The sequence below is a fragment of the Aegilops tauschii genome, chromosome 5 (genome assembly GCF_002575655.3).
Source record: "Aegilops tauschii subsp. strangulata cultivar AL8/78 chromosome 5, Aet v6.0, whole genome shotgun sequence".
Classification (NCBI taxonomy): Eukaryota; Viridiplantae; Streptophyta; class Magnoliopsida; order Poales; family Poaceae; genus Aegilops; species Aegilops tauschii.
Window position 1 is genome coordinate 346,127,904 of NC_053039.3, and position 71,938 is coordinate 346,199,841.

At 48.5% G+C, this 71,938-nt stretch overlaps 4 protein-coding genes across 4 annotated transcripts; 3 read left to right on the plus strand and 1 right to left on the minus strand.

Moving 5' to 3' along the window:
- Positions 1-19,113: 19,113 nt before the first annotated feature.
- LOC109751395 (beta-1,3-galactosyltransferase pvg3-like) lies at positions 19,114-22,299 on the plus strand. Its single transcript, XM_020310287.4, has one exon. It carries the CDS (start codon positions 19,114-19,116, stop codon positions 20,071-20,073), a length of 960 nt encoding a protein of 319 aa, XP_020165876.1. The 3' UTR covers positions 20,074-22,299.
- A 1,592-nt stretch (positions 22,300-23,891) lies between these two features.
- LOC109751396 (uncharacterized) lies at positions 23,892-25,937 on the plus strand. The gene is made up of 2 exons (XM_020310288.2): positions 23,892-24,145; positions 24,406-25,937. The coding sequence occupies exons 1-2, from the start codon at positions 23,892-23,894 to the stop codon at positions 25,592-25,594; spliced, it is 1,443 nt and encodes a 480-aa protein (XP_020165877.1). The 3' UTR covers positions 25,595-25,937.
- Positions 25,938-33,258: 7,321 nt separating this feature from the next.
- On the plus strand, positions 33,259-34,469 carry LOC109751399 (beta-1,3-galactosyltransferase pvg3). Its single transcript, XM_020310291.4, has one exon. It carries the CDS (start codon positions 33,440-33,442, stop codon positions 34,367-34,369), a length of 930 nt encoding a protein of 309 aa, XP_020165880.1. The 5' UTR covers positions 33,259-33,439; the 3' UTR covers positions 34,370-34,469.
- A 2,333-nt stretch (positions 34,470-36,802) lies between these two features.
- On the minus strand, positions 36,803-41,770 carry LOC141022849 (protein FAR1-RELATED SEQUENCE 5-like). Its single transcript, XM_073499121.1, has 3 exons — positions 41,431-41,770; positions 37,391-39,149; positions 36,803-37,313 (listed from the first exon to the last, which is right to left on the minus strand). Exons 1-3 carry the CDS (start codon positions 41,768-41,770, stop codon positions 36,803-36,805), a joined length of 2,610 nt encoding a protein of 869 aa, XP_073355222.1.
- Positions 41,771-71,938: the final 30,168 nt, after the last annotated feature.

A 71,938-nucleotide genomic window follows, 5' to 3' on the forward strand; every position in this document is an offset into this window, starting at 1 on the left:
TATGAGACGTAAAGAATGAAAACTTGGTAAAAGCTTGCAGAATGACTTACCAAAGATTGCGGAGACCATCTGTGACACATGGCGCTTTAAGCCGGAGAGTTCGGCGGTTCTCTCAGTTAGAGCAGCCTCTGCTTTTTCGGCCCGGCTCAGCAAGGCGGTTCTCTCCTCGGCCCAAGTTTTTCTTTCTGTTTCAAATTTCTTCTTCAGTTTTTCCTGTGCAGCAACACTGAACTCGAATTTAGCATTGGCTTTCCGGGTCTCAGTTTCCTGAGTCTTCAGGCGGTTCTTCAGCTCAGAGATTTCAGATTCAAATGTCTTGCAGGCAGCCTGTACAAATTCCAGGTTACAGTATGAGTGACTATTATGCAACATTAAAGTCCCAAGCACTTTACAAGCAAAGGCACTTGGCACTTGGGGGCTAATGTATGCTGAAAGATTCAATTGGAGATTGCCGGGTCATGAAGTTAACCCGGAAGCTAAGTCTACAACGTACTCAATCATAAGTAATAGACTTGGGGGCTTGCATGGTAAGGATGGCTATGTAGTAAGCAAGAGAGTTGTACCTCAGATTTTTGCTGTATCTGCTTTACCATGTCAATCTCCAGGTCCCGGCTATTGTGCACTTGATTAACATAGCCGGAGACGATATCTCCAATGCTCAAGTTAGCATAGTTGGTGATATCCAGCTTGGCCCTGCGGCGCTCTAGCAACTCTTCCTTGGCAGAGCATTTAGCCAGCGCGGTGGGTCTCCCCGGCTCGACAAATTCCGTCTGGGTGATTACGACGTCCGGGTCATCGGCCGGCTGAGCTGGGTTGGGGATCTCCGAGTTAGTTGAAGCCTCTATGACTGGCTCGTCAGTTGGAGTGGTGGCTTCAGGAGCTGAGGCAGATGGCGGGTCTTGAGCTGAAGCTTTCGGTTCAGTCAGGACCGGTTCTTCGACCAGTTTATTCTTCTTCGCCCTCTTGCTGAGCTTTGCTTGAGCACTGAAAGGACAAAAGGTTAGTACAAAAGCATGAGTAAAGATAAGCACAACATAAGATGATCATCATTACCCGGGTGCGGTCTTGAAAGCCGGTAGGTTAGATTGCATAGAATCACCAGAGGAAGGTGAAGTTTCCTGATAATTTGAATCAGAAGAATTGAGCGGTTGACGAGTAACGCCCGCCAAAGGATGAAAAGGATATAAGTTGGAGATAACCTCGGTCCGGCGCTTCCTTGATGCTTCAGGTATGCCGGAGGAGAGGTCTGCATCCTTGTTGGTCCGGGTGTGCCGCCGGCTCTCATGAATCTGTCGCTTCAAAACAAATTGAGGATCTTGATAAGCTAAAGGATATGAAAATCTTACTTTTCGGGTTACTCTTCGGACTTTCAGCCTTGGCAAGGGCTCCGAGTCGGAGGAAAGTGTAGTTACCTCTTCAGTCACCGGGTTACTCGCTCCGGTGTCCTCCTGCTGATAATCAGTATCGATAAGGCGGATAGGAATAAATAAGAAACAAAAGAAGAGCCTAAAGAATCAAGAGTTACCTCTGACTCGGAGCTATCACTTAGCTGAAGCAGCTCTGAGGCAGAAGGCCTGCTTCCCTTCTTGCGGGGAGCGGCTCTCCTGGCGGCTTTCTTAGCCTTCCTGGCTTTTTTAGCCGCCTCATGGTCATATTTGACCTTCCAGAACTTGTCATTAGCCTGAAAAATACAACAAAGATTTCTTAAAGTTCAGATGAAAACTATTAAAAGGAAAACCAAGGCGTTCAGGGCAGTGGCTTACCGCCGGAGCCGGGTTAGCTTGGCAGAAGGGGTTTAAGCCGGTCCTCCCACAGTCGGCTAAGCTCTCATTCAGGAGAGACTTGGTCATGTCATCCACGATGTCCTCAGGAAGATCGTTGGGGCTGTGCTGCAGAGGGTCGTCCTTCCGGCCCGTGTAATCACACATTAAGCCGGGGCGGCGGCTCAAGGGGATCACCCGCCAAGAGATCCAGATCCGGACCAGATCAATGCCGTTCAGGCCATTTCCCAGGAGAGCCTTGATCTTATTGATGGTGGGGATCAGAGGTTGACGCTCAGCTTGAGATAGTTTGTCTGGCAGGGGGTGATTTGGCTCCAGACGCAGGGCACGAAAGCCGGGCAGAGGGCTCTCGTGAGCCGGAGAAGTATCCTGGCAGTAGAACCATGTCTGGTTCCAGTCCTTTGGATGGCTTGGCGGCTCAGCATAAGGAAAGAGGCAATCTCTCCGTCGTTGAATGGAGATTCCACCGAGTTCCAAGCTCAGCCCGTTGGCGCACTCGTTCTGGCGGTTCAGATAAAACAGCTCCCTAAAGAGCAGTAGGCTGGGCTCTTCTCCAAGATAGACTTCGCAGAATACTTGAAAATTGCAAATATTCGACACGGAATTGGGTCCTATGTCTTGCGGCCGTAGATCGAAGAAGTTCAGAACATCTCTAAAGAATTTTGAGCCGGGCGGTGCGAAGCCCCGGCTCATGTGATCAACAAATATCACCACCTCGCCATCTCTAGGTTGAGGTCTTTCCTCTGACGGGTCAGGTGCACGATAAGACATGACCTCCTTCTTGGGCAGGTAACCCGTCTTCACGAAATCAGCTAAGGTGTCATCAGTAACATTGGATCTCATCCAGTTGCACGTGATGGGTGCCCTGGGAGCCTTAGGTGGCATTGTAAAGAACGAAAGCCTATGACAAAAGGAAAATGTCCGGTTCAATTATAAGCCGGAGGAGGTTTACAGTTCAGTATTCAAGATGGCGGCTTATGAAGGGGCCTAATGATATATGGCTAATTCTTTCGGGTTATCTAAGCCGCTGGGGGCATCGTGAGTAATTCAAGTTGTCTAAAACTTTATCATAAATGAGCCGGAAATTTTACAGCGCGTGGCCTCTTTTAAGCCGGAAATGTGAGCCGCCATAGCTAAACAGATGCAATTTTTGACTAAGTGTGGCGCAAACAAGTTTCACAGATCGCAGTAATTATTTTGGATCAAACGGTCGGCTAAAAAGAAAAATTTCTAGACCTAGAACTGACACAGAGGAAGTTCATAGGCTCGAACGGGGCTTCTCTGCAGTAGAAAGGATCTATGTGAATTTGGGACGGGTGCGAAACAGCTACCGCAGCAGTTCTATACTGTCTAAAGATCAAGAAGGGGTGTTAACAGTGGAATCTATCAAGTGTTCGTGATGAACGGCGATGAACACCGACGAACTCGAAGGTCACTAATGCGGTTCTGAGGAACAGGGAGGAGAAAGCTTACAGATGCGGAGTTACGGCGGAGGTTCGTCGCGTTTTTCTGGTCACGTCAGGTTGATGCAGCGGCCTGAGTTGGTGAAGATGAGGAGACCCGCGGCGGCGGCGGTGGAGCTCGAGCGGCAGTACAGTAGCGAGAGGAGGAAGACGATGGAGGCGACAAGTGAATGAAGCCTCATGGGCCGGGCTTATTTATAAGGTGCGGCCAGTAAGTGGGCGCGAGAAACGAGGAGGCCACGACGTGATTATCGTGCCACGAAAACGCCTCGATTTTCGGGATAGCCATTAAAGATAAGATCCGTTGGGATATGGTGGAATAAAAAATGAACTTAATGGAAGATGACGCCATGCCGGGTTATAAGGGATCCAGAAGATGACGTCACGGCGGGTTAAGATCTTCGCGCAAATATAAGCCGGAAGATTTTCTATCAAAGGGATTGAAGATTGACATGAACCGGTTCAAATCAATCTGGGGCTTAATGTTGAGGATATAAACATTAGAGTCACCCGCCCAGGAGGGGCCGGGTTACTCATAATGGTCATCATGCGAAGCCCAGCACCAAACTTGAAGACGGCGGGTCAATCATGGGCTTAAGACCCGGAGGTGGCTTAAGGCCCGTAGTATTAACCGCCGTTAGGGTGAAACTTGTAGTGTAAGGCAAGAATAGCTAAGAGTCCGAGCCGGACACTGTTATGAGCCGGCTGGGGCTCTGAGAGCCGCTGGGCGTCAACCACTCTATATAAAGGGACGACCCGGCGGCGGTTTAGGGACAAGAAAGACAAGATCGATAACCAGGCAGGACGGTTTAGCCCCTGGTCATTGAAACCCTATTCAATACCACCTCAACTGGACGTAGGCTTTTACCTTCACCGTAAGGGGCCGAACCAGTATAACCCTCGTGTTCCTTGTCCCGTTTAACCCCTTTAAGCTTCCTGGCTGCGATGGCTCCACGACTAAGTCCTAGCACGAGGACATCTGACGTGACAATTCCACGACAGAGAGGGAGACGGCGGCGACGGAGCCGCGGCGGCGGGAGGCGCCGGCGACGGTGTGGCGGCACGGGCGCGGGATGGCGGCGCGGCGGCGCCGGCGAGGAAGGACGGCGAGCGGGCGGGCGGCGGCGCGGCGACCGAGGCACGGGCGAGGCGGCGGCGCGCAGTGATGGAGGCGACGGGCGCGCGGGCAAGGCACGGGCCCGCGGCGGCCGGACGCGGGATCCCCGGGCCGCGGCGTACGGGCGGCGGCGGGCTGCCACGTGGCAGGCGTGGACTGGCTGCGGGACGGCGGTGGAGAAAAGTCCGGCGCCGGGCGGACGTGTCCGGCGCGCGGAGGGAGAGGGTTAGGGTTTTGGACTGCGGGAGGATTCGGGAGAGACACATATTTATAGGTAGAGGGAGCTAGGAGACTCCAAATGGAGTGCGGTTTTCGCCCACACGATCGTGATCGAACGACCTAGAGCATGGAAGTGACTTAGAGGGGTTTTGGGCTGTTTAGAGAGGGGTTTTGCTGCAACACACAAAAGGACTTTGCGGTTGCCCGGTTAACCGTTGGAGTACCAAACGACCTCCAAATGGAACGAAACTTGACCGGTGGTCTACCGGTGGTATACCAAGGCCACTTGACAAGACTCGGTCCATTCCAAGAACGTTCAATACCCACTCACGAAAAGAAAACAAGAGGGGTGCGCCGAAGGAGGTGGGAGTGCCGGATTGCAAAACGGACAACGGGGAAAATGCTCGGATGTAAGAGACGAACACGTATGCAAATACAATGCACATGATGACATGATATGAGATGCATGACATGAACAAAATGCAAAACGGAAAACAACACCCGACCACGAAGGGAAAAACATAACACATATCCGAAAATGGCAAGAGTTGGAGTTACACATATGGAAAGTTACATCCGGGGTGTTACAACACTCCACCACTACGAGAGGATCTCGTCCCGAGATCTAGGACTGAAAGAACTCCGGATATTCGGAACGGAGGTAGTCCTCGCGTTCCCAGGTGGCTTCTCGGTCGGAATGGTGCGACCACTTCACTTTCAGGAATTTGATTGACTTGTTGCGAGTCTTGCGCTCGGTTTCTTCAAGAATAGCAACGGGGTGCTCATGATAAGACAGATCTTCTTGGAGGTCAATCTCTTCGAAGTTGATGGTGCGCTCGGGCGTCTTGAAGCACTTGCGAAGCTGTGACACGTGGAACACATCGTGCATGTTCGCGAAGTTGGAAGGAAGCTCAAGTTGATAGGCGAGCTCGCCTCTTTTGCCAATGATCTTGAAAGGACCCACGTATCTAGGGGCAAGCTTCCCTTTGATACCGAAGCGACGAGTGCCTTTCATTGGAGAGACGCGGAGGTAGACATGGTCTCCGATCTCGAAAGCCACATCACGGTGCTTACTATCATAGTAACTCTTCTGGCGCGATTGCGCGGCTTTGAGATTATCACGGATGACTTTACACATTTCTTCAGCCTCTGTGATTAAGTCATTGCCAAGAAGTTGGCGTTCACCAGTCTCTGACCAATTGAGAGGAGTACGGCACTTTCTGCCATAGAGGATCTCGAATGGGGTCTTGCCCGAACTCGCTTGGAAGCTGTTGTTGTAGGAGAATTCGGCATATGGAAGACAATCTTCCCATTTCATGCCAAAGGAAATGACACAAGCCCTGAGCATATCTTCAAGAATTTGATTGACTCGCTCGACTTGGCCACTAGTTTGAGGATGGAAAGCTGTGCTGAAGCGAATGTTGGTGCTCATGGCCTTCTGGAAGGAGTCCCAGAACTTAGAAGTGAAGATACTTCCACGATCTGAAGAAATCAATTGTGGAATGCCGTGCAAGAAGACAATCCTGGAGGTGTATAGCTCTGCCAACTGAGCTGCTGTGATAGACTCTTTGATTGGAAGGAAATGAGCCACTTTAGAAAGCTTGTCAATGACAACGAAGATAGCATCATTTCCACACTTGGACTTGGGAAAACCAGTCATGAAGTCCATTTCGATATGATCAAACTTCCACTCTGGGATAGCAAGAGGTTGGAGGAGACCAGCTGGTCGTTGGTGTTCTGCTTTCACTCTTCGACAGACATCACATTCGTTCACGAATTGGGCGATTTCTCTCTTCATTCGAGTCCACCAATATGACTGCTTGAGGTCATGGTACATCTTCGTACTTCCAGGATGAATGGAAAGAAGAGAATTGTGCGCCTCGTTCATAATGACTTTCCTTAGATCACCTTTAGGAACCACAATCCGGTCCTCGAAGAATAAAGTGTATCTGTCATCAATGCGATAGCACTTGTATTTGGAAAGACCCTTGTCGATAGCACGTTTCACCTTCTTCACCATGGTATCCATGAGTTGTGCCTCACGAATTTGATCTTCCAAAGTAGGAGAGATTATGAGGTTGGCAAGAAAGCCTTGAGGAACAACTTGGAGATTCAGCTTGCGGAAAGCTTCACAAAGATCTGGTTGGAATGGCTTGAGAATTAAGCTGTTGCAATAAGCCTTCCTGCTCAAAGCATCTGCAATGACATTGGCCTTGCCTGGAGTATATTCAATACTCGGATTGTACTCTTGAATCATTTCGACCCATCGAGTCTGCCTGAGGTTGAGGTTGGGCTGAGTGAAGATGTACTTGAGACTCTTGTGATTAGTGAATATGTCCACTTTTCTTCCCAACAAGAGATGTCTCCACGTTATTAATGCATGGACAACTGCTGCCAACTCAAGATCGTGAGTGGGGTAGTTTTTTTCGTTGGGCTTCAACTGACAAGAGGTATAGGCCACAACTTTCTTCTCTTGCATTAACACAGCACCGAGACCTTGAAGAGAAGCATCACAGAAAACTTCGAATGGCTTGGATTCGTCAGGAGGAGTCAAGACAGGAGCTGTGACTAGTTTCTCTTTGAGAGTGTTGAAAGCAACGTCACACTCAGGAGACCAGACATACTTCACATGCTTCTGGAGGAGGTTGGAAAGAGGCTTTGCAATCTTAGAGAAATTCTCAACGAATCTTCGGCAATAGCTTGCAAGACCAAGAAAACTGTGAAGCTGCTTGACATTCTGAGGAGGTTCCCAATTCACAATTGCGGACACCTTCTCGGGATTAACAGCGATGCCCTTGGCAGAGATGATGTGACCAAGGTAAAGAACTTCATCGAGCCAAAACTCACATTTTGAGAACTTCGCATAGAATTGATACTCTCTGAGCTTGTCGAGCACCAATCGCAAATGTTTGGCATGATCCTTCTTATTCTTGGAGAAGACCAAGATATCATCGAGATACACCAGGACGAAATCATTGGTATAGGGGTTGAAGATGAAATTCATCATCCGAGAGAATGTTGGAGGAGCATTGACAAGACCGAAAGACATGACAGTATATTCATAAGAACCAAAGCTTGTTCTGAATGCTGTCTTGGGAATATCTTCTTCACGAATGCGAATCTGATGAGTTGCTCGAATAGCTCATTGATGTTGGGAAGTGGATACTTGTTCTTGATTGTCTTCTTGTTCAATGGACGGTAGTCGACACAAAGTCGTTCCGTGCCATCCTTCTTCTGGACAAAAAGAACACCACAACCCCATGGAGATGAACTCGGTCTGATCAAACCCAGACGCTCTTGTTCATCGAGCTGTTTCTTCAATTCCTTCAGCTCCTTGGGTCCAAGCTTGTATGGACGCTTGCAAACGGGTTCAGTGCCCGGCTCAAGATCGATAACGAACTCAACTGGCCGGTGAGGAGGCATACCCGGAAGCTCTTCTGGAAAGACATCTTGGTACTCACAAACGACTGGAATCTGAGAGATGGCATTCAGTTCGCCCTTCTCATTGAGAGAAAATAACCGAATGGTTTCATCACGAGCGGCATAGATGATGACATCCTCAGAAGAATGTGTCAATTGAATTTCCCTGGCAGCATAATCAAGTTGAGCCTTGTGCTTAGAAAGCCAGTCCATCCCGAGAATAAGATCAATATCCGAGTCTCCAAGAACAACTGGAGAATATAGAAATTTATAGTTTCCCATCTTGATGGAAACATCCGGAACCATGGAGCTTGCATTCATGAATTTACCCGGAGAGAGAACTGATAACGGTCTAGGCAAATCTTGAAAAACCCACTCATGCTTGGATGCAAAAGGTCTTGAAATGAAAGAAAGCGATGCACCAGTATCAAAAAGAACTTTTGCAGGAATATCATTAACTGAGAGATTACCCATTATAACATCAGTAGATTCCTCCGCTTGAGCTGCATTCATCATGTTCACCTTTGCAGACTTGGGATTATGCTTGACCACTGCATTGCTGGAAGATCTCACAGGAGGAGGAGGCGGAAGGCGCCTTTGGTTGAAGCACTTGTTAGCATAGTGACCTTTCTGCTGACACTTGTTGCAAGTCACCTCTGAGAGTGGACGGTGATACGGAGCATTCGACTTTGGAGCTTGATTCTGAGACTTGTTCTGATAGCCAGGGTTGGAAGAGTGGGAAGACCCATGGCCACCTTTGTTCTTCTGCTGGTAAGGCTGACGAAACGGAGGAGGAGGAGGCAACCAGAACTTCTGTTGCTTAGCAACCACTAGTGAGGAAGAAGAAGACTGAACTGCGTCCCTGACTCTCTTCTTAGAAGCCTCACAGTTGAGCTGAGCAGCCTCTTGCTTCAGTGCCATGTTATAGAATTGATCAAACTGAGTAGGCTCAACAAGAACGAGAGCTAACTGCAGATCCTCTCTAAGGCCACCTCTGAAGTGATAGATCATGCTCTTTTCATCAGGAACGTCTTGTTTAGCGAAGCGAGCAAGTTTCTGAAACTGGACGTTGAATTGATACACAGACATGTTGCCTTGCTTGAGATTGCGGAACTCCTCACGCTTGCTCTCAACAACACTTTGTGGAATGTGGTGCGCTTTGAAGTCCCGACAGAAGTCAGTCCAAGTGATCACACAACCTCCTCTGGAATCTTTGTATTGTTGATACAAATCAGCAGCTTGGTCCTTGAGCTGAAAAGAAGCAAACTTGACATAGTCCTCAGGCCTGACATTGCTACATTCAAAATGCTTGTTGATGTCCACGAGCCAATCATCGGCATCCGTGGACTCGGCACAGTAGCTGAAAGACTTGGGCTGATTTGCGAGAAACTGGTTGAGGGTAGCGAAGTGAGGCTGATTGTTGCCTTGACCTTGATTTCCTTGATTGCCTTTCCCTTGGGTGCGTTCTTGCAAGAGTTGCAGAATCATCTGAGCATTGGCGTTGGTGGCTGCCATGATAGCTTGCCATGCCTCCGGAGGTGGAGGTGGTGGTGGAGGGTTCGCCTGACTCCCTTCATTGCGTTCCGGATTCTGACGCGTTGGCGGAGCCATCCTGAAGAGGGTGACATCCGTTAGCATCTTGATAGACAAATAGACAAGTAGAATCAACGGATAGAAATTGCAACATATAGTCTTCACAATAAACATTCGAACGAGGATGAACGAATGAATTCCATAGTAAATCATCACACTTCCATTAAGTTGAGAAGCCACTTAGAAAAAGGTATGGAATCAACATTTGACTTCGAAGCAACTCGAATGCCACAATTCAAAACAAAACAAAGTATTGGCTTGCAGAATAAGCCGGAAAAAACATATGATAGAGGTTTCGTCCGAAGTTTTTGTGGTGGGGCCCACACGGGCTCAATCGTACAGCACCATCATGTACAAGGTAGTGCACATGACATACGAAGCGTCCCCGAGTCGGCATAGCCAAGGACTCTTTAAGACACTATGAGACCATTGTAAAACCAACCGTGGAAAGGCGGACCACTAGACGTCGAACCCCAATCTCATATCATGCGTCTGTCGGAAAGATATCCTAGGAGCTACTTGAATTCCCACTTATAAACTCACGAAACTTTCTGGTTATGCAATCTGGTGTTGGGGATACAGGGGACACAAAATATATCACCCAAACTAGCAATCCCTAGATCCAGCTGTATCCATCCGTCAACACATAACCAAGAAACCTTCGGAAATCGTTTACCTCAACCTTCGAAAAGCATCCGTTATACGAGTTATGGCAATACTCCCGAACTCCCGCCCCAGTACTGGGTGGCGTCGAGGTGATCTCACCAACAACTGCATAAAAGAGATTTCGATGTCGGCGAAACTCAGGTATTCCAGAACTGCAACGATAAATTGTGACGACAACACCTCGGAGCTCAACTCCCCGGGACACTGCCACAACCCCTAAATGTCAGGAGGCACCAAGAACAATGTTCTCGTCACAAAACCATCGGAACGATTCTAAGATACCCGCGTGATCCTAAAAAAAATTAGTGAAATTTGAGGAGAGAAGAGTCAAAACTTCTACGTCAGGAGGCCTCACCAGAGCGACGAAGGAACTGAGGAGTAAAAAGAATCCTACTCTCCGATATATATAATCCTAAGACTCAAAACATTTTTGTTCTAGACTCAACAACGCCAGCGATTCGATCAAACAGGGGGCTCCTAAGTCGGGGCTGGCTCTGATTACCAACTTGTAACGCCCACGATGCGGCTATATCTCCCACGTGTCGAGGCACGACTTAGAGGCATAACCGCATTGTGGTTTTGTCGCAAGAAGGGTCATCTTCACACAATCCCATGTAATGAACCAGAATGGGATAACGAGAGTTGGCTTACAATCTCCACTTCACACAATACATAAATATAATTCATACATCATCCAAAATACACACATAGACCGACTACGGTCAAATCCAAATGAAAATAAGATAACCCCAAATGCTAGATCCCCGATCGTCCCAACTGGGCTCCACTACTGATCATCAGAAAAAGACACATAGTAACGACCACGTTCCTCGTCGAACTCCCACTTGAGGTCGATTTCGTCATCTGCACTGGCATTGTCGGCACCTGCAACTGTTTTGGTAGAATCTGTGAGTCACGAGGACTCAGCAATCTCACACCCGCGAGATCAAGACTATTTAAGCTTATAGGAAAGGATGGTGTAATGAGGTGGAGCTGCAGCAGGCTATAAGCATATATGGTGGCTAGCATACGCAAATGAGAGCGAGAAGAGAGAAGCAGCGGAACGGTCGTCATCTAGTAATGACCAAGAAGTGATCCCGAACTCCTACTTATGTCAAACATAACCCAGAAACCGTGTTCACTTCCCGGACTCCGTCGAGAAGAGGCCATCACGGCTACACACGCGATTGATGTATTTTAATTAAGTCAAATGACAAGTTCTCTACAACCGGGCATTAACAAATTCCCATCTGCCTCATAACCGCGGGCACGGCTTTTGAAAGATAATACCCTGCAGGGGTGTCCCAACTTAGCCCATCATAAGCTCTCACGGTCAACGAAGGATAAACCTTCTCCCAGAAAGACCCGATCAGTCTCGGAATCCCGGTTTACAAGACATTTCGACAATGGTAAAACAAGACCAGCAAAGCCGCCCGATGTGCCGACAAATCCCGATAGGAGCTGCACATATCTCGTTCTCAGGGCACAACGGATGAGCCAGACGTCGGGTTGGCATAGACCCTGGTTGCCCAGGGGGCGCCGGACATCGCTCGGTTTGGGCCAGCACTCGAAGGAGCACTGGTCCGGGGGTTTAAAAAAAGATAACCCTCGGGCTCGCGAAAACCCGGGGGAAAAAGGCTTAGGTGGCAAAAGGTAAAACCAAGGTTGGGCCTTGCTGGAGGAGTTTTATTCAAGGCGAACTGTCAAGGGGGTCCCATAAATCACCCAACCGCGCAAGGAACGCAAACTCAAGGAACATAATACCGGTATGACAGAAACTAGGGCGGCAAGAGTGGAACAAAACACCAGGCATAAGGCCGAGCCTTCCACCCTTTACCCAATATATAGATGCATTAATTAAATAAGAGATATTGTGATATCCCAAAATATCCATGTTCCAACATGGAACCAACTTCAACTTCACCTGCAACTAGCAACGCTATAAGAAGGGCTGAGCAAAAGCGGTAACTTAGCCAAACAACGGTTTGCTAGGAACAGATGGTTAGAGGCTTGACAAGGCAATATGGGAGGCATGATATAGCAAGTGGTAGGTAGCGCAGCATGGCAATAGAACGAACAACTAGCAAAGCAAAGATAGAAGTGATTTCGAGGGTATGGTCATCTTGCCTGCAAGGTTCTCAGAGTTGTCGAAAGCTTGATCCTCGTAAGCGTACTCAACAGGTTCCTCGTTCACGAACTCGTATCCCGGCTCTACCCAACACAAGAACACAAGCAACGGAACCACAATCAATCACGGGAAATGCACAAGCAACATGATGCAAAACATGAATGATATGCGAGATGGGATATGCGATGCATATGCGTGCTCCGGAAGGAAAATGATGAACAAGGCAGTAACTTGGCAAACCAAACATGCCACTGGAAAGATGAGATGATTTCAGTCGAAATCGATATAAAGATCACCGGAAACGGATGCACGGTTTGCAAATGGCAAGCAAAACAAGAATGACACGAATCTGTGATTAACAGCATGATAGCACTTAGAATGCAACAAGTAACAATACTACAACACTCCAACATAGCAACAAAGCATATGTCAGTAATCTAAAGGTGATGCTTGACAAAAGATGAACACTGAGCTACGCCTAGATCACAACATAACAGGCTCAAACAAGTATGGCAAAAGTGCAAAAGATATCAGGTTCACAGACACTGAAATTACTGGACATGACTGAAACAGCATCAGGTAGCAATACTCAGAGCACGAAATCAACATGCTACAGGAACTTAACATAGCAAAACAAGGCATGTAGGTATTCTACTAAATGCATATGACAAAAGTCCCTTACTGACCATAAGCCAAAAAGGACCAGAAGATATGATGGCAACCATGTAAACATAGCAAGTTTCGTTAACAGGTTTCAGACTCGGCAGAAAACAGAGCATGGCAGAAACAGACATTACGAAGGCATCTTGGTGAGCTTGATGCACTCACCACAAAGCAATACATGACAAAACAAGCATACCTACAGCAAGATGGCATGTTTATGAAGCTATCCATGGCAAGAGAAAATACATATCATGTATGAAACAACAACAACAAGCTTGGCAAAATTGAATATCATGCTAAGAATCTGCCAGAAATATTTTATAGCAAAAGTAGAGCAAGATTGAGTCATGCTATGGCACTCCATAATTGCAAACAAGGGCATAAATGGATCAATTACAACAATATCTATAAAACAACCTTACTGAACATCACCAAAATAAGCATGTATCTCTATGTAGCCACATGGATACATAGCAACAAAATAACAGCAGTCACAGACAGTAAGATTACTAAGTCCCTGAAATCAGAAACATCACGGAGCCTAGTTTCCATGCTTGTGCTAGTCACCACAGAGATCACAAAAATACATGGCATAAATCTCTGTAAATATGGCATGGCATACATCAAAACACATCTAGAGCTCATGCCCATAAGATGCACACATCAACAGCAACAAAAATAACAAATCCTCAAGTTCTGATAAGTAACATCAGATAACAGCAACTAGCACTTGCATCAGAGATTTGGGCATCAAGATGGACTCAAATGAACATGGTGCGATGGAACAAAATGAAGAGCATCTCGAGGCGAACATCTCGATATATTACACGTGCGAAACGGAGCTATATGTAGAGAGTTATGATGCGATGAACATGGGCATATATTGTAAAATGCATGGGACTTGGAAAAATATAAGAGGGGGGAAAGTCAACCCTAGGCGCTGGATCTGGATCGGGCTCTGGCACTCGCCGGCGATGGAGCTGGCCGGAGCAGCTGCCGGAGATGGAGAGGGGCGGCGCCGGCGGAGAGGAGGGAGAGGGAGATGGCGGCGACGGAGGGCGGCGACGGAGCCGCGGCGGCGGGAGGCGCGGGCGCGGGACGGCGGCGCCGGCGAGGAAGGACGGCGAGGAGGCGGGCGGGCGGCGGCACGGCGACCGAGGCGCGGGCGAGGCGGCGGCGCGCGTCGATGGAGGCGACGGGCGCGCGGGCGAGGCACAGGCCCGCAGGGGCCGGACGCGGGCTCCCCGGGCCGCGGCGTACGGGCCGCGGCGGGCTGCCACGTGGCAGGCGCGGACTGGCTGCGGGACGGCGGTGGAGAAACGTCCGGCGCCGGGCGGACGTGTCCGGCGCGCGGAGGGAGAGGGTTAGGGTTTTGGACTGCGGGAGGATTCGGGAGAGACACATATTTATAGGTAGAGGGAGCTAGGAGACTCCAAATGGAGTGCGGTTTTCGCCCACACAATCGTGATCGAACGACCTAGAGCATGGAAGTGACTTAGAGGGGTTTTGGGCTGTTTAGAGAGGGATTTTGCTGCAACACATAAAAGGACTTTGCGGTTGCCCGGTTAACCGTTGGAGTACCAAACGACCTTCAAATGGAACGAAACTTGACCGGTGGTCTACCGGTGGTATATCAAGGCCACTTGACAAGACTCGGTCCATTCCGAGAATGTCCAACACCCACTCACGAAAAGAAAACAAGAGGGGTGCGCCGGAGGAGGTGGGAGTGCCGGATTGCAAAACGGACAACGGGGAAAATGCTCGGATGCAAGAGACGAAGACGTATGCAAATGCAATGCACATGATGACATGATATGAGATGCATGACATGAACAAAATGCAAAACGGAAAACAAAACCCAACCACGAAGGGAAAACATAACACATAGCCGAAAATGGCAAGAGTTGGAGTTACACATATGGAAAGTTACATCCGGGGTGTTACAATAGACTTGCAAGATAGGATCAAGAACTCACATATATTCATGAAAACATAATAGGTTCAGATCTGAAATCATGGTACACGGGCCCTAGTGACAAGCATTAAGCATAGCAAAGTCATAGCAACATCAATCTCAGAACATAGTGGATACTAGGGATCAAACCCTAACAAAACTAACTCTATTACATGATAAATCTCATCCAACCCATCACCGTCTAGCAAGCCTACGATAGAATTACTCACGCACGGCGGTGAGCATCATGAAATTGGTGATGGAGGATGGTTGATGATGACGACGGCGACGGATTCCCCTCTCCGGAGCCCCGAACGGACTCCAGATCAGCCCTCCCGAGAGAGATTAGGGCTTGGCAGCGGCTCCGTATCGTAAAGCGCGATGAATCCTTCTCTCTGGATTTTTCTCCCCGAACACGAATACATAGAGTTGGAGTTGAGGTCGGTGGAGCACCAGGGGGCCCACGAGGCAGGGGGCGCGCCCAGGGGGGTAGGCGCGCCCCCCACCCTCGTGGACAGGGTGTGGGCCCCTGGCCTTGATTCTTTCGCCAGTATTTTTTATTATTTCCAAAAATAATCTCCGTAAAGTTTCAGGTCATTCCGAGAACTTTTGTTTGTGCACAAAAATAACACCATGGCAATTCTGCTGAAAACAGCATCAGTCCGGGTTAGTTCCATTCAAATCATGCAAGTTAGAGTCCAAAACAAGGGCAAAAGTGTTTGGAAAAGTAGATACGACGGAGACGTATCAGTGCCTTTGGTAAGCTCACTACATCGAGTAGGAGGTTACCACACAACTGTCCTGGATGTAATCAAACAACCGAAATTGTGTTTCCCCTCAAACAAATCCGCAACCAAACAACAGGCCTTTCGTTTTAGCACATTCAGGCTAGAAGCGATGCAGGCAACCAATCAATATGCAGATGTTGGTTTTTAGCCCGTATATGCTCAGCTAGGCCCAACTGGGACAAGTATGCAAAGTGGCAAAAAACGGTGCAGGTAACCAAACGCGCCCCAAGTGAATGCAACAGAGTACATAGTGCACAAGCGGGAAGCACGAGTGCACCGCGAAAAAGGGAAGTACAAGTGTACTCTACAAAGAAAGCACAGATGCAGTACAGCTGAGAGCACTAGTGCAGTACAAATGGGAGCACAAGTTACGGTCAAAAAAAGTCATCGAGACCTACCAAAATGGTATAACTAATTTAAAACATTTTGTTAAGAAAAGGGTCCCCCTCCCCCGCCTCATTTTTGTCTAATTTTTAACATATCGACGAGAGCAACATACTGGTTAAAACGGTTGACAATTTGGACGTCGTACCGTGACTGTGTTCGTGTGGTGGATTCGCCGGGGAGTCGACATGTGACTGCCCTGGTAACGAGTAATGCTATGCCTACGAGTTGGTTGTTACGTATCCTACGCGGTCGAGTTACATCTATGTCCTGTAAGAATATAGCCAAAATCATGTTGAAGTTTGGAGGCTAAAGCTTATGATCGGGTCGAATGGCATTATTTGGAGGCTATCATGTTGAAGTTTGGCTTCAGTCCATCCTTTGTGAGCTTGATAATGAAGTGTGTTTCTTCTGTCAGGTTTACTGTCAGAGTTAATGGGGAGCTCCTACCATACTTTACACCATCGAGGGGGTTTCGTCAAGGAGATCATGTGTCCCCTCTTTTGTTCCTCATTTGTGCAGAAGGCCTCACGTCCTTGCTGAACTACTATGGAAGTCCTCATATTGACAAAGGTATTCGAGTGTCCTTTCGAGCACCATGGGTGAACCATCTACGTTTTGCCGATGATAGTCTCATATTAATCAGTGCAACGGTTGAAAGTGCGCATAGACTGAACAGAATTCTGCATATTTACGGCGCATGTTCAGGACAAGTAGTGAATCGTGAAAAAAGTGCAGTTTTCTCTTCCCCTAATATGCCGGATGCTAGGAGACAGACGGTAAAACTTGTGTTGGGAATTATGGTGGAGGCATTTAGCAATAGATATCTTGGGCTCCCAACAGCAGTGGGGAAGATAACCAGTGGCACATTCGATCATATTGGAGAAAGATCGAGAAGTAAGATGTGTGGTTGGGCGAAGCGCTTGCTGGCTTGTACAGGCAGAGAGACTTTAATAAAAGCAGTCAGTCAAGCAATGCCAACTTTCAGCATGAGTTGTTTTCTTTTGACAAAAAAAGTTTGCAAGAGTTTGACATCTGCTATGGCAAATTTTTGGTGGAGTGGATCCCTTGACAGAAGGTCTTTGCATTGGGTGTCATGGGACAAGCTTGCATCTCCTAAGGCTCGAGGTGGCATGGGTTTTCGTGATCTCGGGCTCTTTAACTTGGCTCTGTTGGGAAAACATGGATGGAGGTTCATAACCAATCCTAATTCCTTATATGCAAGGGTCATGAAAGGACGTTATTTCCCTCATTGTGACTTCATGGAGGCCATAGTACCACACTCCTCTTCAGCTATTTGGCAAGCAATAGTGGCCGGAAGAGAAGCTCTACAGTTAGGTTTGATCAAGAGAGTGGGCAATGGAAGTACTTTATCCATCTGGCAAGACCGGTGGATTCCGGGTACACCCACGTTATCCCCTAGGATTATGCCGGGGGGAACCACTCTAGAACTCGTCAGTGAGTTAATTGACACAGAAAACCGGACTTGGCGGGCTCAACTGGTTCGATTTGTGTTTATTCGACCTGATGCAGATGCAATACTGAATATTCCTCTCCGTAATGGTGGGGCGAGGATTTTCTTGCGTGGGCTCATGAAGGCAATGGCATCTACTCTGTAAAATCTGCGTACCGTGCTCTAGTGAATCGTAACGAGCGTGTCGCTCTAGATGAAGGGACGATTACCGATACTTCAAAGACTGATGAACAGATGTGGAAGCTCAAAGTGCTACCAAAGGTACGCGTCTTCTGGTGGAGGGTGGTCCGGGGCATCCTTCCTGATGAACGTATGCTTAAGTACCGGCATATACGTCAGATTAGCAGATGTAATGTCTGTTTTGCGATTGATGAGGACTTGATGCACGCGCTAGTGCATTGCTCTCATGCCAAATTGTTCTGGGAACAAGCACATGCTTTACTTGGTGTTCGCAGACCTCGTCTGCACCCAGATACATGGTCCAGAGATATAATTTGTGACACTCAGTTCACAGAAGTTGAGAGAGCTCAAATGATCTCCATTATGTGGGCAATGTGGCACTCCAGGAACAGAATTACTCATGATGGAGAACAGCTTGACCCTCTCATAACAGTGAGACACATCAGAGAAGATTTGGCGGTGCTTGATATTCCATCTACACATGCTCCGGTCCTCCCTGGACATGGTTGGCGGCCGCCAGAGGTGGGCTTCATGAAAATAAATACTGATGCTGCTCTCAGCATGGATTCAGACAAGGTAGGGGCAGGAGGTGTGGCACGCACTGACTCTGCCTTGTTGGGAGCTTGGAGAAAACCCCGCGTTGGGGTGACGGATCCCTTCATTGGTGAGACCCTAGCAATTCGTGATGGTGTCATCTTTGCAAGTCCGCGGGGTTTCTCACATGTGATAATGGAGACAGACTGCCTGGAAGTCGTCAACCTCTGGAACACTCGTCACGATAGTCTTTCTATAGTGGCACCTTTACTATTAGAAATTGAAGAGCTAACTTCTTTTTTTTGTTTTTTTGTTATTCAACATGCAAACAGATCAGCCAATGTACCGGCCCATCTCTGCGCGAAGCATGCTTGCTCGTTGATGGTCACCGAAAGTTGGACTGATTCTAGACCTACCTTCCTACTCACCAGCCTGTTAGCTGATGATGTTAGGAGCTCTTTCGTTGAATAAAGGCTGTCAAGTTTGATCACACAAAAAAAAAGAATATAGCCAAAATCAAAGAAGTCAGAACACGGATAGCCCGTCATCTGAGGGAAGCTACCATTGCCACGCGCGAGCTAAGGTCGACTTTAAGCCAACATGAAGCAAATCCCAAGGTCATACCTCCACGCTCTACGCAAAGGCAGTAGACGGACGGTGCGTTCAGGAGGCAGACACCTACGCCACACCTCTCGCTGCCTACTCCTCTGCATATAGCACGCACACAGCGCACAAAAATACACTCCACCATGACGCCGCACCACAGGAAGCTTCACGTCCCGGTGCCATCTTTGGCCACAGCGACGCTCCTCCTGCTTCCCCTCGCGCTCCTCGCCGCCGTGCTCGTCGCCGTATACCACAACGAGTTCGCCCTGCAGTCATATCTGGCCCGCCCCACCTGCCCGAGCAACGACAGCGACACCAGCCTCACGGGGCGGCACGTCGACGTGCGGGTGGCCCCGGATTTCCGGCTGCTCATCGGCGTGCTGACGCTCCCGGGCCTGTACGAACGGCGGCACCTGATGCGCACGGTGTACGCGCTCCAGCAGCCGAACCTGACGGCGCACGTCGACGTCCGGTTCGTCTTCTGCCGGCTGGCATCGGAGGAGCAGCGCGTGCTCGTGGCGCTGGAGGCGATGCAGCACGGGGACGTGGTGGAGCTGGACTGCCCGGAGAACATGGACAACGGCAAGACGCACGCCTACCTCTCCAGCGTCCCGGCGCTCTTCGGCGACCGGGCGTACGACTTCGTGATGAAGACCGACGACGACACCTTCCTCCGCCTGCCGCAGCTGGTGGAGTCGCTGAACCGGGCGCCCAGGGAGGACCTCTACTACGGGTGCATGGTGCCGTGCGACGTGGTCCGCGCGCAGGAGAACGAGTACATGTCCGGCATGGGGTATGTCATCTCGTGGGACCTCGTGGAGTGGATCGTGGCGGCGGCGGATCAGATCAGGAACCACACAGTCGGGCCGGAGGACAGGCTGGTCTCCTCGTGGTTCAGAGGTGCCGGGAAGGGCAAGAACCGGGTGGACACGAAGCCGGCCATGTACGGCTTTCCGGATCGCGCGGACCATTGCGCGCACGAGCTCGTGCCGGACACCATCGCCGTGCACAAGCTCAAGAACAACGGGAGGTGGGCGACAACGCTCAAATACTTCAACTTCACCGCGGGGCTCCAGTCGTCCAAGTTCTACCGCATGGATTGATGAACTGGGAGGTTTTTTTTTTCCTTTTTTGCGGGGTTGATCTCGTATTGTATTTTGATTGTATTATTAGTACGGAAATTCACCAGGGCACACGAATGCCGGGGCAATCAGCTGCCAAGCCCTGCCGCCCGCTCGAGTTATCTCGTGATTCGCAAAGTAGTTGAATCCCACATGAGTGAACAGTCAAAAAAGAAAAATCCTTCAAAATGTTTTAAGTTTCAACGATAAACTTACTTTTTTGCATCAAAAAATGCCAGGTTTTAACAAGTTTCAGAGATTAATTTTAAGCTTTTTTTTCCTGTCGGTCGAATAGACACAAAATAATTGTTTTTTTATCGATCGCTCATACTAAGTTTCAACACTGAAACTTAACCTGATTTCCAAAAATCGTCCAAATATATTTAAAATATATCTTATCTTAAAGTGCCGGTCATGTTAGTGTGTCCGTTCGGTGTGACTCTCTGTATACATATTTCTTATTCTGGTTCCCACTTATGTGTTATTTTTTTAATACAGTACAGACGCGGATGCTCAACATACGCGTGTACACTCACCTCTATAAACACATGCACACCCACTCTGTCTCTATGAGCACATTTGATAGACTGAGCCGGTACATCATCTTAAGACTGACGTAGTCGCCACAGGCGTCTTCGTAGGCGACGGAAATGTTTTCTCCCACTAAATGCACATCGCCGAAAAATCAGAAATAAATTAAAAAAAGCGAGCACCAGTGTCAAATCTATGACTTGAACTCTAGTGGGCCTAGAATACCAGTGTCCTCATAAGCATTCAATCACAAGTTTGTTCACACTCACATGTTATGTCTAATGGACGCTTTACTACGGAGTATGCAAATAGTTGTCTAGATTATTAGGCATATACATGACCTATTGGGTTTACCATACGACGCTTAAAATATTGGAAAATCTATAGATGAGCGCATCACTTTTCCTGATTATTATTTATTTACCTTTCTCTATTGGTTACACATTTTACATTGTAACTTCATATTGTTAAATATCTTTAATATGAATTTAGACAGCACAGTCTAGAATAAAATTAACTGATTATTGGTGTGGCTGCGCATGGCTATCAATTTTAAATTTAGTTTCATTTCACATTCGTATTTATTACTAATTTTAACATATATTTGGAACTGCTTTCTGACACTAATTTCTTCAATTTTCCAGAAACCACTAGTTAAGTGTATCCACATTTATATACCTAGAAGTCATTTGTTCAAGGAGGTTGGTAAAGTATATATGCAACTATGCAAGTATGCACTGTGATGACTTCATGTGTTGTGCGTAGTGATTTTTCTTTGGACCTGCATAGTGACCTGTTTTTAGTAAAACACGTAATGATATTTGGGGGAGACAAAAATATCAGTGCATGTACACGTATATATGCGCGCACGCGAGCACACACAGAGAGAGCTGCGTCATGCATGCCCCAATGTATTAGTGTTTGGAAGACATTTCAATTCCATGCACTTTCTAAAAATGGCTGAGCACTTGTAAAATTACATGAACATTAATAAAATACATAAACACTTTTTGAAATTGCACGAACATGTTTCTCAAAAATATGTGAAGGCTTTTGTTTTCAAAATTACACGAACACTTAAAAGCAAGTACACAACTTTTTAAAGACGTGAAAATTGTTTATATTGTACAAACATTTCTGCAAGATGTGTGAATAATTTTCAAATTTATTGAATATATTTTAAAGGTGCAAACAGTTCTTAAAATTACACGAATATTTGTTTTTGTTATGAGGACATTTTTATTTTCGTATACGCAATAGTTTACTCTATTCTTGAGTTGATTGTAATTTTAATAAAAATATCTAAGTAAAAATACATGATTCTTTTACGAAATACAATTTGCACACAATTTGTTTTCCCTATTTTGAATGTGGTTCAAAAGTGTATATAAAATTCAATATATATACTCCCTCCGTCTCAAAATAAGTGACTCAAAGTTGAGTCACTTATTTTAAGACGGAGGGAATACAAAATAAAAAATAAACTGCTGGCTTTCTATCCACGAGCAGCTCACATCTCGCTTTCCTCTAACCTGCAATTAATGGACCTGCCCATTTATTCCGTTAGCGGGCGATGACTGCTTAAGCGCCGTAGTTAGCGTCATATAGCAGCCCCGGCAGCCCCCCGTCCAAACTTTTGATTTTCAGTTCTTCACAACGTTTGCCAAAAAAATAAAATATTCAGTGTCAAACCACGCAAAGTTTCAGCCGAATCTGGCACTTTCTTACGTTAGCCGCCGGCCAATTTCCGGGGATACGATGGCCGGAACCTGAAGCATTTCTGTGCCACAAAGGGGGAGGGGGGCCACCACCAGAAATCAGGGGAGAGATAATTTATGGAAAAACAAGTCCGTAGGTAAAATCCGTAGATGCCATCCGTAAGTCTAGCATTTTTGAATTTGCATTAGGTATTTCTTACTCCTTGTAACTGTGGCGCTAGGGCGGATTATGATGCCTCATCTTCGAGTTGCTATTCTGATGACCTCAATCTTTCTTGAGTTCGTTCGTCAAGACAGCTCCGGCATAAATTCCTGTTGTCTCCTTGTGACAGTGATGTTACAATTTACCATGTGCATACGCGACAACAAGATATGGTGTCATGTGCTTCGGATCGATTGAAGGGCTCAACGGAGACGATTGCGACTCCAGGGCGTTCGTCCTTAGGGGCATGTGCATGAAGACTCCCCGTATGTCATCGACAAGGTCAAGCCGGCTTCGGAAGGGTAGGATGGACATGAATGGGCCAGCTCGTTTTGACTGAGGTAAAAATTGTTCGATGGTCAAGAGACCTCTAATTTTTATTATGCTTAGGGTGCTTCATACTTCTCATGAACTTTCATGGTAAATCCAGGTTTTTTCTCGGCAAATAAAAGATTACTACGTGCTTGTCACTTGGAGATTTTGCTCTTGATCTGTGCCCCTTTCAATCAGCCTGAGAGTAGATTTCTTTTAAAAAAAAAAGGTTAAATCCCCGGCCTCTACATCAATCGATGCATGCAGCCATTTTTATTAATTATTACATAAATATCTGACAAGAAAATACATCAGTCCACCGAAGCCACCACTCACACCTATAAACTCGATAATGTGGAGTGTTCTCACTTCCCATATCTAGAACCGGTGTCGTCGCCGATCCATCCACATAACGTACCGAGACCAACATCCGGTGCAGCCTACCTAAAGCGCACACCACATGCACACGTTTTAGGAGCTACCATCATTATCGGACCACTGACCCATCTTCAGGAGAGAGATCTGCATCATCCTTGCCAGTCCGGACATCCGTTGACGCCACCATGGCGCCTAACGACGCCACCGCCCTGCGCTCATCCATCCAAACGCGAAGACTCTGCAAGATCTGTCGTGCGTAGCACCTGCCAACCAGGCATGACTCAGCGTAGCACCTGTCGGTCAGGCATGACTTGACAGCTCCACCGAAGCTCCATGCAAGACGAAGCCGCTCCACCTCCTGCCTCTGTCTTCCAGCGCTGCTCCACAAACGATGCTCCCAAGAGAGAAACGGCACCGTAGTACTGCTATCGTCCGATCTGGAAGACTAGATCCTAGGGTTTCCCCAGAGCAGCATGAGTGGGTCGACAACAGTTACACGGCGATGCCTTCATCAAGGTAACGGCGCAAATCGCCGCCATCGCCCGCCAACGGCTCGGTTTTCACCGGCAACTATGTCTCCCCGACTCGTAGCCGGGACTAGATGACGAATCTCAAGATCCGACCACCCAGCCGCTGGCCGACCACCTCTGGTGGAAGAGATGACCACCACCGCTGGCTGCACCGGCCAGAACAGATCTGACTGGAGGTGCCGCCAACGCAACCACCAGGCCCTCCACGCCGCCACCGCCGATCCAAAGGTAGATGGCGCGCCGCCACCGCCGCCCGAACAGGGCTGGTTGCCGCGCCCGCAGCCCGCACCGCCTCCGACGCCGCCGCGCTGCAGCCATCAATCTGATCGGGCGTGCCTCCATATGGATCGGGCCCCGCACAACCTCAAAGACGCGGGAGAGAGGTGATGTCCTCCGCCACCGCTGTCGGCCCCCGGGCTTAGGCCGGCGGCGTCCCTCGGCGGCGGCGGATGGAGGAGAGGAGCAGCCTGAGAGTAGATGAACAATCACACTTTTGATTATAACCAGGGTATCATTGTCGGGTAAACCTAGCAAGTTTAATCCTAGTTGCCTGCTACATTAAGCCGAGTTACAGCTAAACTATGTCTTGTAATAATATAGCCTAGATTAAAGATCTCAGAACATGAAATGCCCGTCATTTCAGGGAAGCCACCGTTGCCACGCGCGAGCTAAGGTCGACTTTGAGCCAACACGAAGCAAATCCCAAGGTCATACCTCCACACTTCACGCAAAGACAGGAGGCGTACACCGTCGCCGTTCACGGGGCAGAATGCTTCCGCTGCACCTCTCGCTGCGTCGTGCTCCTCTGCATATCAACTGGTCTTACACCGTGCAAGCCCTGCTCAGAAATCGCAGAGTGGCGCACACCGTTCGCAATGAAATCGCAGCACAGGAAGCTCCCCACCCCGGCGCCATCCGTCTCGACGGCAACGCTCCTCCTGCTCCCCCTCGCGCTCCTCGCTGCCGTGCTCATGGTCGTGTACCCCAACGAGTTCGCCCTTCAGTCGTCGCTGGCCGGCGCCGGCTGCCCTGATGGCGCCAGCGGCATCAGCGTCGCGGCGCACCACGTCGTGGCGCAGGTGGCCCCGGACTTCCGGCTGCTCATGGGCGTGCTGACCCTGCCGAGCCGGTACGAGCGGCGGCACCTGCTCCGCACGGTGTACGCGCTCCAGCAGCCGAACCTGACGGCGCGCGTCGACGTCCGCTTCTTCTTCTGCCGGATCGAGTCGGTGGAGCAGCGCCTGCTGGTGGCGCTGGAGGCGATGCGGTACGGCGACGTGGTGGAGCTGGACTGCCCGGAGAACATGGACAACGGCAAGACGCACTCCTACTTCTCCAGCGTCCCGGCGCTCTTCGGCGCCGGGGCGTACGACTTCGTGATGAAGACCGACGACGACACCTTCTTCCGGCTGCCGCAGCTGGCGGAGTCGCTGGGCCGCGCGCCGAGGGAGGACCTCTACTACGGCTGCATGGTGCCGTGCGACTACGTGCGCGGCTGGAACGAGTACATGTCCGGCATGGGGTACGTCATCTCGTGGGACCTCGTGGAGTGGATCGTGGCGGCGGCGGACCAGATCAGGAACCACACGGTCGGGCCGGAGGACAGGACGCTCTACTCCTGGTTCAGCGGCGCCGGGAAGGCCAAGAACCGGATGGACGTGAAGCCGGCCATGTACGACTTCCCGCAGCGAGGCGCCCCCTGCGCGCACGAGCTCGTGCCGGACACCATCGCCGTGCACCGGCTCAAGAACAACTTCAGGTGGTCCACCACGCTCAAGTACTTCAACTTCACCGCCGGGCTAGAGCCCTCCAAGTTCTATCGCGTTGTTTGATGAAACGATCGAGAGGTGATCTTGTGTACGTAGCATTTTGAATTTCATTTTGGTTGCAGGAGTCAACGGGCTGTGAAGTTGATATTTTTTTCATTATTTCTAAAGGGCCATGCTACGGCGTGCGCTGGAGCTATCAAATTCCGAAAATGCTAAAATTCTGACGTCGGATATTTATGCATGGCAAATCGAATATTTTTACAACAAATTACGTTGCCGTGGGGATGACAATTTTATATGGCAGCAATGACAATTTCCGGCAAAAAAAAAAAACATGACAAGGATTTGCCATGCTTGATAAAGAAAATTGTCATCCTTGCGACAACATAATTTGCCATCTCGGGCCATCGATCTGTTATGCTGGAAAAATCTGATGCTCAATTTGTAACAAAATATTTACATTTTTCGTATTTGCTCCCCGTTTGAGGTTCCCTTGTGTTTTTGCTTTGTTGATCCCCATGATTCTACCCATGCAACCATCGATACCTTAAAATTAGGGAAGAAAAACAGTTTAAATCAGAGCAAAGAAAGATTAGAGTAGAAATTTCACTCGGCCCTTTAGTTAAATCAGAGGGAAAGCTAAGAGATGTTTGGATAACGACTGGTCTCTGAAGTTGTTTGGCCATTGGAACGACCGCACACTATGGCTTTGTTCGGTTAAGGTGGTTCCTAAGGGGACTTGTAGAGATTGAGAGGGATTACCTACAGGCCAAAATCCCCACCATTCCTCTCCAGTCCCCTTGGGAGGAGGATTAGCCGAACAGGGCCTAAGGATTCTATTCGTGTTTGTGTTTGTATTTCTACTGCTCTCTTATGGCATAAAGTTGCATGGCTCAATGTGAAGCAATGAGAGTTGACTCAACTTATGTTGTGACATATTTGTTCACAAAGGATCAAGTGATCTTTTGAAGATATTTTGCTTAACCATTCATTTTTTTAAAGTGTGATATTTTTGTGTTTAAAAAAAAGTGTGACATCTTTTACGACCGAAGTTGAAACTCTGCGCGTGCCATTGGATTCTGCATTTTTTCTTCTAAAGAAGGTTTTATACAACTTTAAATTAATAAAGTCAATACCACCTAATAAGTATATAAAACATCTTACAAACAGATCAAACGACATAATAAAGGAAAGCATAACACAACTATACCTAACCGAGTATCTGTCCGCTCCCAGCAAACATCAGCGACCATGACTCACGGGCGTCTCTTTGCACGGATGTGGGCACAACTAATGTGTCCACCCTTGGGAGCAACCTCTCTCCACCAATGCTTGAGGAAGCCGAGGAAAATGAAGAAAGGCTTGCCCGAAACATCCCAGCACTCCGGACCACTTCGCTATGCCCAACAAGGTTGCCACCGGAAGAGGTCCCTGCCTTCTAATTTTGGATCAAAAAGCATCGACCTTGCCAACCCACGGAACCTATGAGTGCACATTGACTGCTGGCACCACATGAGAGTGAGGTAATCACCACGTCATCTCTGTTATATCGGAAAAACACCGTCTTTGCCACTAATCCTATCACAACGATTTTCTATCAACCTCCTATTGTCCAAGTTTACGTGGTGTCCATGTATTTTGAGGTTTAACCTTGACCATCAATGTTATTAACAAAATATGAATATATGCCACAAAAATGATACAATCGAGTTCACATTCGGAAAACATTTTAGTGATGTGAATTTTGCCGCACGTGGCTCGCGATACCATTGATAACACTAATGACCAAAGATTAATCATGGAATATGAGGGCTCCATGCAAATAAAGATGGGGGGAGTGATTTTCTTTGGTAGATGGTTCAGCCTTTTAAAAAAAAATTGGGGTGATCAGTTTTTGAGACAAGCTCTGGCCACTTGGGCTTTGAGACAAGCTCTGGCCACTGCGCATGCCTGTTTTTGCGCCCCACCAAGATAGGTATCACCCCACTGAAAATTGCGCCAGGGCTATATATAGTCTACTGTGACGCAATCATCCATCTCGCCTCAAGGTTTTCCGCATTGAGGCGTCGACTGGTCCTGGGTTCTTGCGGGAGTTGTTTTAGGAGCACTTCTTTTTCATTTTTCTGTGTTGTTTTTTATCGGGATTTTCTACGTTTTTTCTGGATTTAATTCATTTCTTTAGTGTTTCTCTTAGTTTTTCTTTATCTTTTGGTTTTCTGTGTAGGTTTTCTCAATGATTTTGCGTGTTGAATTCAATTTTGTAAGTTTTAGTATTCTATCTTTCTTTACCACTTCTATTCAAAATTTATGATTTTTCTCACTTTTTCTACATTTCTAATATTTTTTCATATGGACTGTACATTTTCCGTGTATATCAATAACATTTTTTGTATGTTTTTAATATTTTCCAAATACACGACTAACATTGTTTCATACACATTATACATTCTTTTGTATACATCTGAAACATTCTTTCATACATGTTTAAGAATTTTTAAGGGCATAAGTAACTTATTTAAATATATGATTAGCATTTCTCAAATACATGTTTTTGAACTCCTTTTGAATACGTGTTAAAAATATATCAATTACATGTTAAAACTTTTTTTTGGATGATGGTATTTTTTTAAACAAGACAAAACCTTTTTTTACATTTCTATAAACATTTTATAAGATCTTATGAACATATTTTTGAAACAAGTGGTTTTGAAAAATAAAAAGGCACCATGCATTTTTTGAATGGTATGAAAAATTATTTTTGAATTACACAAACATTTTTTTTCCATTGTATAATTTTTTTTAAACAATCATTTTTAAAAATGCTGAACATTTTTCAAATGTCACAAACATTTCTTTTGAATGTGATCAACATTTTTTTTGGATTTTATCAACATTTTTACACTATGTTAATAATTATAAGTTTCATGGTTTAAAAAATTTATGAGAAAATTTAAGTTATGTTTATTTAGAATATTTGTGAATCAAGCAATAAATGAAGGAATGGAAGAAAAGGCAAAAATGAACCAACCTAGCACTACTTGGGCCAACCCACCATATGCTCATTGTCATTGGCAGGCCCGCTGATGTAGGATATCTCCTTAGTAGAAGAAAACAACATGAAGTACTAGAGCCAGCCTTCGCGGTAGTATTCAGAAACATAGACAAGCCTGAAGTACTGGAAGCACTTGTGAGAAGCTCTCGCCTTTTCAGATGATCTATACATATAGAAGATATTCATTGTAGAATTATATTGAATAATTGTTGATGCAATATTGTGCCGGTACAAGAGGTATATATATGAGAGCCAAGCCGCACCTGACCTAACCCTATTACAAATCGAGTAGGAGTCCTAATCCTATTACAAGTTGTATTCTAACATCCCCCGCAGTGTCAACGGTAGGCTCGACGACGTTGAATTCATGCACCAGCCAATTGCTTCAAAAGTCCGAACTGATGGAGGGAGGTGGGCAATATATTTCAACACTCCCCCTCACGTCTAGGCTATTTTTGTCCATATACGTGGGATTGATGTAGGCCGCAGAATCGTTTTATTTAATACTACATTGGCAGGATCTTAAACTCAAGACTTCTTGGCTCTAATACCATGTAGAATTGTATTGAATAATTGTTGATGCAATATTGTGCCGGTACAAGAGGTATATATATAAAAGCCAAGCCGCACCTGACCTAGCCCTATTATAAACCGAGTAGGAGTCCTAATCCTATTACAAGTTGTATTCTAACATTCATCACATCAGACTGCAAGGTGGTAGTTGAATCTATCAAAGGAGGCACATCGGCATCGTATAGAGCAGTGGTGCATGAAATCATAGAGCGTTGAAAAGCCTTTTCTTCTTAAAATTTTAGTCACGAATTTAGAACCTCAACAGTTGAGGCTCACAAACTTGTAAATCATGCTTTAAGATTGGGGGTTGGCCGCCATACTTGGTTAGGCCAGCCCGGTGATCTTTTATTCGTCTATGTGAACATTCTGACTATTTCATAAAACTTCGCGAGTTTGCCTTAAAAGAAAGAGAAGAGAAAAGTCTATTAGAAGGGAGCTCCTGTTCCCCGCGGTGCGCACTGGAAAACCATGTATAGCGCACCTGCTGCGCAACTTTGGTCCGGTCATGGAGGGCTCACGAAGTCACGGGCGCCCGTTGACACTTGTATTTATTATTATTATTTTCCTTCTTTCTTTTATTGTGCTAAAAAAAATCATAAAATGTCCATCAACGTAAAAAATGTTCATGTTTTTGAAATAATGTGCGTACAATTTTCTTAAAAAAAAATAATTTAGAAAATCACCACAAATTGAAAAAATGCTCGTGAGTTTTCAAAATGACCACCAATTCAAAAAATATTCATGAATTTGAAAAGAAGTATACAAATTTGAAAAATGTTCACGGGATGTAAAAAATGTTCAAAGTTTTGTAGTAAAATCTGAATTACTGAAAATCTTCATGAATTCAAAAAATGTCTGGAAATTTCTAAAAATGTTCATGAATTTTTACGAAAATGGCTAGAAAATTCAGAAAATGTTTGACAATTTAAAAATTGTTCCTGAAATTAAAAAATGTTCAGCTATTCAAACAATATTCACAGATTTTAAAAATATTCATGGTTTCAAAAATTGTTCCCGAATTTCATGAAATGTCCCCGTATTAAAAAAGGATATGAAAATTATTTGTGATTTAATAAAATTATGAATTTGAAAAATGTTCGTAGACTTGGAAAATTTTCACTAGTTTGAAAAACTATTTGTGGATTTCAAAATATTATTTTTAAAATAAAAAAATGTTCTCAAATTCTAAAAGTGTTCATGATTTTAAACAACTGTTGTGATTTTATAAAATGTTCGTGATTTAAAAATAAATGCTTACAAAAAGGGAAATAAAAAACGCATACAATACAAAAGAAATATATAGAAAAGGCCCGGCCTGCGAAGGTTCTAGAACTTTCCCATAATGGGAATATGGATTCTCCCGATCATGCCTACTTGGGCTGGCTCAATATCGAGCGTAGCGATCACATGGGGTATGCGATTGGTCGCTACGCAGCGATGTGCACGGTAAATAGGATCTCCCCCTATCAAACCAACAACCAGAATCCCCTAAAAATTCCTACCGTGGGAAACTCCATTTTGTTCGGGAAACCCCATTGAAATGTTTGGTACGAACAAAGTTTGCATAATAGCACTTTTTTTCCATAATGGCATTGCCTAAAGAAAAAAAAAACCTACTACACAAACATGAAAAAAAATCATAAGTACTCCCTTTGTCCCAAAATAAGTGCCTCAAAAAACTTTAGTACAGAGTTGTACTATAGTTGATACACTTATTTTGAGACGGAGGGAGTATTTCATACCATAGCATTGGTGTAGCACAGTGGCGTATCTAGTGTGGATGCCATGGGTGCCCCCCTCCAAAATAGCAAAATGAATTTTACTAGGTAACTAAGACTAAATAGCTAACAAGTTAATGTTATTTTAAGACTATTTATTTGAATTATGATGATATTACGACTAAGTTAGATTGCATATATTTTTTAATATAAATTTTGAATTGTGACACTCCCAGTGCTGAGGTTCTAGGTCTGGCACTGGTGTAGAAAGAAGATTCATGCTCCGTTCGCCACATCGATAATTCCGGACAGCGCAACCCACGTCACGGGACAGTGTCTGTATTCAAGCTAGCACAGCGGCTGTTGCTGCTCCTAGATGGATACATATGTAGATGTAGGTACATTAGCACATCATACATTCAAACACGAGCCTCTCGAGTTAGAAAAAAGAAAAGTACGCAGCCAGGGGCAAGGGGGGCCTCACACGACTCACTGATTGTCAGAAAGCCCAACTCGCAATAGATGACAAGTCTGCAAGGACCCTACTGATTCGACGTCTTAACAACTTATATGTATTGGTGTTGGTGCACACCTCAAGTACAGAGGACTCCGTCCGTGCACAGATGCGTTGGTGCACACCTCACCCCTCGCCTACCTCGCATGATACTGATAGTGATAGGTACCGGTCTACGTACTTCGATCGAGTCGATCGTATCAGTCATTGCCGAGCTCTTCTCGAGCCCCGCAGGCTGCAGCTGCCTGCAGGATGGACGCACGCGTGCTGGGCTTTGCTAAACAGATGCGGACCCCTCGCGCGACAAGGACCGGCGAGCTGGTGACTTTTCTGAGTTGTCTATAGTAGGTAACTTTGTTCAACGCGTCGAGCCGGGCGATCTCGTTTAGGTACAAGCCCCCTGCTTAAGTCTGCTTTGATTTACTTGTGGACTCCGTCCTCCTCCTCAAATTACTTAGGCCAGAAGCCCAGGCTGACGAACAGCGGATGTGAACACGAGTACCCGTACTAGCTGGGCACGGAAGAAGTTCACCTGGACGGACGTGGTACGTGCTCCGGCCGTCACCGGTGAATTCCGGGGAAAACACGTGCCGTACCCCGGTACCCGAGCAAGTAGGCGTCTGCGATCACGGGACGAGAGCTCGCCGAACATCGATGACCTATTTGACCTTGGAACGGTCGATCCACTGGAATCAGTCTGGGTTCAGGAAGCACATGCCGAGCACGGCACGCCGGGGTCCAAATTAACGGAGGAATCTGCGCGCGAAGCCAGCGCGCTTGCCCGATCGATTCTGCCGGTGCGGATCCCCGCGTCGTGTCATCGGCCGGCTCACGTCTGTGCTGCTGTCGTGAAGGGCACTACACGTTGCTTCGGCTTCCGTCGACCCGTTTTTATAACAATTTTGCTAAAGCACATTTAGATGTGCCATAAGTATTGCACATTTGAGTCCTATGCCATTGATCTTACGTTGAGATTCGTGTGGATGACTCTTTCATGCATACTCCACTTGGCTCGGGGGGATATAGCTCAGTTGGTAGAGCTCCGCTCTTGCAATTGGGTCGTTGCGATTACGGGTTGGCTGTCTAATTGTCCAGGCGGTAATGATAGTATCTTGTACCTGAACCGGTGGCTCACTTTGTCTCCCGTCCTCCTCTCTTTGAAACAAGGGGCGCTTCCGGTTCTGTGCGTGCTTCAAACAAATTTGTCTTCTCCATATTACCATATCTTTAGAGCCAATAATTTTCTATGAGGAACTACTGAACTCAATCACTTGCTGATACTGGAACTCAGAGCATAGGAGGGAAAGTCGATTTATGGATGGAATCAAATACGCAGTATTTACAGAAAATAGTCTTCGTTTATCGGGAAAGAATCAATATACTTTTAATGTCGAATCGTTTTTTCTCTTCCTCTTTATACTTAATTCACTCACTTAGATGTGCAATAACTAGAGTACATCTAGATGTTCCCTAGACACACCTTTTTTTAAACATGTTGCGCGAGTGCTTGGACCTTGGAGAGACGTGCGCTCACGCGTCTCCTTCTTTGTGAGCGTATATACTGTTTTGGTCCGAATCCCGTGTATTGTTCGTTGTCGTAACAGAGGTTGAAACACTTTTCAAAGAGTATTACGGTGATATACACTGGTGAATTACCCTCATACAAAGAGGTTGACTGGAGTATATGACTGGTCAACCGTCCATGTCAAAATGCAGTAGCGTCATGCATAAGAAAAAGGACTACGTACTGTTGCACCGCAGATTTGGAGAGAATTAGTGCTGGAATGCCGACTGCAGCAAATTGTAGCTCAGCCTCAGCTAACCGTGAAAATTACACTCGGTTTTGTCCGTTATCACTTGTCGCACGGTTTCTATACTGCCGGGTGCGGTGTCTTAATCGGCGGATCGATTCTTCCCGCCGGTCGTTCGACGATTTCTCTGATCGATCAGATGGGCCAGTGGATCTGCACTAGGGCGGCCAACTTAAGCTTTGCGCTATAACTCGTTGCACACTCCGCAGCACGCAGCGCTTCCATTCCATCGACCGAGCCATGACCATGATGAAGGCGCCCACATCCACCTCCTACTCCTACCTCATCCTGGCCCCCGTCGCGATCCTGCTCCTCATCTTCCTGCTCTCCTCACTCAGCCGCACCGGCGCCGGCGCCGGCTCCGACGGCCTCGGCGTCCTCTGCGCCCGCCGCGCCGGCGCAGGCCACTCCGTGTCGGCGCGGGCCGAGGCGGCGGAGCCGGAGCTGAGCCTGCTGGTCGGCATCCTGACGATGCCGAAGCGGCGGGAGCGGCGCGACATCGTGCGGCTGGCGTACGCGCTGCAGCCGGCGGCGGCGGGCGCGCGGGTGGACGTGCGCTTCGTCTTCTGCAACGTGACGGACCCGGTGGAGGCGGCGCTGGTGGCGCTGGAGATCATGCACCACGGCGACATCATCGTGCTCGACTGCGCCGAGAACATGAACGACGGCAAGACGTACGCCTACTTCTCGTCCGTGCCGCGGCTGTTCGCGGCCGCGCCCTACGACTACGTGATGAAGACCGACGACGACACGTACCTGCGGGTGGCGGCGCTGGTGGGGGAGCTCCGGCCGCGGCCGCGCGACGACGTCTACCTCGGCTACGGCTACAACATGAGCGGGGACCCGAAGCTGTTCATGCACGGCATGGGGTACGTGCTATCGTGGGACCTGGCGAGCTGGGTGTCGACGGCGGAGGAGATCCTGGCGCGGAACGACACGCTGGGGCCGGAGGACCTGATGCTGGGCAAGTGGCTCAACCTCGCCGGCAAGGGCCGGAACAGGTACGACCTCAAGCCGCGGATGTACGACCTCAGCTGGGACATGGACAACCTGCGGCCGGACAGCGTCGCCGTGCACATGCTCAAGGACAACCGCCGGTGGGCGACCACGCTCCGGTACTTCAACGTCACCGCCGGGATCAAGCCGTCCAAGTTGTACCACCTGCCGTGATCGGTTCTTCTGTTCTTTTCTTTCTTGGTTCGTGCGCCGTGTATTCGTCAACTCTGTGTATCTAAATTATTTTAGTTGAGAGATTTTGATCCAACATGCATATTGGCTGTGCGGGAGTACTACGAGGATGGGAAATGCACGTGCTGCCCGCTCGAAGCCGCCGGAGAAGGTGCGGAAGCATCTTGGCTCGGGGCATGCTTTTCGATGTTGCTCTCTTGCTGATGGTCGCATGGACCTTGCCGTTCGTGCATTTATTGATCGCGTCACGACGGTCCCCTTGGAGCGCGATTCTGGGATAAACTTTGTTAACCTGGTGTATATTGTAGTACTCGCTTTGTTAACCTGGTTATCTGATCGCGTCATGGTCTCGTTTTCCTTATTCAAGCTAATGATGTGGGATCCAGAAGGATCCAATGGTCAGGCACAAAACAAAATAGATAATGGGGGCGACTATCTGAGAATTAACAAATTCTCGGTCGATTTTACAGATTTGTTCGCACATACCAAAAAAAATTCTATCGTATTATAGAGAAAATGATCATCTAGTGCAAACACTACAATGTTTGTTTTTAAAGCATAGAAAAGGACAAATCTTTTGCAGATCACAACATCAGGCAGATGATGCTTGGCGTTGACTAAAATTTAAGTACTTTTTTTCTGAAAAAACACAACAATTTATTCAATCAAAATAATAAGTACATCGTTTATGATGAGGGGTACATTTTCACTCAAAGGCTCCTAAGCCAGTCAAAACTCAAAGAAAATTTAGCCAACTTAACAAGTTCATACCCCGCAAAAAAACTCAACAAGTTTATAAGCAACCGTAGTAGCTCAAAACTAGTAAGGCAGCATATCTCGTGAATCCGAGCTTATTGTGTATCCATGTATCCCTGTGATCTCAGCCATTAACACTAAATCATGCGCCTCCCGTGCAGCAACAGGAACATTTACAATTAGCCGCCCGCTTTTGGACCTAACAACCATTTATTTTGCAGCAAACCCCCCAAAAGTCTGTCCTCCACGATCCTCAACCGAGGTCCCCAAGTCGTTTCATGCTGCCCCAAATCCTCTGATCCTCTGCTGCCAAATCCCGCACGCCGTCGCTCCAAAACCTAAATCCCAACCCAAGCCCTCGTGCGATAGCAACCTTGGGCTGGACGGCTCCCATGAAGTCCGTTTGCGACGGCAACCAAGAAGGGACGACAACGGCGACCAGCGACAACAACGGATATCCGGCGGCCGTCTCAACGACGAAGCCATGGCGAATTGATGGTTCCGTGACGGTGACGACTCGTCTCAAATGCGGCGCCAACACCCCCGGATAGCCTCCTACAACCACGACAGTCCCGATGTTGTAGCATGACGTCTGTAGGAAGCTGTTTCTTGACTGTAGCAGATGTATTAGTGCGATGCTTAATGGCATGTCATGCTTAATTGCTTTGCTTATAGCCTGTAGCCTGTAGAGATGTAGGCATGCCGAAGATGTACTAGTGCAGTGCTTGTATCCTATATGAAGTCAGTTTGCTTATATCCTGAAGCTGTAGGCTGGAGTAACAGATTGTACTAGTGCAATTCTTGCTCACATAGTCATATTAGTGAAATTCCTGTCAGTTTGCTTGGCATTTGATGATTTGAAGAAAAAAGCCTTCGCTGCTACTGTGAAAAAATTCGGTGACTAGTTCAGTTATGCATTGAAAAAAATAGGTGACTTCATGTGGTCAAAACATGTAGTGATCAGCAACCTTTTTTGACTTAAAGGAAGTGGTCTGCAACATCATTGTCCGGTTTTGAGATCAATGCCATAAGCAAAAAGTCAGTTTGAAAGGTTCCCATGAAGTGACTAGATCCATTATGTGTTGAAACTTTCTGAGTTATTGTGGTTGAAGCAAATACTGTTCAGTAAAGCTTCTGAACTACAAGAAGTGGCTTGTGATGTGTTTGTTCAGTTTTGAGATCAAACATATAAGCGACGCGACACTATGAAAAGTTTATTGAACATTTGCCCTAGGTCTTGGTTGATCAAATATATTGACAAAATTGCATTGTTTGTCCTTGTACGATGCTAGTCTGAGGAAAAATATTGGTGCAACAGCAAGCATGGTCAACATTTGAAATCCTGAACTTCAGCTTCATATTTAACCATCTAACAGATATGAAGGGGCAATAAAATTGCATGTACTGCCACTATACAGCCTCTCAAGTTACATAGAAACCAGAAATGTCATCATGCTTCCATACTTGGTAGAAAAAGATTAAGTGGATACATATGTTCAATATTCTGTAACAATTTGACAAGCATCATAACTTGTCAGAAATCAACTAAACTTTAATTGGATATAACACAAATTCTGATCCATTATATGACTTCAGTATATCAAATTGCAAATAATATAACATAGATTAAATCATTATTTGCTTGGACAATTTTTCATATCAGGAAGCACCATTTGGTTGCACATCTTCCGCAATCAAGCTCCTTTTCCCTTGAATAGTTTTGCTTGGACAATTGCGACTATCATGAAACACCATTTGCTTGCATGTCTTGCACAAGCGTGCAACCTTTAACTTCGCTTCTTTGTCCTTCCTTTTCCTATCACCCTCCTTGATCTCCTTTCCACTCTTTATTCTTTTGCATCTCCCCACGGTACGAACATCAGTTGGTGGATGTATATGAACTTCTGTAGGAATATTACAACCAATAAAAGCCTCATATTCCTCTTGCCTAGTGTTCTGTGTGGCTGCAGGGACCATTTGGTCTAAAGGCGCCTCAATGCTCAACACACTTGATGTTAAGAAGTCCATGCCTTCATTTGAGTGCTTTGCCTTTTGAATCAGCTCTTCCATCTTATCACGTACAGTCGAAATCTTCTTTCTCGTGGCTGCATCTAGTGAATCTGTGGGCTTTTCTTCTAGTAGGTTCCCCTGTTCATCATAAACATTCTCCCTGAAAAGCAAAAAAGATATTGTTAGTCCTATGATTTTGAAATTACAATAAGAAATTGATTGACGTGCATTTTTTACCTCTTGCACCATTTCTGCCATCTTTTCATAATGTAGTAGTTGGGAAGCTCGTTTTGGTTCTCAATCCTCAACACTTGGATAATATGTCGACATGGAATACCGATTGACTCAAATAACTTGCACGGACAATTTGCTATCATGGTTGTAGTGTCATAGGAGACCTCCCTAACCTTATCAGATCGACCTCTCAGGGTCACCATTTTTAACCCCACACCTTGTGCAATACCCTGAACACAACAATTATCTCTAGCAGCAATAACTTGTAGCTGAAATTTCTCGAATACCTCATATGTGAATACCTCACTACCTTGTTTCTCCATTGTCCATGGCGTAAATAGTTGTGGGGTGGTATGCATGCTTCTATTGTCTGCCATTAATTCTTCCTCACATTGGCATTCTAAAGCTGTGTCGAACCTAAGCCAGAACTCAACAAAAGCAAGCCTACGATGAATGAAACGGTTGAAAAAATAATTTGCACTTTCTGACCTTGAAGTGGTTCGGAGCAAGCCCGCAAGAGATATATCCATAAAGTAGGCTGGTATCCATGTATCTCTAATGGTAAACCTCTTAGCTAACCACTCGTTATCCTCCAACCCAAAATCTGTAATGATGGAATTCCATTGTGATTCAAACTCACTTGCAGTTTCTGAACCCCAAACACATGAGTTCAACCTCGGCCAAAATTCAGAATCTTCTCTAATCAAAGGTCCAACTTTTTCAGGCACCTTTTCCATTATATGCCACATGCATAACCTATGCATAGTGGCTGGAAGAACTTTGTCAATACCATTCTTGATGCTAGCAGCTTCATCAGTTATGATGAGTCTAGGTGCTACCCCTCCCATTGCTTTTAGGAAGGTCTGAAATAACCAAATGTATGACTCATCCTTCTCATTTGATAAGAATCCAGCACCAAAAAGGACACTTTGTAAGTGATGATTAACCCCTGTAAATGGTGTAAATATCATGTTGTACTGATTAGTGGTGTATGTAGAATCGAAGGATATCACATCACCAAAGTGACTATAGTTCTTCCTACTTGTGGCATCCGCCCAGAACACACGCACCAGGTTCCCCTCATCATTCACCTCAAAATCATAGAAAAATGCTGAATTCACTTCCTGCTTTCTAGCTAATTGGGCCACAAACATTTGAGCATCTGCGTCTCTGATTTTATACCTGAGTCCGCGATAGTAATTTTGCAAGTCCCTCTTTGTGCACCCAGCATTCAGAATTCCACCCTTGCTAACTTGCAGGAGCCTGTATGCCTGGGAGGTTCCAATGCTTGCCTTATGACATGTGTATAAAGTATTCTTTGCCCTCTCACTAACTCTACGATTGGATCTGATCAAATGACGCTTATCAGGTGATACAAGACCATGAACATGATGCTCAATCCATGAGTCTATCTTGTAGGTGTTCTCCCCACAAAGTCTAACAAATATATGGGCATCACAACCGCATCGCGTGTCTGTCTGCTTACGTCTTTTCCTCAAGGGGTCATTAATCTCCTTAATATCTTTTGACTTGAATCCTTCTCTATTACACATGAAACGCTTAGTCCGGACCACCTTATTCTCAATCTTTTTCTGCTGTCCAATACGAACGCCAAAACCTGATTGATGTGCATATGCCTTGTAGAACTTCTCCACGGCCTCGAGTCCTTCAAATGTCATACCCACTTTAGGCTTCAAATGCTCATCACATTCAGGTGTAAAAGAAGAAGACTGCAATGTCAAGAATAAACGGAAATAAGTAACTTCATGCGTTCAGTATTTTTTGGCAAATGCATGCATAGTTTCAGTTGTTAGTGCAAACTGAACTTACAAAGAGAGGTATGGCTGTGTTCTTTTTGGGCGTACTAAATCCCCCCGGGCTCATATGCATTTGAATGTTATTGATTGGATCCATACTTCTGCACATGTAACTACACAATTAGCCTTTCAAAATACACTATGTATACACAAGGACTGAATTTGTCGGTTGTTTTACCTCAAAGTTTTGATGCCCGCGTGTCTCTGATTGCAAGGGGTACTTGCTACTTGTCCGTCTCTAGTCGCCGCTGCAGCATAATATTTCAGTTATACATGAGATGGATCAGATCGGGGAAGTACAAGCATGGGGCACTTGTTGGTGCTTGTCTGGTTCATGTTAAGTGTTAACATGGGAGTAGAGGAGCACGTAAAGGATTGGGATGCTACCTGCATGGGGGCGGCCGGGTGGGTGCCGGCGCACGTCAGGATCAAGTCGATCGAGATCAGAGGTACGTGCAGTTCGGTGGCGGCGGCGGCGCACGACGCATACAGAAGTTGGGGTGTTGTTGCAAAATTAAGTTGCTGCTTTTAGTCGGAGGGCGGGCGTGTAAGTGTAAAATTACCACAAACTCTGATAATTCGTACGATTAAGATCGTGGGGGTGAAAAGAAAAGGGATACACGGACACACAAATAGCTCGGATTCACGAGATATGTTGCCAACTAGTAATGAGAAAAATCACAAGCCAAAAACTGGCAATCGTCAAAAACAACCACTGCCGTACTCAACGAACGCCTTCTATTTTTCATGGTTTCAGTGACCTCCAAATTAACCAAATTAATAACAAGGCGGTTGCAACCCACCTTTTGAGCAATGAAAAAACCATATCTAAGTGCAAAAGATTTAGCCATCAGGAGTGATTCTCCATTTTCCTCCTGCAATGATTTGCCTTTATTGTCCCTCAAACTAGCATCAGCCGTGCCCCTGAGCATGTCAGGCATCCACATTAAGTTTTACAAAATCCTTTGGAGGTCGGATCCAACCCCCTATTTTCGTAGTAGCTTTTCACAATATAACAATCACGTAGTTTAACGTAAGAGTACGAAACCTTGTAGAAATCTTGTTAGCATCTTGAGTTTTTTCCTTATGGACCAATTTCCGCCTTTCCCACCACATGTACCAGGCGGTAATTACGATCATCTCAAGAGCATCCCGAAGACACAAAATAGACAACTCATGTTCGGGCATAGAAAGCAAAACTTGAAGGACAACCTCCTCGAAACAGGCTTTCGCCCCGTTTTATAAATAAAGCACCAACCGAACAAAGTACACGGCCGAACGATACAAGGTGGTGGAGTAACCCTCATACAATGTCGATCCCAAGATAACCGGATCACGCAGAACACGACTACGCTACCGACAAAGAACAAAGGAAGAAGAGTACAACGCCGCGCTACACCATGTAACACCTAAGTTCCACAACAACGCCCTAAGGAGGGAGAATGGCGCGAAGCGTCACCGCTGCTGAGTCCAAACAGACATAGGTTTTCACCCAGAACCCTGGCACCGAGAGAAGCACTACAATGACGTCTTCGGGAAGAAAGCGGCACCCGCGGGCGTCGCCGTCGTCGGTGCCAAGCGCAGAGCTTTTGCTCAGTAATCCTCCATGCCACCATGAGGTCACTAGGACAAGCGCGACGTGTCCAGATCCCCAGGTCCAAACCGAGGCGTAGCCATTGCGAAAGACAGAGGCACACCCGAGCCACCCACCGCTACACTTCTCGCCATCCACATGGCCAAAAGGGAAGCCACCACCACCGAATGGAGCCCACCGGAGAGCCAACCATGCGGGCCGCCGTCCGGAGCCGCCGCCCCGGCATCCATGTCCGAGACACTGCTACCCGCCCACATCACGATGCATCAACCACAGAAGGAAGAGTAACAGGGGCCACCTTTCACTCATAGCCCGGCATCAGTCACAGAATCTGGGTCGATGCCTCCACAGTAGGAGGCATCCACACCCGCATCCCCGACCAATCCCGTGGACCGGAGGAGACACAATCCCATGACTACCGACGGCCGTCGGCGAGAAAGCTCACATGACGCCATGCCTATGGTCATCACACCGATCTGCCCCGACAAAGAAGCGATGTCCCAGACCACCACCAATGACCACCGCGCCCGCAAGGAACCGCGAGCACATCCCAGGCCAGGCCCGACACCTCCTACCCAAAGCAGTAGCTCTGATCCGCCCCGGGCCTCGAGCTGGCACACCCGAGCACGAACCCAAGATCTGCGCCGTCCCTGTCGCGCATGCGGCCGGCGTCGCACCACCAGCTCCCGCCGAGCTCCGCGCACCATAGGCACATCTCCGGGAGCAGGAGGCCACCACCACCACGCTACGCTGCCCGCACAGCCCCGGCTGTAGCACCGCTGAAGCCCACAAGGCACGCCCCGCCACCCTGCCCTTGCCAAGGCCCCAGACGAGCCCTAGCCAGCAGCAGGGCACCACCGCCACCGGCCCCTGCAGCCAAGAAGCAGAGAAGATCCACCGGCCAGAGCCGCCGCGGCCCGTGCCGTTCGCCGGCTGAATCGCCGCCGCTGCCCAGACGCGCTCCTCCGCCATGCGACCCTTCACGCCGCCACCACGTCCATGCCGGAGATGCTCGCTGGGACGCCGCCGCGCCGCGGCACCCCGCGCCCTGGCACGAGGAGGTCGTCCCGCCTCACTCCACCACGAGAGGCTGAAAACAAGCCCCCCCCCCCCCGCCGCCGCTGGTTGGGCTTTGCCCGGCCACGCCCTTTGGCAGCGGCGAGGGTGGAGGAGGGAGGGGGAGGGTTGCTGGCGGCGGAGATTGGAGGCCCTTCCCGATGCCTCGCGGGTGGCGGCGGGGGAGGGGATAGGGTCGGGGGAGCTTCAACTCCTTGAAGGACAACCTCACCAACATGATCAAGTACACAAGTTCTTGTAATGGCTTCATCCAACCCCCATAGTTTTCAAACCTCCTTTGCTTTCTAGCATTGAAACAACATGTGGTTTGTATCTTATGATCCAAATGGACACAATGGACAACTGGGAGAAACTTTTATGTGTCTATTCGCCAATGTAACACGACATGTGAGAGTGCCATGCAAAGGGCGTCATATGATGATTTTTACCTTAGCAGGACAATATAGGTTCCAAATCTCACAATAAATTTAAGTACTTCTCAATCTGATGAGAATTAGCAAACAATACGCTAAAAATGTGTATTTATTGATCGATTCATGAATTTATTTATCGTATCATGACGGTCTCAGTGAAGCATGATTCAGGATAAAGGTTCTAGCGGATTACTCACTTTGATTTGATTTTATTTTCCCATAATAAGTTAGCACTAGTTAAAATATCATCCAACCTAATATAAAGTGGGGTTACTGTCTACCCATCTAGACCATGGGTCTTGGGCCATCCAAACCACTCTATTTCCTTGTTTATCTTTGGTGGTGATATCGAGGGCATCTAGTTGCTACTAGTCAAGAGTAGAATCTCCACAAGGGATCAAACTATTACTACCACAACTAATGTTGCTGAGGTATTCTCTCTTTGGAGGCGTCACATATAAAGATTTATCTCTCCCTCCTCTACAACACACACTGTTTTCTTGCTCGATTTGTCGAAACACACCTCTTTTCGTCGATTTCTTCTTCACCACCAATCTCCATCACGTCTACATACCCATTTTTAACCTGTGTAGATGGTGAGTCTACCAGTCTGTACATTTCGACACTAAGCTCTAGTGGCAAAGGGAGAGTTTTAGATGACACCATGTGTGAGTGTTTTCCATTTAGATGTATTTTGGGTGTATTCTTATTCTTGATTGTTTATTGCGGTTTTAGATTGGGAATCATGAAAACTTTGCATGATTCGTTTCACTTTCTCGAAGGTATGAATCCCCTATTTTTTGAGGGGAAAGCTTTGTGTCACACTCTATTGCAACCTAAAGATAGTTTACATCATTCAGTACACCAGTAAAAAAACTAGGGGGAGGAGGTTGAATCCTAAAACAATGTGAATTTCACTCACATGCATATCTAGCTTAACTGTACGCCGCCTTATTTCCCTCCCACCGATGATGCCGAAACGTTGTAGACATAATCATGTGTGCCCGCTCAAACAAATCAGTTAGAATGGCGGTACATGGGATCCACATCTCGATAACTTCATTGATGTTTGAAGCTCTGGTGAGTCAGATTCAGAAACCGATGAGCACCAATATCAATTTTCAAAGGACAAAGAGTTCTTGACGAGATTCATTGGCGAGTTCTTTTCAAATACAAGAAAATGATTTAGTTCTAGAGCCAAAGATCGTAGTTCTTGAACGAGCACTCAAAAAGATTCTGGAGGATCCTCATGATTAGGTATTCCCGATGTATTTACCTCTTCCTTTTTTCCTAGATGGTAGCATTAAGTATTTCTCCCGGTGTGTAGCAACCGACAAACTAGCATGCCTTTCTTTTTTTTTGACAGAAAGACTCTAAGGGAACCCCCTACAGTATAATTGGTGCAACAAACCCAAATTGCAAGTACCATGCCTTGAACCTGGGTGGGTGGGAAGGCATCAGCCCCTTCCCACCACTAGGCTATTGATGCGGAGCATCACTCGACCATCCCCATGGACGTCCCCTCACCACCGCAAGCACTAAGAGGACCAATGACGAGAGCTCACGCACGTGCCATCGAAACTGAGGTTAACTCCTTCCTCTTCGAACTCCATTCGAATTCACACGAGAGTTGGGTCCTACCTCAAACAGAAGTGTTATGCACTCTTAGGTATCAAGAAGAAGACCATGAAGAGGCAAGGACGGAGGTACAAGCAGCTATGGAGGAGGAGAAGGAAGAAAGGAGCGAGAAGGACGAAGAAGGGGAGCTCCTGGACACTCCGTTTTCCCGGCCACTTTGGCCCCGGGTGCCTGGCCTCAACCTGGGCGCGGCCCTTGCCAGCCCCGGGTGCCCGGTCATGTGGGGCCCGGGTGCCCCCCTGGGCGCTGCCCCCAGCCGGCCCCGGGTACCAGGCTTTGGAGCCCCGGGTGCCCGGCCCTCCCGCCTGGAGCCGCCAGCCACCACCCCGGGTGCCCGGGCCACCACCCCCGGCTGCCCGGCCTCTACAGCACCAAGGGCGCAGCCCCCTGGTCGGTGTGGGTGCCCGGCCCCTCCTAAAGCGTCTCCCCCCGGGTGCCCGGGCCCCTTTACTCCGGGTGCCCGGACCCTCCACCGTGGTTACACATTTTCCGGGATAAATTACCCATGTACCCTTGTTTTGCCCCCAATTCGTCCCTAGCCTATAAGTACTCCCCATCTAGCTCATTTGTGAGGATAGAAAAGTATATGTGAGATATTGAGAGAGCTTTGCTCATTTTCCTCCTCTTGGAGATCATGACCTCCTAAGGGAGAAGATCCTCTTGTGGATATCAAGACCTCCTCTTGGAGAAGGATCCCCATGAGAGGATCATCAAGACCTCACCTCCCTTAGGAGTGGGAAGAACTTTACCCTAGTGCTATTTTCCTTGGATTGATCTTGTATGCTTGTGGATCTCTTGTATGCTACTCTAGTGGATGTGTGATTGTGGTTTGTTTGAGTGTTTCCCCTCTTGTGTTCTTGCTCTTTTCCCCCTCCAAGTGTGAAAACATCCTCCCCTAGGGTTTCATCCTATAACGTCTTGGTATCATGAGCAAGGTTGATTCACATCTTGGAGTCCCTACCCCCATTTGCTAGCCTATTTTTGTTGCTTTTTGGTCCCAAGTTGAAAATCCCCACAAAAATAGCCCCAAATTTTTTTCTTCCAATTTGTTTGTTCTTGTGAGATTTTGTTGTTTTGGTCCATGGATTTGTTGTTTGGCAAGTGGATCTAGCCTTTCCCGAACCATCCCCACCTTTCCCACCATGAAATCCATCAATTTCTTACCTTTTCCACAAATTTCGCCCAAATTCGGCCACCACCGGGTACCCGCACCCCGAACCCCCGGGTGCCCGCACCCCCGGGCCAATTTCTCCCACCATCCCTGACCACCCTGGGCACCCGCACCCCCCAGTTTCAGCCCACTTCCAAAAACCGTTTTGGCCATACCTAATTCATCCGGAGTCCGATTTTTGCGTTCTTTAGCTCGTTTTGTAGCTATTGACATCCTCCATCCCACAAAAATACTAACACCATCATTTGCCATCATCAAAATTTTGGCATTTTGACATCTTTGCCTAGGCCTCCACCATATCATCCGCAAAACCACCGTAGCTTTCCGAAACCTAACTCATTTTGATACATATAGCATTTGTGGTTGCTTGAGTGGTGACTTGAGTCTCCTAAGGTGTTTCGGCTACTTAGGGACGGTTGCTTCTTCATCAACCACCACCACCACTTCCGCATTGCCAACTCTGGAACCACCAACGCATTCCGCTATCACCATTTGACATTTTCCGTGTGAGATTTTGAGTTTGTGGTTTTTTCGTTTCCTAGGGTGTTTTGGCTAACTAGGAACGGTTCGACATCGTCAACACCGCTGCTCAACTTTGCCAAGGATTCGAAATCGGCCACCTTCACCTTTTTGACAACCTAACCGTAAGCAAGAACGGTAACCTCTATATCATCTTGGTATCGTGGTATCCCATCATTGTACATTCTTCTTGCCATAGTATTGTTAACCCCGAGCCATTTTGCGTCACTTGCCTATTGAGACTAGCCATTTGAGTATTGCCGGCAATGTTACTTGTGCACATTAGTGATCCGTACCTTCCTCTGTACACATACCATATCATCTTGGTATCATCATATCATCTATTGTGCCACAAGATTGTTCCCGCATACACAATTGCGATCTTGGTTCGAGCATTTTGCAGAAGTGGCCAAAGAAAAAAGCTTTTAAGCAAAAAGAAAAAACGAAGAGCTTGTAAGAATAGCCATAGCATCGCCACATTGCATATCATACTACCATATTGATCATCTTGGATCATCGTGTGGGAAACACCAGAACTGTTGGGGAACGTAGCATGCAATTTCAAAATATTTCCTACGATCACGCAAGATCTATCTAGGAGATGCATAGCAACGAGAGGGGGAGAGTGTGTCCATGTACGCTCGTAGACCGAAAGCGGAAGCGTTAGCTTAACGCGGTTGATGTAGTCGAACGTCTTCGCGATCCAACCGATCAAGCACCGAACGTACGTCACCTCCGAGTTCTGCACACGTTCAGCTCGATGACGTCCCTCGAACTCTTGATCGAGCAAAGTGTCGAGGGAGAGTTTCCTCAGCACGACGGCATGGTGACGGTGATGTGATGTGATCCGTGCAGGGCTTCGCCTAAGCACTACGACAATATGGCCGGAGGAGTAAACTATGGAGGGGGGCACCGCACACGGCTAAGAGAACAATTGATGTGCTTTGGGGTGCCCCCTGCCCCCATATATAAAGGAGGAGAGGGTAGGAGGCCGGCCCTAGGGGGCACCCCAAGTGGGGGGAAACCCACTAGGACTCCTACTACTAGTCAGTTTCCCCCTTCCTTCTCATGGAGGGGGAAAGGGGGAAGGAGAGGGAGAGGGGGAAAGGAAACGGGGGCCGCCCCCCCTTCCCCTTGTCCAATTCGGATTGCCCATGGGGGGGGGCACCACCCCTTGTGGGCTGTCCTCTCTCTCCCCTATGGCCCATAGTGGCCCATTACTTTCCCCGGGGGGTTCCGGTAACCCCTCGGTACTCCGATAAATATCCGAATCACTCTGAAACCATTCCGGTGTCTGAATACTATCGTCCAATATATCAATCTTTACCTCTCGGCCATTTCGAGACTCCTCGTCATGTCCGTGATCTCATCCGGGACTCCGAACAATCTTCGGTCACAAAAACACATAACTCATAATACAAATCTTCATCGAACGTTAAGCATGCGGACCCTACGGGTTCGAGAACTATGTAGACATGGCCGAGACACATCTCCGATCAATAACCAACAGCGAAACCTGGATGCTCATATTGGTTCCTACATATTCTATGAAGATCTTTATCGGTTAAACTGTAATGACAACATACGTCATTCCCTTTGTCATCGGTATGTTACTTGCCCGAGATTCGATCGTCGGTATCCTCATAGCTAGTTCAATCTCGTTACTGGCAAGTCTATTTACTCGTTCCGTAATGCATCATCCCGCAACTTACTCATGAGTCACATTGCTTGCAAGGCTTAACATGATGTGCATTACCGAGAGGGCCTAGAGATACCTCTCCGATACTCGGAGTGACAACTCCTAATTTTGATCTATGCCAACCCAACAAACACCTTCGGAGACACCTGTAGAGCATCTTTATAATCACTCAGTTACGTTGTGACGTTTGATAGCACACAAGGTGTTCCTCCGATATTCGGGAGTTGCATAATCTCATAGTCAAAGGAATATGTATAAGTCATGAAGAAAGCAATAGCAATTAAACTTAACAATCATTATGCTAAGCTAAAGGATGGGTCTTGTCCATCACATCATTCTCCTAATGATGTGATCTTGTTCATCAAATGGCAACACATGTCTATGGTCGGGAAACTTAACCATCTTTGATCAACGAGCTAGTCAAGTAGAGGCATACTAGGGACACTTTGTTTTGTCTATGTATTCACACATGTATCAAGTTTCCGGTTAATACAATTCTAGCATGAATAATAAACATTTATCATGATATAAGGAAATATAAATAACAACTTTATTATTGCCTCCAGGGCAAATTTCCTTCAGTCTCCCACTTGCACTAGAGTCAATAATCTAGATTACATTGTGACGATTCTAACACCCATGGAGTCTTGGTGCTGATCATGTTTTGCTCGTGGAAGAGGCTTAGTCAACGGGTCTGCCACATTCAGATCCGTATGTATTTTGCAAATATCTATGTCCCCTCCTTGACTTGATCGCAGATGGAGTTGAAGCATCTCTTGATGTGTTTGGTTCTCTTGTGAAATCTGGATTCCTTCGCTAAGGCAATTGCTCCAGTATTGTCACAAAAGATTTTCATTGGACCCGATGCACTAGGTATTACACCTAGATCGGATATGAACTCTTTCATCCAGACTCCTTCATTTGCTGCTTCCGAAGCAGCTATGTACTCCGCTTCACACGTAGATCCCGCAATGATGCTTTGCTTGGAACTGCACCAACTGACAGCTCCACCATTCAATAAAAATATGTATCCGGTTTGCGACTTAGAGTCATCCGGATCAGTGTCAAAGCTAGCATCGACGTAACCATTTACGACAAGCTCTTTGTCACCTCCATAAACGAGAAACATATCCTTAGTCCTTTTTAGGTATTTCAGGATGTTCTTGACCGCTGTCCAGTGATCCACTCCTGAATTACTTTGGTACCTCCTTGCTAAATTTATAGCAAGGCATACATCAGGTCTAGTACACAACATTGCATACATGATAGAACCTATGGCTGAAGCATAGGAAATGACTTTCATTTTCTCTCTATCTTCTGCAGTGGTTGGGCATTGAGTCTGACTCAACTTCACACCTTGTAACACATGCAAGAACCCTTTCTTTGACTGATCCATTTTGAACTTCTTAAAAACTTTATCAAGGTAAGTGCTTTGTGAAAGTCCAATTAAGCGTCTTGATCTATCTCTATAGATCTCGATGCCCAATATATAAGCAGCTTCACCGAGGTCTTTCATTGAAAAATTCTTATTCAAGTATCCTTTTATGCTATCCAGAAATTCTATATCATTTCCAATCAACAATATGTCATCCACATATAATATTAGAAATGCTACAGAGCCCCCACTCACTTTCCTGTAAATACAGGCTTCTCCAAAAGTCTGTATAAAACCATATGCTTTGATCACACTATCAAAGCGTATATTCCAACTCCGAGAGGCTTGCACCAGTCCATAAATGGATCACTGGAGCTTGCACACTTCGTTAGCACCTTTAGGATCGACAAAACTTTCTGGTTGCATCATATACAACTCTTCTTTAAGAAATCCATTAAGGAATCCAGTTTTGACATCCATTTGCCAAATTTCATAATCATAAAATGCGGCAAATTGCTAACATGATTCGAACAGACTTAAGCATCGCTACGGGTGAGAAGGTCTCATCGTAGTCAACTCCTTGAACTTGTCGAAAACCTTTCGCAACAAGTCAAGCTTTGTACACAGTAACATTACCATCAGCGTCAGTCTTCTTCTTGAAGATGCATTTATTCTCTATGGCTTGCCGATCATCGGGTAAGTCAACCAAAGTCCACACTTTGTTCTCATACATGGATCCCATCTCAGATTTCATGGCCTCAAGCCATTTCGCGGAATCTGGGCTCATCATCGCTTCCTCATAGTTCGTAGGTTCGTCATGATCTAGTAACATGACTTCCAGAACAGGATTACCGTACCACTCTGGTGCGGAACATGCTCTGGTTGACCTATGAGGTTCGACAGTAACTTGATCTGAAGTTTCATGATCATCATCATTAGCTTCCTCACTAATTGGTGTAGGCATCATAGGAACAGTTTTCTGTGATGAGCTACTTACCAATTCAAGAGAAGGTACAATTACCTCATCAAGTTCTACTTTCCTCCCACTCACTTCTTTCAAGAGAAACTCCTTCTCTAGAAAGGATCCATTCTTAGCAAAAAATATCTTACCTTCGGATCTGTGATAGAAGGTATATGATACGTCTCCAACGTATCTATAATTTTTGATTGTTCCATGCTATTATATTATCTGTTTTGGATGTTTATGGGCTTTATTATACACTTTTATACTATTTTTGGGACTAACCTATTAACCCAGAGCCCAGTGCCAGTTCCTATTTTTTCCCTTGTTTCAGTGTTTCGAAGAAAAGGAATATCAAATGGAGTCCAAACGGAATGAAACCTTTGGAAAAGTTATTTTTGGAAAGAAAGCAATACAGGAGACTTGGAGTGCACGTCATGAGATCAACGAGGAGAGCACGAGGCAGGGGGGCGCGCCCACCCCCTGGGCGCGCCCTCCACCCTCGTGGCCCCCCTTACCGACTTCTTTCGCCTATATATCTCCATATACCCTAAAACCATCGGAGAATAGAATAGATCGGGAGTTCCGCCGCCGCAAGCCTCTATAGCCACCAAAAACCAATCGGGACCCTGTTCCGGCACCCTGCCGGAGGGGGGAATCCCTCACCGGTGGCCATCTTCATCATCCCGGTGCTCTCCATGACGAGGAGGGAGTAGTTCACCCTCGGGGCTGAGGGTATGTACCAGTAGCTATGTGTTTGATCTCTCTCTCTCTCTCTCTCTCTCTCGTGTTCTTGAGGTGATACGATCTTGATGTATCGCGAGCTTTGCTATTTTAGTTGGATCTTATGATGCTCCTCCCCCTCTACTCTCTTGTAATGGATTGAGTTTTCCCTTTGAAGTTATCTTATCGGATTGAGTCTTTAAGGATTTGAGAACACTTGATGTATGTCTTGCATGTGCGTATCTGTGGTGACAATGGGATATCACGTGATCCACTTGATGTATGTTTTGGTGATCAACTTGCGGGTTCCGCCCATGAACCTATGCATAGGGGTTGGCATACGTTTTCGTATTGACTCTCCGGTAGAAACTTTGGGGCACTCTTTGAAGTACTTTGTGTTGGTTGAATAGATGAATCTGAGATTGTGTGATGCATATCGTATGATCATACCCACGGATACTTGAGGTGACATTGGAGTATCTAGGTGACATTAGGGTTTTGGTTGATATGTGTCTTAAGGTGTTATTCTTGAATAGATTGATCCGAAAGAATAACTTTGAGGTGGTTTCGTACCCTACAATAATCTCTTCGTTTGTTCTCCGCTATTAGTGACTTTGGAGTGACTCTTTGTTGCATGTTGAGGGATAGTTATATGATCCAGTTATGTTATTATTGTTGAGAGAACTTGCACTAGTGAAAGTATGAACCCTAGGCCTTGTTTCAAAGCATTGCAATACCATTTACGCTCACTTTTATCATTAGTTACCTTGCTGTTTTTATATTTTCAGATTACAAAAACCTATATCTACCAACCATATTGCACTTGTATCACCATCTCTTCGCCGAACTAGTGCACCTATAAAATTTACCATTGTATTGGGTGTGTTGGGGACACAAGAGACTCTTTGTTATTTGGTTGCAGGGTTGCTTGAGAGAGACCATCTTCATCCTACGCCTCCCACGGATTGATAAACCTTAGGTCATCCACTTGAGGGAAATTTGCTACTGTCCTACAAACCTCTGCACTTGGAGGCCCAACAATTTCTACAAGAAGAAGGTTGTGTAGTAGACATCAAGTTCTTTTCTGGCGCCGTTGCCGGGGAGGCTAGGTAAGCGGCACTCACACCCCGTCAACTAAGCAGTTTCTGGCGCCGTTGCCGGGGAGGTGAGTGCTTGAAGGTATATATTTAGATCTTGCAATCTAATCTTTTTGTTTCTTGTTTTATCACTAGTTTAGTTTATAAAATAAATCTACAAAAAAATGGAATTGAGTTTGTCTCATACACTTCATCTTTTTAATATCTTTCGTGAGAATGATGGAAATGAAAATTGTGCCAAAGTGTTAGAAGAAGAATGCATTAAAATGTTTGGCACTAAATACTTGAGTGATGAGCATGATTGCAATGTTGTAAGTATGAATTCTTTGAATACCCATGATGCTAATGATATTGAAAGCCACAAGCTTGGGGAAGCTATGTTTGATGAAGATGATATTTTTTGTCCCCCAAGCTTTGATGAGCAAATTTACTATGATGAAAGCATGCCTCCTATCTATGATGATTATTGTGATGACACGTATGCTATAAAGAATAATGATAACCTTGAAACTTGTCATCTTGATCTTAATTTTCAATCACATGATAGCTATTTTGTTGAGTTTGCTCCCACTACTATTGATGAGAAGAATTTTGCTTATGTGGAGAGTAATAAAATTTCTATGCTTGTAGATCATGAAAAGAATGCTTTAGGTGCTGGTTATATTGTTGAATTCATTCATGATGCTTCTCGGAGTAAATGGCCACGGGTAGCCTAACCGACTACCCCTGGCTCTTCGGAAAATTTATCAGGCCTTTGGGCCTTCAAGCACTCCAAGCATTTGGGCCGCCTTCCCTGGCCGGCTACCACTAAAGCCGACTCCCGGAAGGCGACCCAGCCTCACCGAATCCTCCCTAGGGCGACTACGGGGTGCCCGACTCCAAGAGGCCGGCCAAGAAGGACGCCGACTCCTAGGAGCCGGCCAAGACCACAACCACTCCTACATAACGGCGACGTGACGGGGTGTGGCCACAGTGCGGCCCACGACCCCCGAAGCCCGAGGCGGGCATGGCTACAGGAGGCCGTACAGGATGGACGTCTCCCGTGCGGCTCGGCACTGTAGCCACGCTAGCCTCGACGTCATCCACGACCCACTCCTGTACGGCCCAAGGACTGCGGGCCCCTTCAGCCAGAGAGAGGCGTGAAGGCGGCCCGACTTTTCCTAGTCGGCCAAGAGTATAGCCGGCCTCCGGAAGCCGGCTAATCCCTTCCTCGAAGCAGGAGCCCCATTAAGGAGACAAGACGAGGTGAGGCTACAGTGATAGCCCCCGAGGCGGCCCACTGTAGCCACGCTCACCTCGACAAAGCCCTCATCATCAGAGGCGCGGCTACAGTAAGCAGCCGCCGACAAGACCCTAGGCGGTGGGACCGGCCTGTCGACCAAGTAGCCGGCAGCCGGCGGGACCCACCAGCCGGCGGGACCCAGCAGCCGGCGGAGAAGCCGGCGAGCGTAGACACTGACGGCTGGGACCAGTTCCCCAGTCGGATTACCATTGTACCCCCGGGGGGTAGGCCTATATAAACCCCCCGGAGCACCCATGCAAAGGGTTCGCTTCTAGGTTCGCACCCACGCATAGCACACACACCATAGATAGAGAGAAGCAAGAGCTAGCCTTGTTCTTCTTCTCCCTTGATCTCAACAGCTCTAGGAGCGATTGTAGCTACCCTTAATCGATCTAGTGATCATGCGGAGACCCCGCAGAGCAGGACTAGGGGTGTTATCTCCTCGGAGAGCCCTGAACCTGGGTAAGATTCGCCGGCGTGCATGTCTTCGCCTCATCCCGTTTCCGGGCACCGGCGACGTTTTATTGGCTCCCACAATGATAAGCCATCCCTTGGCATATGTCGCACCAACCACCCGACATTTGGCGCCCACCGTGGGGCCAGGTGCACCGTCGGCCGGAGACCTGTTCTGGACGGGAATCCTCTTCCTCCCCCGCGAGCGCAGCCAGCCTGCTGCGCCCGATGGCGTTTGCCTCGACGCGCTGCAAGGCGTCGACGACGCCTGCGCAGCGAGCCGCCTCGCCGATCTGCTCGGCGAGACTCGCATCTCCGACGGGCCTGTGTCCGACGCAGGCACCGACTACCCCGAGAGCCGCCTCGTCAGCCTCCTCGACCAACTTCGTCTCCAGCGAACCCGCTGCAGACATGGAGTCGGTCGGCTCCACCGACCCGATGCTCATCGACTCCGACACCGCGTCGCTCGACGCCTACCCCTCCGATGTGGTGGTCTTCGACGACCCCTCCCTCGAGCTGACAGCGGCAGCAGCGCTGTCACCGAAGTGCTGGTCATCAGCCACGTCTCCAACTCGGGCGAGAACGCCCGCGACGCTCAGCAAGCGGCGATGCACGACCTCTCCGTCCCCATCCCGGCCGACGCCGAGACCCTGGAGGCACGCCGCCTTGCCCTCATCACGGAGGGCAAGAAGATAGCCTCAATGAGACGCCTCACCGAGGCCCACCAGCGCGAAGTCGACCGCGCCGCCTTCGGCACGCCGCCGCCTAGCAGCCCGAGCCGAGCCGGCTTCGTCCAGAAGCACGGCGCAGCCGTTGCCAGCATGCTGGGCGCAGATCGCCCCGTCTACGCCACCCCGCTCGAGAATCTGCGAGCCGCTCAGGCGGCTGCAGAGGAGCTCAATGGGCTGGGAGCCGATGAGCTCCCCTACATGACGAGACGGATCCAGCAGCTGATCGACGCGGCTGCAGAACGGCACGAACCCGGCGCCCGAGCTGATAGCCATCCCCCGCGCCGGGAGCACGCCGCGACGTCCTGCTCGCCGACTGCGAGCGGCGCGCGCCAGAAGAAAGACAAGGAGCCGGCTGCCAGCCGCAGCCGGACTCGCATTACCATCGCGTGCGACGCGGATGGCCGCCCTCGAGCTGTAGAGCACCAGGGAAACCTGCCTCCTCCCCCGCCTCGAAGAGAAAGACGCCTCACTCCACCGCCCGTCACCCATCCGACTCTTGGCGACCGACTCGGCCTCCGAGAAGGAGTCGGCGAAAACGACGCCCGCCACAGGATCGACCGCCTTGCTCGATCCTTGGCGCTAGAAGAAGAAGACGATGTCGGCCCGCCATGCTTTGGCCCCCGCATCCGCGACGAGCCCTTTCCCAAAGGGTTCTCGCTCCCCAGAGACACGCCCAAGTACAACGGCTCGGTGAAGCCGGAAGATTGGCTCATCGACTACTCCACAGCCGTCAGCATCGCCAACGACAATCGGCGCGTTGCCGTAAAGTACGTCCCCCTGATGCTGCAGGGCACGACGCGCACATGGCTCAACAGCCTCAAGCCCTACAGCATCAACAGCTGGCTGGACTTCACCGAAGTTTTCATCCGCAACTTCACCAGCACCTACAAGCGGCCTCCCAAGCCACGCCAGCTCTCCCTCTACGTCCAGGGGCCCAACGAGTCGACCCGCGACTACCTCACGCGATGGGCCGAGCTCCGCAACTCCTGCGAGGGAGTGCACGAGGTCCAGGCCATCGAGTACTTCACTACCGGGTGCCGAGAGGGCACCCTCCTCAAGCACCGACTCCTCTGCGATGAGCCAGCTACCCTCGACGAGCTACTAGTCATCGCTGACAAGTACGCCACTGCCGACTCCTCCATGAAGACCGAGCTCCGAGTAGACGCCTCAGGGAAAGTAGTTACTCCGGCTCCCAAGACGCCGGCTGGCGACCCTAACCGGCGCCCCTACCAGAACGACCACCAGCGCAAGGGCCCCATGCCCACCTCCTCCAGTCGGCAGGTGGCCACAGTTGAAGACGAGCAGCCCGAAGAGCGGCCCGCTCCCAAGAAGAAGGGTGGCCGGCCGCCCTGGCAGCCGTCTTTCTCCTACGAACAAGCACTCGATGCTCCCTGCAAGTTCCACAGCGGTGCGAAGCCGTCCAACCACACAACACGGAAATGCCACTGGCTCACCCGCATCACCAAGGGCGAAGGGATGGTGCCGCCTCCGCCTCCTGGCCCGCCGCCTCCAGCTCCCCAACAGCCGGCGGCCCGGCCGGCAGTCGGCGCCATCCAAGACGAGTTCCCCGAAGCGCACGACGCCTACGTCGTCTTCACCAGTCAAGTCGACGACAAGCGCAGCCGACGCCGGCAGCACCAAGAAGTAAACACAGTCGCCTCTAGCACCGCCGAGTTCATGCACTGGTCGGAAAAGCCCATCAGCTGGAGCCAGGCCGACCACCCAGAGGTGATGCCTTCGCCTGGCTCCGATGCTATGGTCTTGGACGTCACCCTTGCGACGGAGAGGCGAGCTGCCAGATTTCCCCCCGTCCTGATAGACGGCGGAAGCAGTATCAACATACTGTACCGCGATACCATGGACAAGCTGAACATCAAGGCAAAGCAGCTCATGCCGAGCCGCACCGTCTTCCATGGTATCGTACCCGGCTTGTCTTGCTCTCCAATCGGCAAGATCAAAATGGATGTTCTCTTCGGAGACAAAGATCACTTTCGCCGGGAAGCAATATGGTTCGAGGTGGTGGATTTGGAGAGCCCCTATCATGCACTACTTGGCCGACCTGCTTTGGCCAAGTTCATGGCTGTGCCCCACTATGCCTACCTGAAGATGAAGATGCCGAGCTCGAAGGGGATCATCACGGTAGCCGGCGACTACGAGAAGTCCATCGAGTGTGCCATGGCCAGCAGCCGGCTGGCCGAGTCCCTCGTGGTGGCAGAAGAAAAGAAGATGTTGGAATGGGTTGTGGCCATGGCCGGCAAGCAGCCGGCCTTGTCCCCCAACCCCAAGGACTGTGATGCGCAGGGCTCCTTCCAGCCTGCAAAAGAGACGAAGAAGATACCACTAGACCCGGAGCACCCGGAGAGGTTCGCCGTGATTGGGGCGAACTTGGACAGTAAATAGGAAGGCGAGCTCGTCGACTTCCTCCGTGAGAATCGAGACATCTTTGCATGGTCCCCAAAGGACATGCCGGGTGTCCCGAAGGATTTCGCCGAGCACAAATTACATGTCCGAGCTGATGCGAAGCCGGTCAAGCAACCCCTCCGCCGACTATCAGAAGAGAAACGAAGAATCGTGGGAGAAGAGATAGCCCGGCTCCTTGCAGCCAGCTTCATCATGGAAGTGTTCTTTCCAGAATGGCTTGCCAATCCAGTTCTGGTTTTGAAGAAGAATAACAAGTGGCGCATGTGTATAGACTACACAAGTTTGGACAAGGCCTGCCCAAAGGATCCGTTTGCTTTGCCACGGATTGACCAAGTGATAGACTCCACAGCCGGATGCGAGCTGTTAAGTTTTTTGGATGCATACTCAGGGTATCATCAGATCAAGTTGGACCCGGCTGACCGCCTGAAGACTGCCTTCATCACACCCTTTGGAGCTTTCTGCTACCTGACAATGACATTCGGCTTGAGAAATGCCGGTGCCACTTTTCAGCGTTGCATGCAGAAATGTCTCTTGAAACAACTCGGCAGAAATGCCCACGTCTACGTAGACGACATTGTGGTGAAGACAGAGAAGCGCAGTACCTTGCTGGAAGACCTGAAGGAAACATTTTCCAACTTGCGCCGATTCCAGATCAAGCTCAACCCCGAGAAGTGCGTGTTCGGAGTGCCAGCCGGCCAGCTGCTAGGCTTCCTGGTCTCCGAACGCGGCATTGAGTGCAACCCTGTCAAGATCAAGGCCATCGAGAGGATGGAGATTCCCACCAAGCTGCGAGATGTGCAGAAGTTCACTGGCTGCTTAGCCTCCCTGAACCGTTTTATCAGCCGACTAGGAGAGAAGGCTCTCCCCCTGTACCGACTCATGAAGAAGTCCACTCACTTTGAGTGGAATGATCAAGTCGACCAAGCCTTCCATGAGTTGAAGAAAATGTTGACCACTCCGCCTGTCCTGGCTGCGCCGACTAAGAAGGAGCCCATGCTCCTCTACATCGCCGCGACAAACCGAGTCGTCAGCACTGTTGTTGTGGTCCAGCGCCCGGAGGAAGGCCGAGCCCAGCTGGTCCAGAGGCCGGTCTACTATCTCAGCGAAGTACTGTCCAGCTCAAAGCAAAACTACCCGCACTACCAGAAGATGTGCTACGGGGTGTACTTCGCTGCCAAGAAATTGAAGCCCTACTTCCAAGAGCACCCCATCACGGTCATGTGCACTGCCCCGCTCGCCGAGATCATAGGCAGCCGGGATGCATCCGGCCGGGTGGCCAAATGGGCCATTGCCTTGGCGCCCTACACGATTTTCTATCAACCCCGCACCGCCATCAAGTCGCAAGCGTTGGCCGACTTCCTCGTCGATTGGGCCGAGACCCAGTACTTACCGCCGGCTCCCGACTCTACCCATTGGCGGATGCACTTTGACGGGTCCAAGATGCGCACCGGCTTGGGAGCCGGCATCGTCCTCACCTCTCCCAAAGGCGACAAGCTCAAGTACACGCTGCAGATCCACTTCGCCGCCTCCAACAACGTGGCCGAGTACGAGGCGCTCGTACATGGGCTCCGGCTAGCCAAAGAACTCGGCATACGCCGGATCCTGTGCTACGGCGACTCAGACTTGGTGGTCCAGCAATCATCTGGCGACTGGGACACCAAGGACGCGAACATGGCGAGCTACCGTTTCCTCGTCCAGCAGATGAGCGGATACTTCGAAGGGCGCGAGTTCCTTCACGTGCCAAGGGCCGACAACGACCAAGCAGATGCCCTAGCACGGATCGGCTCCACTCGACAAGCCATACCGACTGGCGTCTCCCTCCAGCGCCTCCTCAAGCCGTCCATCAAGCCGTCTCCAGAGTCGGATTCCATCTTCGTACCGCCTGCGCCAGAAACAGCCGGATCCGGCTCAAGAAACCCCGCAGGCGGCACGGGGACTTTGACGACTGCCCCGGGGACTGACGTAGTCGCACCCGGCCCAGGGACTTCAGAACCCGGCCCGGGGACTGCAGCAGTCGGCCCGGGGACTGCAACGACACAAGAAGCGGTGGTCGACTCCAATGCAACACCCAACCCACCCACCCGAGTCATGGTGGCCACATTAACAACAGAAGAAGTCACAGCTCCCTCATGGGCCCAGCCCATCCTCAAGTTCCTAATCAGCAGAGAGCTGCCGGCTGACGAGATCGCAGCAAGACTAGTGCAACGACGAGCCGCATCATACACAATAATCAACAGGGAGCTCGTGAAGCGCAGCGTCACTGGAGTCTTCCAGCGTTGCGTCGAGCCAGAAAAAGGAGTGGCAATCCTCAAAGACATCCACCAAGGCGAATGCGGCCATCACGCCGCCTCAAGATCCCTCGTGGCCAAGGCTTTCCGCCATGGGTTCTTCTGGCCGACTGCCTTGGAGGATGCTAAAGAAATAGTCAAGAGCTGCAGAGGATGTCAAGTCTTCAGTTCCAAACAACACCTGCCGGCTTCTGCCCTCAAGACCATTCCCCTCACCTGGCCTTTTGCCGTCTGGGGACTGGACATGGTGGGCCCTTTCAAGACAGCCCGCGGTGGCTTGACACATCTACTCGTTGCGGTGGACAAGTTCACAAAGTGGATTGAAGCCAAGCCAATTAAGAAGATGAACGGGCCGACTGCCGTGACATTCATCACCGACATCACTACTCGGTACGGCATGCCACACAGCATCATCACCGACAACGGCACGAACTTCGCCAAAGGCGCACTGGCACGTTTCTGCGTGACGCAGGGCATCCGACTGGACTTAGCGTCCGTTGCCCACCCGCAGTCAAACGGCCAGGTCGAGCGAGCAAATGGACTTATCCTCTCCGGCATCAAGCCCCGACTGGTTGTACCACTGGAGCGATCGGCCGGCTGCTGGCTCGAAGAGCTGCCGGCTGTCCTCTGGAGTCTGCGCACTACACCGAACAAGTCAACCGGCTTCACTCCATTCTTCCTTGTGTACGGTGCCGAGGCCGTCATCCCAACAGACATCGAGTTCGACTCGCCTCGGATCACCATGTACACGGAGGAGGAAGCCAAAGAAGCAAGAGAAGACGACGTCGACCTACTGGAAGAATGCCGGCTGTTAGCCCTCAGCCGGTCCGCCATCTACCAGCAAGGCCTGCGCCGCTACTACAACCGCAAGGTCAAGCCAAGATCCTTCCAAGAGGGCGACCTTGTGCTCCGGCTGATCCAGCGAACAGCCGGCCAACACAAGCTCTCGGCCCCTTGGGAAGGCCCTTTCGTCGTCAGCAAGGCACTCGGCAACGACTCCTACTACTTGATCGACGCGCAAAAACCAAGAGCACGCAAGAGAGACGACTCCGGCAAGGAGTCGGAGCGACCATGGAACGCAAACCTCCTAAGACGATTTTACAGCTGAAAAGCAGTATGTATCACGCTACCCCGTTTGTATTAAGTACAAACCAACAGGCCCCCCGAACAGTACTCGGGGACTGCCTTTTATTTATCTATGAATGACGAGTGTCATATCCATGAATGTATTATTACATTTTGAATTCTTGTCCGGCACCGGGTCCGACTAGTCGGCCCGGGGACTGGCCGCCTTGAGCTATAATCAAAGTTCTTCCCGAAGTCAGCAAAGTAGTGCGCCGGGTCCGGACGTATTGTGCAGCGACGTTCACCACGGTTGTCCCTCCGCCCGGCGTCCACCCCGAGGTAGCGCTGGCCGCCTCCGCGTCTCGGGCCGATGAGCTGGAGCCCACGGCCGGCTGTGGCTCCGACGCAGCCTTCTGCGGCTCCAACGCGGCCTTCCCTACACGCCGGCTTGGCGGAACCCGGACCGCCACCTCAGCTCCCGCGGCCGGCTCGCCCACCGCCGACTGTGCGGGCGCAGGCTCAGGCTGGCCGCCTTGGGCCGCCCTAGTCGGAGGAGTCGGCCCCGGCGCCTCCCCCAAGATGATGACGTCGTCGCCGCTTCCTCCCAGCCCCGGCTGGGAACCGCTGGCTCCCCCTGGCGAGGGATCCACGTCCCCTGGCGCCATGGTGCGCAGGGGGGTGACCATCAAAGCCTCCCCTGCCGCCGCCTCGGCCTCTGCCTGGGCCTTGGCTGCGGCCTCGGCGAGCGCCTTCGCCGCCTCCTCCTCCCGAGCTTCCTGGGCGGCGGCTGCCCTCCGTGCCTCCACCTCCCGCGCTTCCTGCTCCTCCCGCACCTCCCGCGCGTTCCTTTCCGTCACCTCCAGGAGGGCGGCGCGGGGATCTACGCGGCGGGTGGTGCTCCCAGAGCCCCCTGGCGACTCGACGATGGAGCCGGCAGCCGCCCGCTCAAGTGACAGCGGAGCTCTGACCGTTGAAAAAGAAGACGAAGGTTCAAGAACCACCCAAGAAAAGAAAGAAGGAGAGTACATAGAAAGAGAGAACTTACGCCGACACAGTCTGCGGCTGCTTCACCACTTTGCGGAAGCGAGCCGCCTTCGCGGCCGCCTCTTCCCGCCTGGTGGCTGCCGCCCCACCCCTGGGCTTCTTCGTCCGGCTGCCGAACATGCCCTGGGCGGCGCGACGTTTCTGGCCTCTACCCCGAGCAGGCTGCGCGCCGGAGGAGCCCGCACCGCGTCCGGATGCCGGCTGGCGGTGCGGGACGGCTTCGGCTTCGTCCTCGTCCGGCCAGTCGTCGAAGGTAGCGGTGAACCCGGAGCTGCCTGCTTCGCCGCCGGCTTGGCCACCGGCCGGCTCGACGGCATCCTCTATATGGACCGCCCCCAGGTCGGGGTCTTCCTGGTCGTGCTCGGTCCGATCGGGGACGAAGCGGCGCTCCATGTCTGTCCCGCCGGCCGGCCGAAGCAGAGGACCCTGTCAAAAGAACGAGCCGACTGAGTTGGAGTCGGCTCAGAAAAACTCGGCGACAAGGCTAAGAGAGAGAGAGAGAGAAAAAGAAACGAGGGGAGCGTACCGAAGGCGGAGGATTGGCACGGCTGTATGGCTCCTTGCCGAATTGCCAGTCTTCAGAAAGTTGGCAGTTGGCGAGGTAATTCACCATGGAGGCGGCGTCGTGCTGCGGCATCTCCTTGGTGCACATTCGGCTCGGATCGAGCTGGCCGCTCATCTGACAGATCAGATGAGGCCGGCTCTGGAGCGGAAGAACCCGACGCGTGACGAATGCGGCCAGGAGGTCGGGCCCCGTCAGGCCCTCCGACTGGACCATCACCCGCAGTCGGGCGATGGCGGCGTTTCCTGCCTGCGACAGCGTCACGGCCCGGAAGGACCACTGGGGCAGCCTGCCCGCCGGTGGGCCGGCTACGTAGGCCGGCAAGTTGAGGTAGTCGCCCCGGGGAGCGATGCTCCGCACGTAGAAGTATGACTTCTGCCACTTCTTCACCGATTGGATCAGCGTGATGATGGGGAAGGGGTTGTCGGCGCCTGATCTCCGCGACGCGATGAAGGCGCCGGTCTGAGCCGGCACGCCCCGCACGCGCGTGCCCAGCTTCGACTGGAAGAACTCCCCCCAGAGCTCGAGGGTGGGGAGGACGCCAAGATAGCCCTCGCACAGGGTGACGAAGGCCGACAGCAGCACCACCGCGTTGGGGGTGAGGTGGTGCGGCTGGAGCTGATAGAATTCCAGCCAGGAGCGGAAGAAGGCGCTCACTGGCAGGCCGAAGCCGTGTAGGAAGTGCGAGCGGAAGACCACCCGCTCGCCCTCCCGCGGCGCCGGCCTGATTTCCTTCTCCGGCGCGAGGCGGACCTCCACTTTGTCCGCGCTGGGCAGACGCCGGGTGTCGCGGAGGAAGTCGATGTGGTCGTTATGGACGATGGAGCCGTCCCAATCCCCGCCAAGCTGCTCTACGTGGGGAGGCATAGCGGAAGCTAGCACGGCGGCGGAGGAGCGTGCGGAGGAAGAGCGCGGCGGCGAGGCGCTGTCGCGAGAACGAGCAAGGCAAGAAGACGGTGGAAGTAGGAGGAACGTGCGAGGGCCTGCCGCCCTCCACCTCCCCCTACTTATAGCCTCACGCGGTCGAAGAGGCCGGACGTGGGGGGGGGGGGACGTGGGATTAACTGCGCCCACTCCCCCCACGTCTCGCGTTTATTACGCATAAGTGCGAGCCGAAACTGCCGCACGGAACGTGCGGGCGGTTTCAGGATACAAAGGATCCGCGCCTGGGCCGGGGCACGGACGTGGCGGGCCCCCTCCCTGCGGCGACGTCCCGTCACGCGCGTGGGCTGGCAGGCTTTCCGGCCACGTGGCTCGCCGACGGCCCGCGGCCGGCCCGCGGCCCAGTGCGCGTGCTAGCGGGTTCCCGCCCTCCGACTCCGGAAGAATTCGACTAAGGCGGCGCGCCTGACCAAGGCCGGCTCCCAGCTGCCGGCTTGTCACGATAGGAAGCTGATCGAGCTTCTTGAACCCCACTCCACCTCGAAGCCCAATCAGCTTCGGGGACTACTGTCGGAGTAAATGGCCACGGGTAGCCTAACCGACTACCCCTGGCTCTTCGGAAAATTTATCAGGCCTTTGGGCCTTCAAGCACTACAAGCATTTGGGCCGCCTTCCCTGGCCGGCTACCACTAAAGCCGACTCCCGGAAGGCGACCCAGCCTCACCGACTCCTCCCTAGGGCGACTACGGGGTGGCCGACTCCAAGAGGCCGGCCAAGAAGGACGCCGACTCCTAGGAGCCGGCCAAGACCACAACCACTCCTACATAACGGCGACGTGACGGGGTGTGGCCACAGTGTGGCCCACGACCCCCGAAGCCCGAGGCGGGCATGGCTACAGGAGGCCGTACGGGATGGACGTCTCCCGTGCGGCTCGACACTGTAGCCACGCTAGCCTCGACGTCATCCACGACCCACTCCTGTACGGCCCAAGGACTGCGGGCCCCTTCAGCCATAGAGAGGCGTGAAGGCGGCCCGACTTTTCCTAGTCGGCCAAGAGTATAGCCGGCCTCCGGAAGCCGACTACTCCCTTCCTCGAAGCAGGAGCCCCATTAAGGAGACAAGAGAGGTGAGGCTACAGTGATAGCCCCCGAGGCGGCCCACTGTAGCCACGCTCACCTCGACAAAGCCCTCATCATCAGAGGCGCAGCTACAGTAAGCAGCCGCCGACAAGACCCTAGGCGGTGGGACCGTCCTGTCGACCAAGTAGCCGGCAGCCGGCGGGACCCACCAGCCGGCGGGACCCAGCAGCCGGCGGAGAAGCCGGCGAGCGTAGACACTGACGGCTGGGACCAGTTCCCCAGTCGGATTACCATTGTACTCCCGGGGGGTAGGCCTATATAAACCCCCCGGAGCACCCATGCAAAGGGTTCGCTTCTAGGTTCGCACCCACGCATAGCACACACACCATAGATAGAGAGAAGCAAGAGCTAGCCTTGTTCTTCTTCTCCCTTGATCTCAACAGCTCTAGGAGCGATTGTAGCTACCCTTTATCGATCTAGTGATCATGCGGAGACCCCGCAGAGCAGGACTAGGGGTGTTATCTCCTCGGAGAGCCCCGAACCTGGGTAAGATTCGCCGGCGTGCATGTCTTCGCCTCATCCCGTTTCCGGGCACCGGTGACGTTTTATTGGCTCCCACAATGATAAGCCATCCCTTGGCATATGTCGCACCAACCACCCGACAATGCTACTTAAAATTATTATGAGGGAGGAATATATACTTCTAGGAATTGCAATAATATCAAGTTTCCTCTCTATGTGCTTAAAGTTTTAAAGTTATGCTTGTTTTACCTTCCTATGCAAGTTGATTTTTGTTCCCATAAGTTGTTTGCTCACAAAATCCCTATGCATAGGAAGTGGGTTAGACTTAAATGTGCTAGTCATATTCTTCATGATGCTCTCTTTATGTTTCAATTCTTATCTTTCATGTGAGCATCATTGAAATCATCATGCCTAGCTAGGGGCGTTAAACGTTAGCGCTTGTTGGGAGGCAACCCAACTTTATTTTAGTTTTTTGATTTTGGTTCTGTTTAGTAATAAATAAGTCATCTAGCCTCTGGTTAGACGTGTTTTTATGTTTTAATTAGTATTTGTGCCAAGTTAAACCTATAGGATCTTCTTGGATTATAGTTATTTGATCTTGCTGAAAATTCCAGAAACTTTCTGTTCACGAAAACATAAAATCACCAGAACGTGATAAAATACTGATTCCAATTGCAGCAGATCAATAATCAAATTATCTAGGTCGTCCTATTTTGTTAGAATTGTTTGAGTTCCAGAAGTTTGCGTTAGTTACAGATTACTACAGACTGTTCTGTTTTTGACAGATTCTGTTTTTCGTGTGTTGTTTGCTTATTTTGATGAATCTATGGCTAGTAAAATAGTTTATAAACCATAGAGAAGTTGGAATACAGTAGCTTTAACACCAATACAAATAAAGAATGAGTTCATTACAGTACCTTGAAGTGGTGTTTTGTTTTCTTTCGCTAACGGAGCTCACGAGATTTTCTGTTAAGTTTTGTGTTGTGAAGTTTTCAAGTTTTGGGTAAAGATTTGATGGATTATGGAACAAGGAGTGGAAAGAGCCTAAGCTTTGGGATTCCCAAGGAACCCCAAGATAATCTAAGGACACTAAAAAGCCAAAGCTTGGGGATGCCCCGGAAGGCATCCCCTCTTTCGTCTTCGTTCATCGGTAACTTTACTTGGAGCTATATTTTTATTCACCACATGATATGTGTTTTGCTTGGAGCGTCATTTTTTTCTCAGCTTTGCTTGATGTTTGAATAAAATACCAAGATCTGAAATTATTAAATGGGAGAGTCTTCACATAGTTGCATAATTATTCGACTACTCATTGATCTTCACTTATATCTTTTGGAGTAGTTTGTCGTTTGCTCTAGTGCTTCACTTATACCTTTTACAGCACAGCTGTAGTTTTATTTTGAAGAAATAGATGAACTCTCGTGCTTCACTTATATTATTTTGAGAGTCCTAAACAGCATGGTAATTTGTTTTGGTTATGAATTTAGTCCTAATATGATGGGCATCCAAGAAGGGTATAATAAAAACTTTCATATAAAGTGCATTGAATACTATGAGAAGTTTGATACTTGATGATTGTTTTGAGATATGAAGATGGTGATATTAGAGTCATGTTAGTGGAGTAGTTGTGAATTTGAGAAATACTTGTGTTAAAGTTTGTGATTCCCGTAGCATGCACGTATGGTGAACCGTTATGTGATGAAGTCGGAGCATAATTTATTTATTGATTGTCTTCCTTATGAGTGGTGGTCGGGGACGAGCGATGGTCTTTTCCTACCAATCTATCCCCTAGGAGCATGCGTGTAGTACTTCGTTTCGATAATTAATAGATTTTTGCAATAAGTATGTGAGTTTATTATACGCACTCTCACCCTTCCACCATTGCTAGCCTCTCTAATACCGCGCACCTTTCGCCGGTATCATACACCCACCATATACCTTCCTCAAAACAGCCAGCATACCTACCTATCATGGCATTTCCATAGCCATTCCGAGATATATTGTCATGCAACTATCCACCGTTCCGTTTATTATGACACACTCCATCATTGTCATATTGCTTTGCATGATCATGTAGTTGACATTGTACTTGTGGCAAAGCCACCGTTCATAATTCTGTCATACATGTCACTCATGAGTCATTGCACATCCCGGTACACCGCCGGAGGCATTCATATAGAGTCATATTTTGTTCTAAGTATCGAGTTGTAATTCTTGAGTTGTAAGTAAATAAAAGTGTGATGATCATCATTATTAGAGCATTGTCCCAGTGAGGAAAGGATGATGGAGACTATGATTCCCCCACAAGTCGGGATGAGACTCCGGACGAAAAATAAAAAAAAGAGAAAAAGAGGCAAAAAAAAGAGAAGGCCCAAAAAAAAATGAGAGAAAAAGAGAGAAGGGACAATGCTACTATCCTTTTACCACACTTGTGCTTCAAAGTAGCACCATGATCTTCATGATAGAGAGCCTCCTATGTTGTCACTTTCATATACTAGTGGGAATCTTTCATTATAGAACTTGGCTTGTATATTCCAATGATGGGCTTCCTCAAAATGCCCTAGGTCTTCGTGAGCAAGCAAGTTGGATGCACACCCACTTAGTTTCTTTTTGAGCTTTCATACACTTATAGCTCTAGTGCATCCGTTGCATGGCAATCCCTACTCACTCACATTGATATCTACTGATGGGCATCTCCATAGCCCATTGATACGCCTAGTTGATGTGAGACTATCTTCTCCTTTTTGTCTTCTCCACAACCACCATTCTATTCCACCTATAGTGCTATGTCCATGGCTCATGCTCATGTATTGCGTGAAGATTGAAAAAGTTTGAGAACATCAAAAGTATGAAAGCATTGCTTGGCTTGTCATCAGGGTTGTGCATGATTTAAATATTTTGTGTAGTGAAGATAGAGCATAGCCAGACTATATGATTTTGTAGGGATAACTTTCTTTGGCCATGTTATTTTGAGAAGACATGTTTGCTTTGTTAGTATGCTTGAAGTATTATTATTTTCATGTCAATACTAAACTTTTATCTTGAATCTTTCGGATCTGAACATTCATGCCACAATAAAGAAAATTACATGGATAAATATGTTAGGTAGAATTCCACATCAAAAATTCTGTTTTTATCATTTACCTACTCGAGGACGAGCAGGAATTAAGCTTGGGGATGCTGATACGTCTCCAACGTATCTATAATTTTTGATTGTTCCATGCTATTATATTATTTGTCTTGGATGTTTATGGGCTTTATTATGCACTTTTATACTATTTTGGGACTAACCTATTAACCCAAAGCCCAGTGCCAGTTCCTGTTTTTTCCCTTGTTTCAATGTTTCGAAGAAAAGGAATATCAAACGGAGTCCAAACGGAATGAAACCTTCGGAAAAGTTATTTTTGGAAAGAAAGCAATACAGGACACTTGGAGTGCACGTCAGGAGATAAACGAGGAGAGCAGGAGGCAGGGGGCGCGCCCTCCACCGTCATGGGCCCCTCGTGGCCCCCCTTACCGACTTCTTTCGCCTATATATCTCCATATACCCTAAAACCATCGGAGAACAGAATAGATCGGGAGTTCCGCCGCCGCAAGCCTCTGTAGCCACCAAAAACCAATCGGGACCCTGTTCCGGCACCCTGCCGGAGGGGGGGGATCCCTCACCGGTGGCCATCTTCATCATCCCGGCGCTCTCCATGACGAGGAGAGAGTAGTTCACCCTCGGGGCTGAGGGTATGTACCAGTAGCTATGTGTTTGATCTCTCTCTCTCTCTCTCTCGTGTTCTTGAGGTGATACGATCTTGATGTATCGCGAGCTTTGCTATTTTAGTTGGATCTTATGCTGCTCCTCCCCCTCTACTCTCTTGTAATGGATTGAGTTTTCCCTTTGAAGTTATCTTATCAGATTGAGTCTTAAGGATTTGAGAACACTTGATGTATGTCTTGCATGTGCGTATCTGTGGTGACAATGGGATGTCACGTGATCCACTTGATGTATGTTTTGGTGATCAACTTGCGGGTTCTACCCATGAACCTATGCATAGGGGTTGGCACACGTTTTCGTCTTGACTCTCCGGTAGAAACTTTGGGGCACTCTTTGAAGTACTTTGTGTCGGTTGAATAGATGAATCTGAGATTGTGTGATGCATATCGTATGATCATACCCACGGATACTTGAGGTGACATTGGAGTATCTAGGTGACATTAGGGTTTTGGTTGATATGTGTCTTAAGGTGTTATTCTAGTATGAACTCTTGAATAGATTGATCCGAAAGAATAACTTTGAGGTGGTTTCGTACCCTACAATAATCTCTTCGTTTGTTCTCCGCTATTAGTGACTTTGGAGTGACTCTTTGTTGCATGTTGAGGGATAGTTATATGATCCAGTTATGTTATTATTGTTGAGAGAACTTGCACTAGTGAAAGTATGAACCCTAGGCCTTGTTTCAAAGCATTGCAATACCGTTTACGCTCACTTTTATCATTAGTTACCTTGCTGTTTTTATATTTTCATATTACAAAAACCTATATCTACCATCCATATTGCACTTGTATCACCATCTCTTCGCCGAACTAGTGCACCTATACAATTTACCATTGTATTGGGTGTGTTGGGGACACAAGAGACTCTTTGTTATTTGGTTGCAGGATTGCTTGAGAGAGACCATCTTCATCCTACGCCTCCCATGAATTGATAAACCTTAGGTCATCCACTTGAGGGAAATTTGCTACTGTCCTACAAACCTCTGCACTTGGAGGCCCAACAATGTATACAAGAAGAAGGTTGTGTAGTAGACATCAGTATACCCAACAGTTTCTTTTGGGTATCCTATGAAGACGCGCTTCTCCGATTTGGGTTCGAGCTTATCAGGCTGAAGCTTTTTCACATAAGCATCGCAACCCCAAACTTTAAGAAACGACAGCTTAGGTTTCTTGCCAAACCATAGTTCATACGGTGTCGTCTCAACGGATTTAGATCTATTTAATGTGAATGCAGCTGTCTCTAATGCATAACCCCAAAACCATAGTGGTAAATCGGCAAGAGACATCATAGATCGTACCATATCTAATAAAGTACGGTGACGACGTTCGGACACACCATTACGCTGTGGTGTTCCAGGCGGCGTGATTTGCGAAACTATTCCACCTTGTTTCAAATGAAGACCAAACTCGTAACTCAAATATTCGCCTCCGGTTTCAGATCGTAGAAACTTTATTTTCTTGTTACGATGATTTTCCACTTCACTCTGAAATTCTTTGAACTTTTCAAATGTTTCAGACTTATGTTTCATTAATTAGATATACCCATATCTGCTCAAATCATCTCTGAAGGTCAGAAAATAACGATACCCGCCGCGAGCCTCAACACTGATCGGTCCGCATACATCAGTATGTATTATTTCCAATAAGTCAATGGCTCGCTCCATTGTTCCGGAGAACGGAGTCTTAGTCATCTTGCCCATGAGGCATGGTTCGCAAGCATCAAGTGATTCATAATCAAGTGATTCCAAAAGCCCATCTGCATGGAGTTTCTTCATGCGCTTTACACCAATATGACCTAAACGGCAGTGCCACAAATAAGTTGCACTATCATTATTAACTTTGCATCTCTTGGCATCAATATTATGAATATGTGTATCACTACGATCGAGATTTAACAAAAATAGACGACTCATCAGGGGTGCATGACCATAAAAGATAGTACTCATATAAATAGAACAACCATTATTCTCTGATTTAAATGAATAACCGTCTCGCATCAAACAAGATCCAGATATAATGTTCATGCTCAACGCTGGCACCAAATAACAATTATTCAGGTCTAAAACTAATCCCGAAGGTAGATGTAGAGGTAGCGTGCCTACGGTGATCACATCGACCTTGGAACCATTACCGACGCGCATCGTAACCTCGTCCTTAGCCAATCTTCGTTTAATCCGTAGCCCCTGTTTCGAGTTGCAAATATGAGCAACAGAAACAGTATCAAATACCCAGGCGCTACTACGAGCATTAGTAAGGTACACATCAATAACATGTATATCGAATATACCTTTGTTCACTTTGCCATCCTTCTTATATGCGGGCAGTTCCGCTTCCAGTGCCCAGTCCCTTTGCAGTAGAAGCACTCAATTTCATGCTTAGGTCCAGACTTGGGCTTCTTCCTAGCAGTGGCAACTTGCTTGCCATTCTTCTTGAAGTTCCCCTTCTTTCCTTTGCCCTTTTTCTTGAAACTAGTGGTCTTTTGAACCATCAACACTTGATGCTCTATCTTGATTTCTACCTCCGCAGCTTTGAGCATAGTGAAGAGCTTGGGAATTGTCTTATCCATCCCTTGCATTATTATAGTTCATCACGAAGCCTTTGTAGCTTGGTGGCAGTGATTGAAGAACTCTGTCAATAACACTATCATCCGGAAGATTAACTCCCAGCTGAGTCAAGTGGTTATGGTACCCAGACATTCTGAGTATGTGTTACTGACAGAACTCTTCTCCTCCATTTTGCAGCTATAGAACTTGTTGGGGACTTCATATCTCTCAACTCGGGCATTTGCTTGAAATATTAACTTCAACTCCTAGAACATCTCATATCGTCCATGACGTTTAAAACGTCTTTGAAGTCCCGATTCTAAACCGTAGAGCATGGCACACTGAACTATAGAGTAGTCATCAGACCGCGTCTGCCACACGTTCAAAGCGTCTACATTAGTGGGAGGGGGCTTTTCACCTAGCGGTGCATCAAGGACATAATTCTTCTGTGCAGTAATGAGGATAATCCTCAAGTTACGGACCCAGTACGTGCAGTTGCAACCATCATCTTTCAACTTAGCTTTCTCTAGTAACGCATTAAAATTCAAGGGAACGGTAGCACGGGCCATTGATCTACAACATAGATATGCAAAAACTATCAGGACTAAGTTCATGACAAATTAAATTCAATTAATCATATTACTTAAGAACTCCCACTTAGATAGACATCCCTCGAGCCATCTAAATGATCACGCGATCCATATCAACTAAACCATGTCTGATCATCACGTGAGATGGAGTAGTTTTCAATGGTGAACATCTCTATGTTGATCATATCTACTATATGATTCACGTTCGACCTTTTGGTCTCAGTGTTTCGAGGCCATGTCTGTACATGCTAGGCTCATCAAGTTTAACCTGAGTATTCCGCACGTGCAAAACTGTCTTGCACCCGTTGTATGTGAACGTAGAGCTTATCACACCCGATCATCACGTGGTGTCTCGGCACGACGAACTGTCGCAACGGTGCATACTCAGGGAGAACACTTATACCTTGAAATTTTTAGTGAGGGATCATCTTATAAGGCTACCGCCGTACTAAGCAAAATAAGATGCATAAAGGAAAACATCACATGCAATCAAAATATGTGAAATGATATGGCCATCATCATCTTGTGCCTTTGATCTCCATCTCCAAAGCACCGTCATGATCTCCATCGTCACCGTCTTGGCACCTTGATCTCCATCGTAGCGTCGTTGTCATCTCGCCAACTATTGGTTCTACAACTATCGCTAACGCATAGTGATAAAGTAAAGCAATTAGATGGCGATTGCATTTCATACAATAAAGCGACAACCATAAGGCCCCTGCCAGTTGCCGATAACTTTTACAAAACATGATCATCTCATACAATAACGTATATCACATCATGTCTTGACCATATCACATCACAACATGCCCTGCAAAAACAAGTTAGACGTCCTCTACTTTGTCGTTGCAAGTTTTACGTGGCTGCTTTGGGCTTCTAGTAAGAACCGTTCTTACCTACGCATCAAAACCACAACGATGTTTCGTCAAGTTTGCTATTTTAACCTTCAACAAGGACCAGCCGTAGTCAAATTCGATTCAACTAAAATTGGAGAAACAGATATGTGACGCCCGAATAATCAAGCTACAGTAAACCTTTGCTAATGATGCCACGTCACCTCGATTACTGTTGCTAATCTCGTGTTAGTTCGAAACCGATTATAATTCAAAATTCAAAATAAGTCAAACAATTAAAGTTTTCAAAAGTGGAAACAAAAATGCTCGGGCGGTGCCGAATATTACAAAAATAATTATTGTAAAGAAAACACAAATTTATAAAATTCTTAAGTGCTCTAAAATTA

Excerpts from the sequence above, each read along its gene's own strand:
- LOC141022849 (XM_073499121.1), bottom strand. The coding sequence starts at position 41,770 with ATGGCGGAGGAGCGCGTCTGGGCAGCGGCGGCGATTCAGCCGGCGAAC. Across the intron at positions 39,150-41,430 it reads AGGGACGGCGCAGATCTTGG|TTACTTATTTCCGTTTATTC; the intron begins GTTCGTGCTCGG and ends GAACGCATGAAG. Across the intron at positions 37,314-37,390 it reads TGGCAGAAATGGTGCAAGAG|GGAGAATGTTTATGATGAAC; the intron begins GTAAAAAATGCA and ends TTTGCTTTTCAG.
- LOC109751399 (XM_020310291.4), top strand. The coding sequence starts at position 33,440 with ATGACCATGATGAAGGCGCCCACATCCACCTCCTACTCCTACCTCATC.
- LOC109751396 (XM_020310288.2), top strand. The coding sequence starts at position 23,892 with ATGACCACCACCGCTGGCTGCACCGGCCAGAACAGATCTGACTGGAGG. Across the intron at positions 24,146-24,405 it reads CTCAAAGACGCGGGAGAGAG|GGAAGCCACCGTTGCCACGC; the intron begins GTGATGTCCTCC and ends CCGTCATTTCAG.
- LOC109751395 (XM_020310287.4), top strand. The coding sequence starts at position 19,114 with ATGACGCCGCACCACAGGAAGCTTCACGTCCCGGTGCCATCTTTGGCC.